The sequence below is a fragment of the Meriones unguiculatus genome, chromosome 3, assembly GCF_030254825.1.
Source record: "Meriones unguiculatus strain TT.TT164.6M chromosome 3, Bangor_MerUng_6.1, whole genome shotgun sequence".
NCBI classification, from domain to species: Eukaryota; Metazoa; Chordata; class Mammalia; order Rodentia; family Muridae; genus Meriones; species Meriones unguiculatus.
This window is the reverse complement of record NC_083351.1, coordinates 101145064-101217152: the sequence shown is the minus strand read 5'-3', so window position 1 is coordinate 101217152 and position 72089 is coordinate 101145064.

Below are 72089 nucleotides of genomic sequence, written 5' to 3'. Positions count from 1 at the left end.
ACTGTCTGGTGCAAACACACAGGGAGGGAAAAGGCTGGTCTGAACTCAGAGCACTCAGCCTACAACCCCAGCCTGAAAATGTCCCCGGAAAATTACCCAGCTTAGGGAGGCACCCAGGCTCCCAAAGGCCGCACAAAGGCAGACACAGGCAGTTTCTGCACACCAGACAGCTGGTGGAGACTGAGCAGCCATCACCCAGCTATGCTCCAGGCACAGGCAGTTTCTGCAGCCAGCCAGCTGGCGAACACTGAGCAGTGTGCACCAGGGCAAAAAAGATACTGGGAGACCGTGTCTCCAGAGAATGCACAGGGAAGGAAGGAAACTGGACTGACTTAAATCAGCCAATCCTTCCCTAGAAAAAGTCTAACAGTCTAGCAGACCAGTGGGGCCATCATTCACCTGTGCTCCAGACACAGGCACAAACACTTGAGGCTCGCCTGATGTCCAACTGGGTCACAGCAGCTGATCATTAAATTTACAACAAGAAACCCAGAAACAGGGCAGCTGCCCTCAGGACTTCCCTGGGTGAGAGGAGAACCCTCTCGACTAACAAAGACCACAGTTACCACTCAGGTCTATATCCCTGAGGTGAGCAACTCCTGAAAAAAACACCAGCCATCCAGGGTCTATACCCAAAAAGCTGAGAAGACATCCTTCAGGAAAAACCAGCTTTCTGCAAAGGGGATTCTCTCCACCACAGGATCCCCAGGAACCACCAGAAAATAACCCCAAACACCTAAGATAACACAATGGGTAGAGGCCAGCTTAAAAGCTCAAGCAACAAAAGACAGAGCAATATGGCATCTCCAGAACCCAGTTACCCAGGGGCAAGTAGCCCTGGACACCCCAGCATAACTGAAATCCAAGAAGATGACCTAACAACTATGCTCATGAAGATGATAACAGAGGAAACAAATAAGATACATAAAGACATAGAGGAAGATAAACTCAAACAGAATATTGCCATCCTTAAAGAAATAGAGGAAGCTGCAGCCAAACAGTTTATGGACTTTAGAAAGGAAATGCTTAAAACACCGAATGAAATAAAAGAAACAGAGTTGAAGGAACTAAAAGAAAAACAGGAAAGTACAATCAGACAGGTGAAGGAAGTAAGCAAAACAACTCAAGACCTGAAGATAGAATTGGAAAAATTAAAGAAAACACAAATGGAGGAAATAATGGAAAGGAAGAATCTAGGGAAGAAAACAGGAACTACAGAGGTAAGCATAACTAACAGACTACAAGAGATGGAAGAAACAATCTCAGGTGTAGAAGATACAATGGAAGAAATAGATGTGTCTGTCAAAGAAAATGTTAAATCCGAAAAATTCCTGACACAGACAGTCCAAGAAATCCAAGAAAAATATAAAAAGACAAAACCTAAGAATAATAGGAATAGAGGAAAAAGGAGACTCCCTTCTCCAAGGCCCAGAAAATATTTTCAAAAAATCATTGAAGAAAATTTCCCCAAGCTAAAGGAGAGGCCAATTAGAATACATGAGGCCTACAGAACACCCAACAAATTTGACCAGAAAAGAAAATCCTCCCGCCACATAATAATCAAAACAGTAAGTATACAGAACAAAGAAAATATACTAAAAGCTGCAAGGGAAAAAGGCCAAGTTACATATAATGGCAAACCCATTACAATCACAATTGACTTTTCAACAGAGACTATGAAAGCCAGAAGGGCCTGGATGGATATCATGCAGACCCTAAGAGAACACAGATGTCAGCCCAGGCTACTATACCCCGCAAAACTCTCAGTCCTCATAGATGGAGAAAACAAGATATTCAATGACAAAAACAAATTTCAACAATACCTACAAACAAATCCAGCATTACAGAAGACACTAGAAGGGAAAATGCAACCCAGGAAAACTAGCTACATTCAAGAAAACACAGGAAATAAATAACCTCACTTCAGTAAAACAAAAAGCAACCAAGCACACAACCTGATGACCACAGCCAACATCAAAATCAAGGGATCTAGCAGCCACTGGTCATTAATCTCTCTCAACATCAATGGACTCAACTCTCCAATAAAAAGACACAGATTAACAGAATGGATACGTAAACTAAACCCAGCAATCTGTTGCATACAAGAAACACACCTAAGACACAAAGATGGACATTACCTGAGGGTAAAGGGTTGGAAGATGACTTTCCAAGCAAACGGACCCAAGAAGGAAGCAGGAGTAGCCATTCTAATATCTGATAAAATAGACTTTCAACCAAAATTAATCAAAAGAGATGGGGAAGGACACTTCATACTCATCAAGGGAAAATTCCACCAGGAAGACATCACAATCCTGAACATCTATGCCCCAAATACAAGGGCACCCACATTTGTTAAAGAAACATTGATAAAATTTAAAGCACATATAGATTCCCACACATTAATAGTGGGAGACTTCAACACCCCACTCTCAACAAAGGACAGGTCAACAAAATAGAAATTAAACAAAGAAACAATGTCTCTGACAGAGGTCATGAATCAAATGGACCTAACAGACATTTACAGAACTTTACGCCCAAACACAAAAGAATTTACCTTCTTCTCAGCACCTCATGGAACCTTCTCCAAAATAGACCATATAGTGGGTCACAAAGCAAGCCTCAACAAATACAAGAAGATTGAAATAATCCCATGTATCTTGTCTGATAATCATGGAATAAAGCTGGACCTCAACAATAACAGAAATAGCAAAAAACCTACACACACATGGAAACTGAACAACTTGTTACTAAATGACAGCTGGGTCAGGGAAGAAATAAAGAAAGAAATTAAAGTCTTTCTAGAAATCAATGAAAATGAAGACACAACATACCCAACTTGTGGGACACAATGAAAGCAGTACTAAGAGGAAAGTTCATAGCAATAAGTGCTTTCAAGAAGAAATTCGAGACAGCTCATTCAAGAAACTTAATGGCTCACTTAAAAACCCTAGAAAAAGAAGAAGCAGACACACCAAGAAGGAGTAGACTGCTGGAAATAATCAAACTCAGGGCTGAAATCAATCAATTGGAAACAAACAATTCAAAGAATCAATGAAACCAAGAGCTGGTTCTTTGAGAAAATCAACAAGATAGACAAACCCTTAGCCAAGCTAACTAAAAGGCAGAGAGATACCACCCAAATCAACAAAATCAGAAATGAAAAGGGGGATATAACTACAGACACTAAGGAAATCCAAACAATCATTAGGACTTACTTAAAAGTCTATATGCCACAAAATTTGAAAATCTAAATGAAATGGACAATTTTCTTGATCAATTTGACTTACCAAAGCTGAACCAGGACCAGGTAAATCAACTAAATAGTCCTATATCCCCCAAAGAAATAGAAGCTGTCATCGAAAGTCTCCCATCCAAAAAAAGCCCAGGACCAGATGGCTTCAATGCAGAATACTACCAGACCTTCAAAGAAGAGCTCACACCAATTCTCTTCAAACTATTCCACAAAATAGAAACAGAAGGAACATTACCAAACACATTCTATGAAGCCATAGTCACCTTGGTACCTAAACCTCACAAAGACTCAACAAAGAAAGAGAATTTCAGGCCAATCTCCCTTATGAACATTGATGCAAAAATACTTAATAAAATACTTGCAAACCGAATCCAAGAACACATTAAAGATATTATCCACTATGACCAAGTAGGCTTCATCCCAGGTATGCAGGGGTGGTTCAATATACGGAAATCCATCAATGTGATCCACCATATTAACAAATTGAAAGAAAAAAACCACATGATAATCTCCCTAGATGCTGAAAAAACATTTGACAAAATCCAACATCCATTCATGTTTAAAGTATTGGAGAGATCAGAGATACAAGGCACATATCTAAACATAGTGAAGGCGATATACAGCAAGTCTATAGCCAACATCAAACTGAATGGAGAGAAACTTAAAGCAATCCCACTAAAATAAGGGACAAGACAAGGCTGCCCACTCTCTCCATCTCTCATCAACATAGTGCTGGAAGTCCTTGCTAGAGCAATAAGACAGTTGAAGGAGATCAAGGGGATACAAATTGAAAAGGAAGAAGTCAAATTATCACTATTTGCAGATGATATGATAGTATACGTGAGTGACCCCCAAAACTCTACCAGGGAAATCCTACAGCTGATAAACACCTTCAGCAAAGTGGCTGGATACAAAATTAACTCAAAAAAATCAGTAGACCTCCTGTATACAAAAGACAAAAGGGCTGAGAAAGAAATTAGGGAAACAACACCCTTCACAATAGCCACAAATGACATAAGGTACCTCAGAGTAACCCTAACCAAGGAAGTCAAAGACTTGTATGAAAAAATTTCAAATCTCTGAAGAAAGAATTAGAAGAAGATATGAGAAGATGGAAAGATCTCCCATGCTCATGGCTTGGCAAGATTAACATAGTAAAAATGGCCATCTTACCAAAAGCCATCTACAGATTCAATGTAATTCCCATCAAATTACCAACACAATTCTTTACAGACCTGGAAAGAAAAATTCTCAACTTCATATGGAATAACAAGAAACCCAGAATTGCTAAAACAATCCTCTACAATAAAAGATCTTCTGGAAGTATCTCCATCCCTGATCTTAATTTGTACTATAGAGCAACAGTTTTAAAAACTGCATGGTACTGGCATAGAAACAGAATGGTGGATCAGTGGAACTGAACAGAGGACCCAGAAATAAACCCACACACTAATGGACACCTGATCTTTGACAAAGACGCCAAAACCATTCAATGGAAAAAAGATAGCATCTTCAACAAATGGTGCTGGTCCAACTGGATGTCTACATGTAGAAAAATGAAAATAGATCCATACTTATCACCCTGCACAAAACTGAAGTCCAAGTGGATCAAAGACCTCAACATGAAACCAGACACATTAAATCGGCTTGAAAAAAAAGTGGGAAATACCCTAGAACTCATTGGTACAGGAGAAAACTTCCTGAAGAGAACACCAACAGCACAGGCTCTAAGAGCAACAATCAATAAATGGGACCTCATGAAACTGAAAAGCTTCTGCAAAGCAAAGGACATCCTCATCAAAACAAAACGACTGCCTACAGATTGGGAAAAAATCTTCACCAACCCTTTATCTGACAGAGGACTCATATCCAGTATATATAAAGAACTAAAGAAGGTGAAAAGCAGCAAACCAAGTAATCCACTTAAAAAATGGGGAACAGAGCTAAACAGAGAATTCTCTGTAGAGGAATACCGAATGGCAGAGAAGCACTTAAAGAATGCTCAACCTCACTAGCCATTAGAAAAATGCAAATCAAAACAACCCTGAGATTTCACCTTACACCCATGAGAATGGCCAAGATCAAAAACTCAAGTGACAACACATGCTGGAGAAGTTGTGGAGAAAGGGGAACCCTTCTCCACTGCTGGTGGGAATATAAACTTGTACAACCACTCTGGAAATCAATCTGGTGCTTTCTCAGACAACTAGCATTAGCGCTTCCTCAAGATCCAGCCATACCACTCATGGGCATATATCCAAAAGAGGCTGAAGTACACAAAAAGGACACTTGCTCAACCACGTTTGTAGCAGCTTTATTTGTAATAGCCAGAAGCTGGAAACAACCCAGATGCCCCTCAACTGAAGAATGGATGCAGAAATTGTGGCACATCTACACAATGGAATATTAATCAGCAATGAACAATAAGGAAATCATGAAATTTGCAGGTAAATGGTGGGATCTGGAAAGGACCATCCTGAGTGAGTTGTCCCAGAAGCAAAAAGACACCCATGGTATATATTTACTCATATAGATATACAACATAGGACAAACCCACTAAAACCTGTGCATCTAAAGAAACTAAGCAAGAGAGAGGACCCTAACTAAAATGCCCAATCCCCATCCGGAAAGGCAAATAGGATGGACAGCAGAAGAAGAAGAAAACAGGAAACAACCTAGGAACCTACCACAGAGGGCCTCTGAAAGCCTCTGCCCTACAGACTATCAAAGCAGATGCTGAGCCTGATGGGCAACTGTTGGGCAGAGGGAATGGAATTTTAAGTAAGAACTGGGAAATAGTAAGAGCTGGAGAGGACAGGGTCTCCACAAGGAGAGCAACAGCACAAGAAAATTTGAACACAGGGAACTTCCCAGAGACTCATACTCCAACCAAGGACTATTCATAGAGATAACCCTGAACCCCTGCACAGATGCAGCCCAGGGCAGTTCATAGTCCAATTGGGTTACATAATATTGTGAAGAGTGACTGCCTCTGACATAATCTGATTGGCCTGCTCTTTGATCACCTCCCCCTGGGGGGGAGCAGCCTTACCAGGCCATAGTAGAGGACAATGCAACCACTTTTGATGTGAACTGATAGACTAAGATCAGAAAGGAGAGGAGAACCTCCCCTATCAGTGGACTTGGGGAGTGGCATGCATGCAGAGGGAGGAGGGAGGGTGGGATCGGGAGGAGAGGAGGGACTGGCTTATGGGGGGATGCAGAATGAATAAAGTGTAATTGATGAAAAACAAAACAAAACAAAAAAAAGAATGTGGATTAAATAAAAAAAAAAAAAAAGATTCCATACACACTTCTCAACAGTTGGTAATAAGTCTGAACGTCTCCTTTGATAGACTGCAGGGTAGAGCCTTTCAGAGGCCCTCTGTGGCAGGTTCCTAGGTTGTTTCCTGTTTTCTTCTTCTTCTGATGTCCATCCTCTTTGCCTTTAAGGATGGGGATTGAGCATTTTAGTCAGGGTCCTCTCTCTTGATTAGTTTCTTTAGATGTACAGATTTTAGTAGGTTCATCCTCTTTAATGTTTACATTCTTCTGGAATAGCTCGCTCAGGATGATCTTTTCCAGTTCCTACCATTTACCTGCAAATTTCATGATTTCCTTGTTTTATAATGCTGAGTAATATTCCATTGTGTAGATGTACCACAATTTCTGTATCCATTCCTCAATTTAGGGACATCTGGGCTGTTTCCAGGTTCTGGCTATTACAAATAAAGCTGCTACAAACATGGTTGAGCAGATATCCTTGTTGTATACTTGAGCAAATTTTGGATATATGCCTAGGAGTGGTATGGCTGTGTCTTGAGGAAGTGATATTCCTAATTGTCTGAGAAAGTGCCAGATAGCTTTCCAGAGTGGTTGTACAAGTTTACATTCCCACCAACAGTGGAGGAGGGTTCCCCTTTCTCCACAACCTCTCCAGCATGTGTTATCACTTGAGCTTTTGATCTTGGCCATTCTGAGGGATGTAAGGTGAAATTTTAGGGTTGTTTTGATTTGCATTTCCCTGATGACTAATAACTCTGAGAATTTCTTTAAGTGTTTCTCTGCCATTTGATATTCCTCTGCAGAGAATTCTCTGTTTAGCTCTGTACCTCATTTTTTAATTGGATTACTTGATTTGTTGCTGTTTAACTTCTTGAGTTCTTTATATATACTTGAGTTCTATATATATACTATATATATATAAAGAATATATATATTCTTTATATATACCCTCTTTCAGATACAGAGTTGGTGAAGATCCTTTCCCAATATGTAGGCCATTGTTTTGTTTTGAAGACAGTGTTCTTTGCTTTACAGAAGCTTTTCAGATTCATGAGGTGCCATTTATAGATCGTTGATGTTAGAGACTGTACTGTTGGTGTTCTTTTCAGGATGTTGTCATTTTTTTTTTTTAAATCTAGGTTTAATCGTCTTTTGTCCTTTAAAAATATTTTTAAGGAGAAAGAGATCTCCACTATTAAGGGGAAGGTGGGAGGAATCAAGGGTATGAATGGGAGGGAAGGATGGATGGGACTACAACAAGAATGTACGTTAAATAAAAAATTTAAAAAGGAAAAAGAAAATAATTTTATACAGTATATTCTAATCATGGTTTTCCTCCTCTGTCTACTCCTAGATCTTCCCCACATCCCCATCTATCCTACTCTATGTCTTTTTCTTCTCTCTGCATTTAGAAATCAGCTACTTTTAAAAAATTAATTAATTATTTTAAAACTAAGAGAAAAATAAAGGCATGTTGCCTTACAGAACATTTGCCTTTACTTCTAGACATTTTAAAAATGTTGTAAATTTTTTAATTAATTTTTTATTTTTATATTAATTACAGTTTATTCACTTTATATCCTAGCTGTAGCCCTCTCTTTCATTCCATCCCACTCCTACCCTCTCCTCCTCAGCTCCTCCCATGCCCCTCTCCAAGTCCATGGATAGAGGAGGTCCTCCTCCCCTTCCATCTGACACTAGCCTATCAGGTCTCATCAGAACTGGCTGAATTGTCTTCCTCTGTGGCCTGTCAAGTGTGCTCCCCCATCAAAGTGAGGCCTTCAAAGAGCTAACCACTGAGTTCATGTCAGAGACAGTCCCTGTTCCACTTACTAGGGAACACACTTCTATACTGAGCTAAGTGGTGTATAAATTTGTATTCCCACCAGCAATGGAAGAGACTTCCCCTTTCTCCACATCCTCTCCAGCATGTGCTGTCACTTGAGTTTTTGATCTTAGCTATGTTGATGGGTATAAGATGGAATCTCAGAGTCATTTAGATTTTTATTTCCCTGACGACTAAGGATGTTGAGGATTTCTTTAAGTGTTTCTTTGCCATTTGATATTCCTCTGCAGAGAGTTCTCTGTTTAGCAGTGTATCCAATTTTTCTAAATGGATTATTTGGTTTGTTCTGGTTTGATTTCTTAAATTCTTTATGTATTTTTGATATTAACTCTGTGTTGGATGTACGGTTGGAAAAGATCTTTTCCCAGTCTGTAGGCAGTCATTTTGTTTTGATGACAGTGTCCTTTTCCTTACTGAAGCTTTTCATTTACATGAGGTCCCATTTATTTATTGTTGATCTTAATGCCTGAGGTGTTAGTGTTCTGTTAAGGAAGTTTTCTCCTGTGCCAATGAGATCAAGGCTCTCCCCACTTTTTCTTTTAACATATTTAGTATGTCTGTTTTTATGTTGAGGTCTTTGATGACATCGACTCTGTTGCCCATTTTTTGATCACTTCTCTCTGCCAGGAAGGAGGAGGGCACATTGCCAGGCCACAGAGGAAGAGGATGCAAGCAGTCCTAATGAGACTTGATAGCCTGCAGTCTGATGAGGGGATGTCTACCCCTTCTGAGAAATAGGGGAGGGGAAGAGGAGGGAAGAAAGATGGAGAGTGGGACTAAGAGGAGAAAAGGGAGGAGACTACAATCTAGATGTAAAGTGAATAAATTACAAAAAACAAAGTTAAATTAAAAAAAAAAATAACAGTTTTATTCAATGTGTGTGTTTGCACTAAAGTGAGTTTGTGTAGAATCAAAGGACCATGTATGGAATCCAATTTTCTCCTTCTACCGTCTATTGTTTTACTTTGGAAAAATAAATAAAGAATATACAGACATTTTCACATTTTTAAGCAGCATTTAAATCACCACATATTTTCAATAAATCTTTTAATTGTTGTGCAAATTATGGTATGTCCATAATGTACAAAATAATATTTCTATTTGATGGAGTAGAATTATTTTCCTAGCAGGCTATTTATGTCTAACAGGTTACATAAAATAAGCAGACACTTAGCTTATTGGTATCTTATACTCAATTTTCAGGAAATTTATTCTGGGGTAGTTTCTTTTAGCTATTTTTCTTACTACAAAATAATCTATGCAATTTCCAACTGAAAAGTTGACTTATTTAGCAAAGATTTTGACGAGTTTGCTGGCACTGATCTCATGGACACAAAAATCTATTGGATTATGAGATAGAAAAATCTAATCTCAAAAGTTATGATCCATTTCTGTAACATCTTTAGTAGGATAATTGCTTTGAATGGAAAATTGGTTTATATTGTCTGAGTACAGTTTGGCTAAGGCAAGATGAATATACTTCTTGATATTATATTATCATAGGATACACATAACATCATTTTGTCAACAGTAACATTAGCTTGATGATACTGTGATTTAGGTTAGAGGTGCTGAGGATCAGCTGTCAGGCATCCAGGAATGAGGGTTCCTCTTTCTCAAATGGAGAAAAAGGTACTCAGTCTTTCCCACAAGGGAAAGTGATCTAAAGCAAGTCAACAAAGCAAGACTTCACAAGAAAATGGAGTAGACAGGAACCCTGCTGGGAACACACTTGCCATCTGCATCATTCATTTTGGAACATATTTTGTAATTTCTCTACCAAAATTACAAGTCACTTTAATACCATTATTGTCTTTTGTATTTACTTATTCAGTTCTGTTGAATGGTTTCCACATTGTCCTTACAATTTATCATGTGTCTATTTTCAAAAATGTATTTCTTTATTATTTAAACCATATATTTATTTAAAATACTAAAATTCCAGAGTCTATTTTACCAAATTATCTTTTGTTTAAAGTATAACTGCTTTACTTTAATGGCATTTTCTTATGAAGATAATATTTAGATGACTGAAAAATATTTCCATATGTTTCTACTTTATGTGTTCTTTCTACAGATTATTTTTAACATACCTTGTACTTTAAAAGTGGCAAAAATTTGAGAGTTTCCTTCCTCAGCCATAACACTGTCACCTATTTGTACTCTACTTTTAGTGACATGTGACCAAGTCCACAAGCCTATCCAACTAAGTTATTGTGTAACTATTGGGACAGGATGTACACACACACAAAAGTACAATTCAGCCAGTAAGACCTGGAGAGACGAGGAGCTCCACAAGGAGAGCAACAGAACCAAAATATCTTGGCACAGCGGTCTTTTCTGAGGCTGATACTCCAACCAAGGACTATTTATGTATATAACCTGGAACCCCTACTTGGATGTAGCCCATGGCAGCTCAGTATCCAAGTGGGTTCCATTGTAATAGGAACAGGGACTGTCTCTGACATGAACTGATTGGCCTGCTCTTTAATTACCTCCCCCTGAGTGGGAAGCAGCATTACCAGGCCACAGAAGAGGACAATGCAGCCAATTCTGATGAGACCTGATATGCTAGGGTCAAATGGAAGGGGAGGAGGACCTCCCCTATCCGTAGATTTGGAAAGGGGCATAGGAGGAGATGACAGAGGGAGGGTGGGATTAGGAGGGGATGAGAGAGGGGACTACAACTGAGGTACAAAGTGAATAAACTGTAATTAATATAAAAATTAAAATGTCATAAACATGGTAGCAATATTTTAAAACAACAATCAGTACAGTGACTAAACATTGAATATTGTAAATCTTGTATGTTCACTTTCACTAATTCTGTAAGATTATTCTCCAAAGATTTATTTCATTTTCTAATTGTGACTATGTGTGTTACCTTGTTATATTGTGGATTTTAAGGGCTCTATTTCTTTAGGTTGTTTAGTTTTTAATCATTTCAGGGTGACACTATAACTATGATACAGTTATAAGTAAAGTAAATTTTACAGTGATCAAATAGCAATAATTTATTGAGCATTTTAAATGACTTGGCAATCTGTAACATACATCTATCTATTTTATTAATATGTTTACAGTAAAAGTTTTATTTCTGGGACAACTTCATGTTAGCTATAGCTATACTATAACTAACTCAGTCTGAACTGTGAGCAGGTTCTGTGCTGGCAAGTCCTCTTCCTTCCATTTAAAGCCCCTAGAAACCAGCTTACTACTCTATTGTAATAATTTTGTCATTTCTAAATACTATATAAAATTAATAACTCTATAACATAAAATATGACTTTTTGAGAATAATCATAAGTATACAATGTTTTAAGAATTGATCAACCTTCAAATAAGATCCCCTCTTTCATTGTTTCACATCAGTTATTATACTACTTTAATTAATAAAACTCCAGAATCCCGGGGCGGGGCAAGATGGTGTTGCCGGGACCACTCTCATTCTGACCAGCAGCACAGCAGGATTGGCATAGTGACCAGCAAGCAGAACTCTCGGCCATAAAACACAAGTGATTGTGTTTCCCAGGTGAGAGGATACCCCACAGTGGGGGATTCAATCAGCTTTAACTCACCCAGCTAAACCGAGGAAGAGATCCCAGTTCCTCCAGGCTCTTGGTCGCCAGCCCAGAGCCACATGCTACCAGGCTCTGGTCACTGTCCCAGACTGAACTGTCCACACCACAACATGAGAGACTAAAATTTCCAGTTGAGAGATAACCCCACGGTGCAGGAAATGATTGGGACTGACCTTAGGTCACCCAGACATCCCCTAGAGAAGATTCAGGTTCCACAGGCACCCCAGGAGTCAGCCCAGAGCCAGAGCCGGGGACCCAGGTGCCGGCAGAGAGTCCTGCCTGTGCACCTGATTCGCTGCCTCAGATAGAACTGTGGGCCCCAGGGCACCAGGGACTGAGTTTCACTGTCGGGTGCAAACCCACAGGGAGGGAAATGGCTGGTCTGATCTCAGAGCACTCAGCTGATACCATCACCCGGAAAAGGTCTCTGGAAAAATTACCCAGTTTAGGCAGACGAACAGGCTCCCAAAGGCCAGTAAGGCAGAGCCACATGCGTCTGTGCCTGTGGGTTCTACTCACCATCCCAGACAGAATGGCGGTCCCCAAAGCAAAGACTGGGTGTCCCTGTCAGGAAGAAACCCCACAGTGGGGGGATCATCAGGTCTAAAGCTCAGGACACCCAGCACCAAAAGACTTTCTGGATTCACGCAAACTCTAGGCTCTAGCCTTCTACTGCAGGCAGGAGCACTGTGCTCACCCGCCATTATTGAATACCACTAAGGAACTGGGGCACACAGCTGCATTCTCAGACCTACAAAAGCCAGAGAGCCAGTACAGCAGCCCTCAAATACTGTACCAAGGATCAACCAGTTATCCCTAGCTAGACTGACAAAACTGTGGGAATCCCTGGTCCTTCAAGAAGGCTGCACCCAAAAATTACACCTTAAGAGCAACAGCTGTGCTCACTAAATTCAGAGCAAGAAACCCAGCAGCAGGACAGCCATCACCAGGACCTCTCCTGAGGAGAGGAGAGCTTTCCTGAATACCACAGTTACCCTACAGGTCCATACACCTGAAGTGAACTGTGAAAATTCCTGAGAAGCACAACTATTCAGTTGACCATACCCAAAAAGCAGAGGAGAACTTCAGAACCCTGCCAAGTGGATTCTCCCCTCCCCAGGACTCAGCAGGCACCAGAAATTAACAGACAACACCTAAGACAGAGAGATGGGTAGAGGCTAGCGAAAAAGCACAACCAACAAAAGGCAAAACAACATGGCATCCCCAGAACCCAGTTATCCAGGGGCAAGTAGCTCTGGACACCCTAACATAAGTGAAATTCAAGAAGATGACCATACATCTATGTTAATGAAGAAGTTAATGGAGAAAGTAATTAAAATGCGTTAAGAATTAGGAGAAGATATAATAAAACAGATTATGGTCATCCCTAAAGAAATGCAGGAAGATGCAGCCAAGCAGTCTGTGTCACTAAACGAAATAACAGAAAGAGAGGAATGTTCAAACAAACAGCTGAAGGAATTGAAGGAAAAATAGGAAAATACAGTCAGACAGGTGAAGGAAATCAACAAAACGGTTCAAGATCTGAAGATAGAATTGGAAGAATTAAAGAAAACACAAACGGAGGAAATCACGGAGAGGTAGAACCTAGGAAAGAAAACAAGAACTACAGAGGTAAGTATAACCAACAGACTACAAGAGATGGAAGAAAAAAATCTCAGGTGTGGAAGATACAATGGAAGAAATCGATGTATACGTCAAAGAAAATGATAAATCTAAAAAATTCCTCACACAAACCATCCAAGAAATCCAAGACAACATAAAAAGACAAAACCTAACAATAATAGGAATAGAGGAAGGAAAAAGAAGATTCCGTCCTCTAAGTCCCAGAAATTATTTTCTTTTTTTTAATTTTATTGTTTTCTTATCAGTTACATTTTATTAACTCTGTATCCCAGCTGTATCCTGCTCCGCATTCCCTCCCAATTCCACCCTCCCTCTCTCATCTCCTTCCTGCCCCTTTCCAAGTCCACTGTTAGGGGGGGACCTCGTCCCCATTCATCTGATCCTGTTTTATCAGGTATCTTCAGGACTGGCTGCAAAGTCCTCCTCTGTGGCTAAACAGGACTTCCCTCCCTTGGGGAGTGGGGAGATCAACGTGCCAGCCATTGAGTTCCTGTTAGAAATAGTCCTTGTTCCCCTTACTATGGGAAACCAATTGGTTACAGAGCTATCCTGGGCTACATCCGAGCAAAGTTTCTAGGTTATATCCATACATGGTCCTTGGTTGAATGTCAGTCTCAGAAAAGACCCTGTGCCCAGATATATTTGGTCCTTCTGGAGCTCCTATCCTTTCCCCATCATACGAACTCCCCTTCTTTCATATGATTCCCTGTACTCTGCCAAAGGTTTGGTTATGAGTCTTTGTATCAGCTTTGAAAACACTGCTAGTTAGAGTCTTTCAGATGCGCTCAGTAGACTCCTGTCATAAGCTCAATGCATATCCCAACTGTCTTTCTAAATGAGGATTGATCATCTTACCCCATGTCCACTCTCTTGATTATCTTTTTTAGGTGTATAGATTTCATTATGTTTATCATATCTTATAGGTCTATATAAGTGAGTATATACCGTGTTTGTCTTTCTCCTGGGATATTTCACTCAGAATGATCTTTTCTAGATCCCTCCATTTGCCTGCAAATTTAATGATTTCATCCTTTTTGATTGCTGAGTAGTATTCCATTGTGTAAAAATACCATAATTTCTGTACCCATTCCTCCCTTGATGGACATCTGGGTTGTCTCCAGGTTCTGGCTATTACAAATAAAGCTGCTATAAACATGGTTGAGCAAGTATCCCTTTTGTGTACTTGAGCAAAGTTTGGGTATATACCTAGCAGTGGTATAGCTGGGTCTTGAGGAAGCACTATTCCTAATTATCTGAGAAAGTGCCAGATAGATTTCCAAAGTGCTTGTACCAGTTTACATTCCCACCAGCAGTAGAGGAGGGTTCCCCTTTCTCCACAACCTCTCCAGCATGTGTTGTCACTTGAGTTTTTCATCTTGGCCATTCTGATGGGTGTGAGGTAAAATCTCAAGGTCGTTTTCATTTGCATTTCCCTGATGGCTAATGAGGTTGAGCATTCCTTTAAGTGTTTCTCTACCATTCGAAATTCCTCTGTCAAGAATTCTCTGTTTAGCATTGTTCCCATTTTTTAATTGGATTACTTGGTTTGCTGCTTTTCAGCTTCTTTAGTTCTTTGTATATACTGGATATTAGTCCTCTGTCAGATAAAGGGTTGGTGAAGATTCTTTCCCAATCTGTAGGCAGTCGCTTTGTTTTGATGAGGGTGTCCTTTGCTTTGCAGAGGCTTTTCAGTTTCATGAGGTCCCATTCATCGATTGTTGCTCTTAGAGCCTGTGCTGTTGATGTTCTGTTCAGGAAGTTGTCTCATGTGCCAATGAGTTCTAGGCTGTTCCCCAAGTTTCCTTCTAACAGATTTAGAGTATCTGGTTTTATTTTGAGGTCTTTGATCCACTTGGACTTTAGTTTTGTGCAGGGTGATAAATATGGATCTATTTTCATTTTTCTGCATGTAGACATCCAGTTAGACCAGCACCATTTGTTGAAGATGCTGTCTTTTTTTTCATTGAATTGTTTTGGCTTCTTTCTCAAAAATCGCGTATTCATAGGTGTGTGGGTTTATTTCTGGGTCTTCTATTTGGTTCCATTGATCCTCCTTTCTGTTTTTATGCCAATACCATGCAGTTTTTATTACTATTGCTCTGTAGTACAACTTGAGGTCGGGGATGGAGATACCTCCAGATGATCTGTTGTATAGGATTGTTTTGGAGATTCTAGGTTGTTTGTTTCTCCATATGAAGCTGAGAATCTTTTTTTCAAGGTCTGTAAAGAATTGAGTTGGTATTTTCATGGGAATTGCATTGAATCTGTAGATTGCTTTTGGCAGGATGGCCATTTTCACAATGTTAATCCTACCAATCCATGAGCACGGGAGATCTTTCTATCATCTGATATCTTCTTCAATTTCTTTCTTGAGAGATTTGAAGTTTTTCTCAAACAGGTCTTTCACTTGCTTGGTTAGAGTGACCCCAAGGTATTTATGTTATTAGTGGCTATTGTGAAGGGTGTTGTTTCCCTAATTTCTTTCTCGGCGCTTTTGTCTTTGGTATACAGGAGGGTTTCTGATTTTATTTTAGTTGATTTTGTATCCTGCCACTTTGCTGAAGGTGTTTATCAGCTGGAGAAGTTCTCTGGTTGAATTTTTGGGGTCGCTCATATATACTATCATATCATCTGCGAATAGTGACACTTTGACCTCTTCCTTTCTGATTTGTATCCCCTTGATCTCCTTTAGTTGTCTTATTGCTCTGGCTAGGACTTCAAGTACTATGTTGAAGAGGTATGGAGAGAGTGGGCAGCCTTCTCTTGTCTCTGATTTCAGTGGGATTGATTTAAGTTTCTCTCCATTGAGTTTGATGTTGGCTATAGACTTGCTGTATATTGCCTTTACTAAGTTTAGATATGTTCCTTGTATCCCTGATCTCTCCAAGACTTTAAATATGAATCGGTGTTAGACTTTGTCAAATGCTTTTTCAGCATCTAAGGAGATGATCATGTGGTTTTTCTCCTTCAGTTTGTTTATGTGGTGGATTACATTGGTGAATTTCTGTATGTTGAACCAACCTTGCATGCCTGGGATGAAGCCTACTTGGTCGTGGTCGATGATATCTTTGATGTGTTCTTGGATTCGATTTGCAAGTATTTTATTGAGTATTTTTGCATCAATGTTCATAAGAGAGATAGGTCTGAAGTTCTCTTTTTTTGTTGGGTCTTTGTGTGGTTTAGGTATCAGGGTGAATGTCGCTTCATAGAATGAGTTTGGTAATGTACCTTCTGTTTCTATTTTGTGGAATATTTTGAGGAGAATTGGTGTTAGCACTTCTTTGAAGGTCTGGTAGAATTCAGCTCTGAAACCATCTGGCCCCTGGCTTTTTTTTGGAGGGGAGACTGTGAATGAGTGCTTCAATTTCCTTGTGTGATATAGGGCTATTCAGTCTTTCTACCTGATCTTGACATAATGTTGGAAGATGGAATCTATCAAGAAAATTGCCCATATCATTTAGGTTTTCAAATTTTGTGGCATATAGGATTTTGTAGTATGACCTAATGATTGTTTGAATTTCCTCAGTGTCTGTAGTTATGTCACCCTTTTCATCTCTGATTTTATTGATTTGGATAGATTCTCTCTGCTTTTTAGTTAGTTTGGCTAAGGGTTTGTCTATCTTGTTGATTTTCTCAAAGAACCAGCTTTTTGTTTCATTGATTCTTTGAATAGTTTTATTTGTTTCTGATTGATTGATTTCTGTCCTGAGTTTGATTATTTTCAGCCGTCTGCTCCTCTTGGGTGTATCTGCTTCTTTTTTTTCTAGGGTTTTCAGTTGGGCCATTAATTTGTTTGTATGTGATGTTAAGAATTTCTTCTTGCAGGCACTTAGTGCTATAAATTTTCCTCTGAGCACTGCTTTCAATGTGTCCCATAAATTTGGGTATGTTGTGCCTTCATTTTCATTGAATTCTAGGAAGTCTTTAATTTCTTTCTTTATTTCTTCCTTAACCCAGCTGTCATTGAGTAGTAAGTTGTTCAGTTTCCATGTGTGTGTCGGCTTTTTGTTATTTCTGTTGTTGAGGTCCAGCTTTAGTCCATGATCTTCACATACAATACAAGGGATTATTTCAATCTTTTTGTATCTGTTGAGGCTTGCTTTATGACCAACCATATGGTCTATTTTGGAGAAGATTCCATGTGGTGCTGAAAAAAGGTATATTCTTTTGAGTTTGGATGAAAAGATCTGTAGACTTCTATTATGTCCATTTCATTTAGGGTCTTTGTAAGTGTTTTTATTTCCCTATTTTTTTTTCTCCCTAGTTGATCTATCCCTTGGTGAGAGTGGAATGTTGAAGTCTCCCACTATTAAAGTATTAGGATCAATGTGTGATTTAAGCTTTAATATTGTTTCAATTAGGAATGTAGTTGCTCTTGTATTTGGGGCATAGCTATTCAAAATTGTGTTGTCCTCTTGGTGGATTTTTCCTTTGATGAGAATATAGTGGCCCTCCTTATCTTTTTTTATTAACTTGGGTTGAAAGTCTATTTTATTAGATATTAGGATGGCTACACCAGCTTTTTTTCTGGTACCATTTGCTTGAAAAATATTTTTCCAGCCCTTTACTCTGAGGTGGTGTTTATCTTTGTTGCATAGGTGTGTTTCTTGGATGCAACAGAATGTCGGATCCTGTTTCTGCAACCATTCTGTCAATCTATGTCTTTTCATTGGGGAGTTGAGTCCGTTGATGTTGATAGATACTAGTGACCAACAATTGTTAGTCACTTTTGATGTGGGGTTGGTGGTGTCACTGAGTTTCATTGCTTGTATTCTTTTTTTTTTTTTTTTTTTTGTGTGTGTGTGTAGTTATCTATTTCCTCTATTTCCTTAGATGTAGTTTTTATCTTTGGTTTGGAGTTTCCCTTCTAGTAACTTTTGTAGAGCTGGTTTACTATGTAGATATTGTTTAAATTTGGTTTTGTCTTGGAATATTTTGAATTCTCCCTCTATGTTGATTGAAAGTTTTGCTGGGTATAGTAGTCTGGGTTGGAATCTGTGATCCCTTAAGGACTGCATGATTTGTAACCAGGCTCTTCTGGATTTCATAGTTTCTGTTGAGAAATCTGGTATGATTCTGATAGGTCTATCTTCATATGTTACTTGGCCTTTTTCCCTTGCTGCATTTAGAATTTTTTCTTTGTTCTGTAGGTTCAGTGTTTTGACTATGATGTGACCTGAAAAATTTCTTTTCTGGTCTAGTCTACTTGGTGGTCTGTAGGCCTCTTGTATATTTATGGACATCTCTTTCTTTAAGTTGGGAAAATTTTCTTCTATAATTTTCTTGAAAATATTTTCCAGACCTTTGAGCCTGATGTCTTCTTTTTCTTCTACTCCTATTATTCTTAGGTTTTGTCTTTTCATGGTGTCCTTGATTTCTTGGATGATTTTTGTTTGGAACTTTTCTGATTTTATTTTTTCTTTGAGAGTTGTGCCAATTTCTGCAAGTGTATCTTCGGCTCCTCAGATTCTTTCTTCCATCTCTTGTATTCTGTTGGTGATGCTTGCCTTTGTAGTTCTTGATCTTTTTTCTATGTTCTCCAACTCCTGTTTTTTTCTCTATTTATGTTGTCTTTATTGATTCTAATTCTGTTGTCATGTCTTGCACCATTTCCTTCATCTGTTTGAATGTGGAGTCCTGCTTTTCAATGACAGCTTCCATTTCTTTGTCCATTTCCTCTCTATGTATAACTAATTGTGCCTCTACTTCTTTGGTTATAATTGCCTGCATTTCTATGAGAGCTTTGTTTATTTCTTCTTTATTTGCCTTCATTTGTGTGGACATTTCTTTTTTTGGACTGTTTTTTCAGGAAGATGAGAGAGGTTCCCTGGTTTGGGATTTTGCATTGTGGTATCAGTTTTGCCTAAGTAAAGAATGTGACACTGGTGCTATTCGCATGCGCTTTTAGTGGATATCATGCAGATGATAAGAGAACACAGATGTCATCCTAGGCTACTCTACCCAGCAAAACTCTCAGTCCTCATAGAGGGAGAAAACAAGATATTCAAGGACAAAAACAAATTTCAACAATACAAACTCACAAATCCAGTGTTACCAAAGATACTAGAAGGAAAAATAAAACCCAAGAAAACTAACTACTTTCAAGAAATCATAGGAAATAAGTAACCTTACTACAGCAAAACAAAAGCAGCCAAACACACAAACACACTACCATGGCTAACATCAATATCAAAGGATCTAACAGCTACTGGTCATTTATCTTCCTCAACATCAATGGACTCAATTCTCCAATAAAAGGACATAGACTAACAGAATGGATGTATAAACAAGACCCAATAATCTGTTGCATACAAGAAACACAGTTAAATCACAAAGATGGACATTACCCGAAAGTAAAGGGCTGGAAGATGGTTTTTCAAGCAAATGGACCCAAGAAGCAAGCAGGAGTAGCCATCCTAATATCTAATAAAATAGATTTTCAACCAAAACCAATCAAAAGAAATCGAGAAGGACACTTCATACTCATCAAGGGAAAAATCCGCCAGGAAGATATCACAATCCTGAACATCTATGCCCCAAATGCAAGGGCAACCACATTTGTAAAAGAAACTTTAATAAAACTTAAACCACACATAGACCCCCACACATTAATAGTGGGAGGCTTCAACACCCTACTCTCAACAAAGGACAGGTCAACAAAACAGAAATTAAACAAAGAAACAATGTCTCTAACAAAGGTTATGAATCAAATGGACCTCACAGACATCTACAGAACCTTTCACCCAAACTCAAAAGAATTTAACTTTTTCTCAGCACCTCGTGGAACCTTCTCCAAAATAGACCATATTGTTGGTCACAAAGCAAGCCTCAACAGATACAAGATTGAAATAATCCCTTGTAACCTATCTGATCCCCATGGACTAAAATTGGACCTCAATGACAAAAATAGGCCTACACACACATGGAAACCAAACAACTTGCTTCGAAATGACAGCTGGATCAGAGAAGAAATAAAGAAAGAAATTAAAGACTTCCTAGAATTCAAAGAAAATGAAGGCACAACATACCCCACCTTATGGGACACAATGAAAGCAGTGCTAAGAGGAAAGTTCATAGCACTAAGTGCCTTCAAAAAGAAAATCGAAACATCTCATGCAAGCAACTTAATGGCTCACTTACGAGCCCTATAAAAAAAAAGAAGCAGACACATCAAAGAAGAATAGACGGCTGGAAATAATCAAACTCTGGGCTCAAATCAATAAATTAGAAACAAATAAAACAATTCAAAGAATCAATGAAACCAAGAGCTGGTTCTTTGAGAAAATCAACAAGAGAGACAAACCCTTAGCCAAACTAACTAAAAAGCAGAGAGAAACTATCCAAATCAACAAAATCTGAAAAAAAGGGGGACATAACCACATACACTGAAGAAATGTAAACAATGATTAGGTCTCACTTCCAAAGTCTTTATGCCACAAAATTTGAAAATCTAAATGAAATAGACAGTTTTCTTGACCGATTCTACATTCCAAAGCTGAATCAAGACCACGTAAACCAATTAAATAGTCCTATATCCCCTAAGGAAATAGAAGCTGTCATCAAAATTCTACCATGCAAAAAAAAAGCCCAGGGCCAGATGGTTTCATTGCCTAATTCTTCCAGACCTTCAAAGAAGCACTAACACCAAAACTCTTCAAATTATTCCACAAGATAGAAACAAAAGGAACATCACCAAACTCATTCTATGAAGCCACAGTCACCTTGATACCTAAAACTCACAAAGACCCAACAAAGAAAGAGAATTTCAGGCCAATCTCCCTCATGAACATCGATGCAAAAATACTCAACAAAATACTTGCAAACTGAATCCAAGAACACATCAAAGACATCATCCACTACAACCAAGTAGGCTTCATCCCAGGCATGGACGGGTGGTTCAATATACGGAAATCCATCAATGTGATCCACCACATAAACAAACTGAAGGAGAAAAACCACATGATCATCTCCTTAGATGCTGAAAAGGCATTTGACAAAATCCAACACCCATTCATGTTTAAAGTATTGGAGAGATCAGTGATACAAGGCACATACCTGAACATAGTAAAGCCGATATACAGCAAGCTTACAGCCAATATCAAACTTAATGGAGAGAATCTTAAATCATTCCCACTGAAATCAGGGACAAGGCAAGGCTGTCCACTCTCTCCATATCTTTTCAACATTGTTCTTGACATCCTAACTACAGCAATAAGACAGTTGAAGGAGATCAAGGGGATAAAAATTGGAAAGGAACAAGTCAAAGTATCAGTATTTGCAGATGATATGATAGTATACCTGAGTGACCCCAAAAACTCTACCAGGGAACTCCTACAGCTGAATAACACCTTCAGCAAAGTGGCTGGATACAAAATTAACTCAAAAAAATCAGTAGCCCTCCTGTATACAAAGGACAAAAGGGCCGAGAAAGAAATGAGGGAAACAACACCCTTCACAATAGCCACAAAGGACATAAAGTACCTTGGTGTGAACCTAACCAAGCAAGTCAAAGACTTGTATGAAAAAAATTTCCAGTCTCTGAAGAAAGAATTAGAAGTTATGAGAAGATGGAAAGATCCCCCATGCTCATGGCTTGGAAGGATTAACATAGTAAAAATGGCCATCTTACCAAAAGCAATCTACAGATTCAATGCAATTCCCATCAAATTACCAACACAATTCTTTACAGACCCTGAAAGAAAAATTCTCACCTTCATATGGAAAAACAAGAACCATACTTATCACCCTGCAGAAAACTAAAGTCCAAGTGGATCAAAGACCTCAACATAAAACTAGACACACTAAATTGCTTAGAAGAAAAAGTGAGGAATACCCTTGAACTCATTGGCAGAGGAGACAACTTCCTGAACAGAACACCAACAGCACAGGCTCTAAGAGCAACAATCAATAAATGGGACCTCATGAAATGGAAAAGCTTCTGTAAAGCACATACTGTCTTCAGAACAAAACGACAGTCTACAGATTGAAAAAGATCTTCACCAACCCTATATCTGACAGAGGGCTAATATCCAGTATATATAAAGAACTAAAGAAGTTAAACAGCAAAAAACCAAGTAATCCAATTAAAAAATGGGGTACAGAGCTAAACAGAGAATTCTCTGTAGAGGAATATCGAATGGCAGAGAAACACTTAAAGAAATGCTCAACCTCATTAGCCATCAGGGAAATGCAAATCAAAACAACCCTAAGATTTCACCTTATACCCATCAGAATGGATAAGATAAAAAAACTCAAGAGTCAACACATGCTGGAGAGGTTGTGGAGAAAGGGGAACCCTCCTCCACTGCTGGTGGGAATGTAAACTTGTACAACCACTCTGGAAAGCAATCTGGCACTTTCTCAGACAACTAGAAATAGTGCTTCCTCAAGATCTGGCAATACAACTCCTCGGCATATAGCCAAAAGATTCTCAAGTACACAATAAGGACATTTGCTCAACCATGTTTGTAGCAGCCTTATTTGTAATAGCCAGAAGCTGGAAACAGTCCAGGTGCCCCTCAGTGGAGGAATGGATGCACAAACTGTGGTATATATACACAATGGAATATTACTCAGCAATAAAAAACAAGGTAATTGGTGGGATCTGGAAAAGATCATCCTTAGTGAGGTATCCCAGATGCAGAAAGATGCACACGGTATATACTCACTCATATAGACATACAATATAGAATAAACCTACTAAAATTTGTGCACCTAAAGAAACTAATCAAGAGCGAGGACTCTTGCTAAAATGCTCAATTCCTATCGAGAAAGGCAAAGAGGCTGGACATCAGAAGAAGGAGAAAAGAGGGAACAAGTCAGGATCCTGACGCAGAGGACCTCTGAAAAGCTTTGCCCTGCAGACTATCAATGGGCATCCTTTGGGCAGAGTGCAGGGAATCTTAGGAAAGAAGTGGGAAACAGTAAGATCTGGAATGGACAGGAACTCCATAAGGAGAACAACAGAACCAAAATATCTGGGCACAGGGGTCTTTCCTGAGACTGGTATTCCAACCAAGGACAATGCATGGAAATGACCTAAGACACCTGCACAGATGTAGCACATGGCAGTTCAGTATCCAAGTGGGTTCCATTGTGATAGGAAGAGGGACTGTCTCTGACATGAACTGATTGGCCTGCTCTTTAATTACCTTCTCCTGAGGGGAAGCAGCATTACCAGGCCACCGAAGAGGACAAGGCAGCCACTCCTGATGAGACCTAATTGACTAGAATCAGAAAGAAGGAAAAGAAGCCCTCCCCTATCAGTGGACTTGGGAAGGGGCATGCATGCAGAGGGTGGAGGAAGGGAGGGATTGGGACGGGAGGAGGGAGGGAACAATGGGGGGATACAAAGGAGTAAAATGTAATTAATAAAGAAAAATAAAATTAAAAAAAGAAAAGAAAGAAAAGGGGTATTAAAAAAAAGAAAAAAGAAAAAAAGAAAACTCCAGAATCTCAAAATATTAGGTGATTGAGCTTATTTAACTTTGTTGGACATATTTATTGAAGCTTTCAGCACCAGATCATATGGAACAATTCTCTTTTCTCTCTGCTGATGGAATCTCTTCCCCTGAATACTTCCAGGCTGTGCAGTAGACAAGAAGCATAGAGGGCACACATTAGCACCGCCCTACTTCCCCCTAGTGGTGGAAGTCTGCAGAGCCCAAAGCAGTTAAGAAACCTGCCTGCTGGGTTTGCCTCTCCTGGGTGTTCAACCTGTCTCTTTTATTTCACACACAAGATGATTGGTAGTGACAGCATGTGTTCAGTCTCATGACATGAATATTAAAGAATGTGAGGAGTAACTGGTAAGTCACTGGTAGAATGCCCAACTCAAAAGGAAATACACTCTGCTAATTCCAGATGATTTCCAAAAAGAAATCAGCGTCTAACAAAAAAAGCCAGCGAGCGAGGATTGTCCTAAGGTTCTAAGTCATGTGTAGAAAGATATAACCAACTCAAAGCATCAGAAAGTCTCTTAGTATTACCCCTATTACTTGAATCTTCCTAGGACCAAATTTTTAGAGACCTGTGTTAATTAGGTTCATTTTTATAAGTACATTATCAAATAAGATAAGCAAAAAAGGACACTGAGAGAAATAATGTCCAATGTGATTATAATGGGTAGTAATATGTGTTAGGTGTTATCTAATTATTGCCTGTACATAAATTTCCACTTATGAACATTTTAGTTGATGGGAAAGAGTCTCTAACACAAAGAAGTCATCACACTTAGTAAATAGAAGGCAGAGCGTACAGTCAGATTATAACTCAGTTAACAAGTAAATTGTAATATATATATATATATATATATATGCATTTCAATGAATGCTTTTTATAAAATTACAAGAACATATGGCTAAGCTAGTGATGTTCTGCAGGTGAAGAATGAATGTTGGTAGGGACAGGACTGTTGGCGTTCATTTTTTAAATATTCTTTTATTTGCGATTCTATATTCTTTTCTCCCTGCTCCACCCAAATCCCTTCCAACACCCCAGTTAGGAGAGGGAAAAGATTAGTGGGAGAGGGGTTACAGTTCATTCTTACCTGCTTCCTGCTAGTTAGGGTTGTTGGGTTCTTTGAAGCCAGTCCAGTCCTCATTTCAGTAGATCTCCAACTTCTTGTTTCACAACAGCCACTAGGAGCAGCAAGGTGGAAGCAGGAGCAGCCTTGTTCTTCTGTCTCCACTCTGGTCTCTGGCATTTATTCTCTCTTCATGGTCCTTCAGTTCAAACTCTCTGCAGCTGGCAAAGAGCTCCTTTCAGAGCCAGGACAAAGCAAATAGTCTGCTGCTGTGGACCATCTGAATCAATCCCACATCCCACACCTGGGACCAAAAGAAAATCATGTTTATATCCACAACACAGGACCATTATCTTCATAAAGCCAAGAATAGATTTTATTTTATGCCACAAGCAGAGACAGGTTTTATTTTTCAATTTTCTCTCTTTATATTAAAAAATATAATATTATATAAGATACACAGTAATAATGTGTCAAAAAGAAACTGACATTGCTGTGTCTCCATTATTTATCTTGTTCAAATTTTGTTCTTTTCATACTATATGCAAAGAAAATTCAGTGTTAGCTCTTGTAATCTCAATTACCCGCAGTGGAATATTTTAAAACATTGACAGGTGCCTCTCATTTAGCATAATAATTTGCCTACAGATTCTCAAGTGTTTCATTTTACATTGAAAACTAAAGTTTTATTGGAAAAGTTTTATCTATCATTTAAAATTAAGTCTCCAACTTTAAGTTTTGAATCCTGAAAAAGATATTTCATTCTCAGTGACCCAGAAGAGCTAATTAGATACATAGATAGGTGAGAACCTTTGGAAATGCCTCACGTTTTAAAACCCCAAAAATGTTTCATATAAGGTTATAGGAATTTCTTTTACATTTTACATAATTATTAGGCTCAGTGTTAAAAATGAAAGGCTTACCAAAAGGTAACGTTGAATCATAATCCTGTACCTTAGACTAGAAATATCAAGGCTCACAAGTATCTTCTTAATCTTCAAAAAATTATTTTCATTACTTTTAATTTTTAGTTTGGACACATATTTAGAATAAAATAATATATATTGAAACCCCAAATTAAAATGAAGGTATAAAAAAATGAAGGTATACAACAACAAAAAGAGCACATAAATGGATGCCCTGAAAGCTAAAACACTGAAAATTCTAGAATAACTTATAAGCAATTTCCTACATGTTATAGGTATATGAAAGAAATTCTTGAATAGGACTCCATTAGCCCAAGAACTAAGTTCAACAATTGACAAGTGGGACTTCGGGAAGCTATAAAAGCTTTTGCACTGCTAAGAAAATAATCAACTCCATGAAGAGGAAACCCAGAGAATGGGAAAGAATATTTACCACCTATACACCAGACAGAAGTTTAATATCCAGACTACACAAATAAATCAAAAATCTAAGAGTCAATCAAAGCAAATGACTGATTTAAAAAAAGTATCACCTACTGCTAACTCGGTAACTTCAGATTTCACTAAGACATTATTATTATTATTATTATTACTATCACTGTCACTATTGTTGTTGTTGTTATTATTATTATTATTATATTTACAGTTTATTCACTTGTAGCCTCCTCACTCAACTCCTTCCTCCCTCTTCCTTCCCTATCCTGCTTCCCTAGTCCACTGATAGGGGAAGCCTTCCTCCCCTATTGTCTGACCCTAGCCTATCAGGTCCCATCAGGACTGCCAGGATCCTCTTCCTCAGTGGGCTGGCTAGGTTGCCCCACTTGGAAACTGAGCAGCCAAAGGGCTTCCTTTCAACAGGGGGTCTAGGTCCTCTCCATGTATGGTACTTGGTTGGAGTATTTTTCTCTGCCGTCCCCCTGGGCACAGCTATTTTGGCTCTGTTGTTCTCCTGGTAGAGCTCCTGTTTCCTCCAGGTCTTTCTGACTCTCGCTTCTTCCACATGGATTCTGGCACTCTGCCCACAAAGGAAGATGATGCAGCCAGCCTTGATAAGACCTGGTAAGCAAGGCTCAAAAAGAAGGGGAGGAGGTGCTCCCCTATCAGGGGACTAGGGAAAGGGTATAGGGGGAGAAGAGGGAGGGAGGAGGCTGCAGTGGAGACACAAAGTGAATAAATTGTAATAAATAAACATATAAGTAAAATTACATTTTTTTAAAAAAGAAGGAAACTGGCTAGGAAATATCTCAAAACCTGGACAGCATTCTTTTTAACTTGAGTGCACGTAGCCTTGGCGGCCAGAGTGCTGGATCCCCTATAGCTGAAGTTACAGATGGTTGGGAACCACCTGGCATGGGAGCGGGAAACTAAACTAGGTCTGCAGAAAGATCATCAGGAATTTGACCCACTGAGCCATCCCTCCACTCCTAGAGACAGTTTCTAATGCCTTATTATCATTTTGTATTTGTTGCTTGAGGAGAACAGATGTAGTGTAATCTGAGTGCCCAGGGATTTCCTCAGCTTCTAAACCTCACAACTGACATGGCGAATGCTTAAATTTACTCTGATAACATCTTATGTAGATATAGACATGACCATAATTCCATTTATTCCCTGTATACATTGCATTTTTGTGACACACTGCAGTTATCCTTCCATTCAATTGATTGTTGAGAATAATTTTATTGAAAACCTTGACAGTATATTTTGCTGATGAGACAAGGCATTCTCAGAAACTGTGTTCATATACTTTAATCTAAAATATCATAAGTATTGTTTTGGAAATTGATACATTGTTAGGATTCAAAGGCCCATGTATTCCACAATACTTTTCATGAATTGAAGATGTTAACTCAATAAATTTTAAATCCCTATGTATTTATTCTTGATTCTAATTATGATACATTGCATTTTAATATTATATAGCATACAATTTAATTTTAAATAGTTATATGTAATAGTACTATTACTAAATATAAATATGGTGTGAAATTATAATTCCTTAAACGATAAATTCTTATTTGAAGTGTTATATATTCAACTAAGATCATTCATGTTTTGCTGACAATGTAACTTTCAGACATTGCTTTCATTGATTGTGGAAGCTTTCAGTCACTATAATTGCGGAGACAATTAAGTCTCAAATAGGAAAAATGTACTCTGACTCATAATTTTATAGATTTTAGCCTATGGTCAGTCATCAAAGTCACCTTTTAGCTTTTGGTAAGGCACTGGTACATCCTCCCCAGAAAATGTTGCAGAGAAGGTCAGACTTGGAAGGAAAAGTAGAAAAAAGAAACCAGAATTTCAACATTTCCTAGAAGGGCACACCTCACGTCCAGGTTTCCTTCCCAAAAGCCCACACCATAAAGATTACATCACTTCCCAGTGACATCAAATGCTAGGCACCAGGCTGCTGACACTTAGAAATAGAAAGATCCTGAATATACCATTGATGTAGTATTTGTTAAATGTGTATTATATACATACACACTTATACTGGATGCAAACCTGCACGATCAGACCATCATTTGTTACTAAAATGATGGTACCACTTTTTTCCTTAGCTACAAAATTTAATTTGGGCTGCCAAATACACCTTTCTGTGATTCTCTTTTCGGCAGGGGCCTGAATTTCTGCAGGGGTCTGGGGCTGGCTTCAGTTGGAAAACAGGGCACACGTTTCTCTCAGGAGTGGCTAGAGCACTTTAGGCAAGGCACTCAAGCGCTAGACTGGGGTGTGGAAAAGGGTTTTCCATGGAATGTTAAAGTTTAGCTCTTTTAGAATGAGATTGTCAGTGGCAGTGAAAACTCGGGCGTTCCAGAGACTATAGTGTTCCAGAGCCTATTGCGATACAAAAGTGTTAATAGCTGCTTTGCTAAGCAGAGCAGAGGTATGGGCAAAAACCCATGCCTAGTTGGCTTGCAGCCAAGACACAGGCCTGGTAAGGCCCAGGCCCAGTGAGCCAGAGGGCAGGCTTGGTGAGATTGGGCCCAGAGGTGGATAAATGAGGATTATCAGGGGGCCATAGTGGAAGACTGATGGTATCATGGAGCATGTAACCCCAGCAGCTTTATTTAAAATCAGGGATTTATAAACCTTTGCGCAGTGGGAGGCATTCCAAGGGTGAATGTGTTTAATTCGATGGGGTCAGGGGCTTAGGGATATTTGATTTACATATAGTAGCACAGTGCCACCTTTTCCATGCAGGAGAATGATCTTATCACAGGAAGGAGAACATCGAACCCAAGTATCCTACAGGTGAGGGGAATATCTCTTAAGTGCAGTTGGAGGCCACTGCTGAAGACTAAGATCCTTAGCAGGGTGGAACATTTCTAGGAATTCTCAGATGCTTGTTGGACCAGTTTCCTTATCAGGAAAGGGTCTAGTCTAAAGTTTTCCCTGAGGTTCATGTGACGCTCCTTACCAGCTCTGAGATCACCCAGATCAGGGGAGACTTTTAGAACCCTGCTGAGAAAAGTGAGTCTACCATCTTAGACTGCATGAAAACAAATAGCTGTCCAGAGATAGCAGACTCCAACCTAATCCAGCAAAGCCCCACACCTTTCTTTTCTTCCTTCCCTTCATTCTTGTTGTTTGTTTGTTTAGTTGGTTTGGTTTGGTTTAGAGGGGAGGAGATTTTTTAAATTTATTTATTGTTTTATTAATTACAGTCTATTCACTTTGTATCTCAGCTGTAGCCCCTCCTTCATTCCCTCCCAATTCCACCCTCTCTTCCTCATCTCCCATGTTCCTCTCCAAATCCACTGATAGGAGAGGTCCTCCTCCCCTTCCATCTGACCCTAGTCTATCAGGTCTCATCAGGACTGGCTGCACTCTCTTACTCTATGTCCTGGTAAGGCTGCTCTCCCCTCAGGGGGAGGTCACAAAGAACCAGCCACTGAGTTCATGTCAGAGACAGTCCCTGTTCCCATTACTGGGGAACCTACTTGGACACTGAGCTGCCATAGGCTACATCTGATCAGGGGTTCTAGGTCTCCATGCATGGGTCCTTATTTGGAGTATCAGTCTCAGAAAGGACTTCTGAGTCCAGATTCTTTTTCCTGATTCTCTGGAAGAGCAGCCAATATGTTTAACAGCTAAGCCATCTCTCCAGCCTTCTATAGTGAAGTTGTAAAACTCAGGATGTTGTGACTAGACTTCTATATGAGATTTTCCTATCAGGTGACTATGTCATTTGAATATTTTACCAAAGTCTCCTCTTTTGATTATATGACACTTATTTGTTTTCTCCATTTATTTATTAATTTAATCTCTTTACAGCCCCCTTCCTCCTCTCTTTCTGGTCCTCTACTCACTCCCTCTTTACCCTATTCCTCCCCCTCCTTTTTCACAGATGATATTTTAATAGCTACAATAACCATCTAAGGTAGAATTTATTTATACTCACAAACTCTTCAGATATTTTTAGTTGTTTATCATTTTATCTAGAAAAGCATTACATTTTGATGGAAAATAAAATGATTATTTTATACTTACATAAAATAATTAAGGCATTAAATTATAACAAAAGTTATATTAAATGGTATTTTGCTGACATAAGTAAATAAATATTACTTATTTATCAATGGCTGTGAATCACAAAATATCTGTAGATCTGTGAGCTAATATCTATGTCATGAATCTATTATTTTTATAATCAGGTTAAAATTGAATGCTAGAGTTTACCTTCAACTAATCACTGCTTAGAGGATCTATTAGGTACATAAAAAGGAACATGTTTGCTGAGATCTATAATTATAACAGATAAGCTTATGCTACTTGCCAAGAAAGAGATAATTCTCATCACTTGAAAAGATAAAGATGCCACTTCAACTATTTTTATTATGTAGCCCAAAGGAAAGTAAACACATTCTAGCTGTCTATATTAAGAATTTTGTAGAATACATGTTGAAGTTGATTTTCAGTTTCCAATTATATATAAGATGATTCATTGTTAAAAAGTAGCTGTAAGTCACAGAGGACAGACTTCCATCATTTGCAAATGCTGAGACTATGGTTTTATGTAGAATAGTATGGCCAGGGACTAGTTCAGAACCAGACATATATTGGCATTGCTTTACTGAGTGGGAAAGTATGAGAAAATCCAAAATGGATCAGGAAATATGCAATTACTATAGCCTTACCTCTACAGAGGTTCCATCAAATTGCCAAGGGAAGGTACAGAATAGAAGCTAAATGTGTCCTGTGTCTATATGTATTGTTCAGTTAGCAGGCTTCAAGTAATTCAACTGTCCACCACCTTTACAAGTTTACAAAGGCTTTCCAAGGCAGTGAAGTGTCTATGTGTCACTCCACTAAGGCTATAATGGTTGTTGGCATGACCAGAGTAGAAGCATTGACCAGGTTTCCATGCCAAGTATCTTGTTCAAGACTTAACTCATACTCCAACCAAGGACTATTCATGGAGATAACCTAGAACCCTGACAATGCAGACACTTCTGATGAGAACTGATAGACTAAGATCAGAAAGAAGGAGAGGAGGACCTCCCCTATCAGTGGACTTGGGGAGGGGCATGCATGCAGAAAGGGGGGGAGGGTGGGACCAGGAGGTGAGGAGGGAGGGGCTTATGGTGGGGATACAAAATGAATAAAGTGTAATTAATTTAAAAAAAAGAAAAAAAGATTTAAGTTGTGAGTTTTGCATCCTCTTGTATTTCCTTGAGGTATCATTCAGGCTTAATTTGTGACTACCTTGTTTTACTATCTATACAGTGAGATCACGGCTTTAATTCATTTCACTGCTGATGAATTTTTTTTCTCGCTGAAATTCTGTTATCCTATCCATTTTGTCAGTAAAGTAGTCCAAATATCTGATAGATGGCTACAGTCTTAAATCTCAAAATATCTCAGTTGAAATGCTTGATCATCTTTGACAGATGGCTCCATTTTTCTAGGATACCTTTATGGTAGTCATTCTCAATTTGGCTGCACTGTGGAACCATTGGGGGTGTTTCCAAAATCCAACTGTAGCTAGTTTCAGCCCAATCTATTTTATGGTAACTAAAAATCAATTTTATTATAATTAAATCCTACTGTGGTTATCCCTGAGATTTTAGGAAAAAATAGAATTTTGCAAAGAATAATTTAAAAAATATTCTCAATTTATTTCTCTATTTTTATTCATCAGTCCATACACATCTGTTCACTCACATGTATTTAAAGTTGACTATTAGCTAAAGGCTGAACTGCAAGCTGTGTTTCTTGTGATCAATAGTGCAAATATTTCCTTGATTCTTCTGTCTTAGAGCCAATCTAGTAAACACACATATTTAACAATCAAGTACACTAATAGTCACAAACTATAAAGACAGTAAGCAGAGCTCAGAGACTATAAAGAAGGCTAGAGCATGAGTAAAAAAAAAAAAAAAAAAAAAAAAAAACTAAAATTCTAGGAAGATGAATACATGTGGGCATGTTTACAGTAACATAAATCAGACACAGAAAGGGAAGTAATGAAAGATTTTGTCCTCTCAACTCATATGCAGAACACAGTGTGTGTACATGTGTGTGTAGTAGGTGATATGAGCTCATGGAGGGACCACAGTGAGGTCAGTATGTGGAAGATGAAAAGGTTACAATGTGTGGATATAAGCACATATACATGTATAAAACCATACAGCATTATTTTGTTTTTGTAGGGACAAAAGAAACATACTATGATAAGGAATTAAGGGTTTTGGGTGTGTTTTACTAATAATTGGAAACAAAAAAGATAATAATACCAGTAATTGTAGTAAGAAAATATACTTGAACATAAATAAAAATAAATATATAAATATATTATATATGCCTGAATATCTGTTAAATATATTATATATGTGTGTGTGTGTGTGTGTGTGTGTGTGTGTGTACAAGTAACACTGTCTTGGCTCTGATATATATGAAGATATATACTTTATAAATCAGATTAGACATATATAAAGCAAAATGTATAGATAAATGTAGATATATATCATTTCCACCATATAACAGTGTAGGAGTAAGCAGGCACAAGACACATATTCCCATGAACAAAATTTCTTCTCACTCATTCATTTCTAGGTGGCTGTTCTCATCTACATTTTCCCTAACTCAAGTACAGCAGGAAGACAGAGCTCATCCAGAAATAACAAACATTCATCTTTTTTCAGTTATCTCAAGGCTACACTTAGAGAGAAAGTATGAAAAACATGTGTGGCTTTTCTTTCCATTCTTTGCTGAAAGGACATCAGGCATATGAAATATTACCTCATCATGGACCATTTGAAGGCTGCCTGGTACATTTGTGGAAGGTCTATCTAACAAAGTGTCAATGATAAAAACAAAAGAACCAGAGTCTCAAACTTGATGAAGTACTAGAGAGAAAAATAGTACCCTAACATTGAAATTGGTAGGTGTTAAGACCAAAGTAACTTGAGAAAGATAGGTCATAGACCCAGAGTAAAGCCTATTACTATTGTTCTGCTAAAGCAACACAACAATAATAACTCCTGGTGACATATTGCTATACTCATGGGGCAGAACTTCATTCAGACTTCCCCAGAGAAGCTTCTTCTTTCATTAGATGATAGGTAACATAGAAAGCTATAGTTAGGCAGAGAGAGAGATTTTGGAACACTCAGCCCTAAACAGGACATCTTTATCAAAAGCCTCCCCTCAAAGCTCAGGTATCTGTGTGGAAGAAGAGGTGGACATATCATAAGAGCCAGAGATGGTAGGTGTTTTAATAAATAAAAATTGCTAGTAATCTCTACTCTTAAAGCCTGTAATTATTGTAGCGGTATATTCCCTAACCCACTACTAAATTAGTGAATGACATAGCCCCCTGATAGATTTTAAGGCTTATTTTTCCTGATGCTGGGCAGATATAAACCTCTTAGACTACCTTGGATACCACCCAGCTCTACATCCCATGACATTGCTCTGAGCATTCCTCTCTAGGCTACTCTCCATACAATATGCCCACAAAAACTTGCACATGCTTTCCATCTGGGACTCTCCTCTCCACTCAGAATTCACTCCTCCTGGCCCACATGATTCTTTCCTTGTCCCATGGCAATGCTTCTTGTTTCTCCACCAGCCTCCTTCTCCCTGTGATCCTTCAAGCAAGCAAACCTTGACCACGTCTCCATAACTTCCGCCCAGCAGTGTGCACACATTTTTCAGTCCATCAGGGATATTTTGTAGGCAAGGATTACAAATGCCATTTTTGAGTACTTGAGTGTCTGCTCATAAAAGACAGCAAGCAGATCTCAGAAGGCAAAATAATTAATAATCCAATGCAAAGCACCAGGCCATGCCATTAGAGGTGGATGACTTCAAAGACACGTGGTCTTTCCGATACAGCAAGATTGATACACATATGAACTCACAGAGACTGCGACAGCATGCACAAGACCTACACAGTTTCAAACCCAACAAAATCTCAACACAGAGAATGGGAAATGAACAAAAAAATTCTACCCTTAACCAAGAAGCTATATACAATTGATGACTCTTGGGAAGCAGGAAATCATTTTTTTTTCTTATGGTATGTAAGCTGAATGTATCAACCACACGTCAGGGAAGGACCAATACCCAGCAGGAGTTGTTCAACACAAGATGAACTGCATAGTTTTTGTATGCTTTTTGTTTTCATTTAATTTTGTGTGTGTGTTTTCTTTCTTCCTTTTGTTATATGTTCCTTTTTATTTTCTGTTGTAAGCCTTTTTTTTTTTTTTTTTTTTAGAAAGAAAAAATATGAAGTGTGTTAAGTGTGGTGGGGAGGATCTTGGATGACTTGTGGAGGGAAAATAATATAATCAAAATAATTTATATGAAATTTTATCTTTAAAAAGACACAGCTAAAAGTGTGGTGGTTATATAAGCATAGTTATAAATCAAGTGGAAAAATAGTTACATATAGTTGTGAATGCTATTGGACAGACCTTTAATCTTTTTCTAAATTTAATGAAAAATTACTTTACAAAGGGAGAAGTATAATATAATTTACATTTTATGAGGTTTTTGTGATTTTGTTGTACAGAAGCCATAGGAAAAAAACAATCACAGAAATATCTAACTACATAAGAAGGATCCCAGCAGGGATCCAAGACAGCAGCGTCAGTTGAAGTCTGTCTGATCAGCAGAGCAGCAGTAACTACACAGCAGTTAACGGACAGAACCATGGGCCCCAAAACACCAGAGACTGAGTCTCCCAGTCAAGAGGAGATTCCACCATCATGAGAGAAACAACAGGGTCTGACCTCAGGGCATATAGCTAATCCCTATAAATGTTTCTGGGATCTCACAGGCAAGTGGTCTCCAGAGCCTAAAAGCCTGCACTCTCTGCTCTCTGTCCCCTACTGAACTTTTGGCCCCCCAACACAAGAGACTGGGGCTCGAAGTCAAGAGGAAACCCTCCTGGTGAAGCAAACAATAGGGTCCAACCTCAGGTCACCCCACTAATTCCTGTAAAAGGTCCTGGGTTCCCAAAGGTGCTGGGTCTCCAGCATCTAGCTACATGCCTGTGTGCTGTGCTCAGCAGTCAGTGAACACCTTCTGGATCCTGGGGCTTGCAGCTTCAACCTCAGGCTTCCTGGTGCCTGGGAGTCATGGGAAGAGCCCCAGATGCCCCTCCAAAGCTCAACATGCCAAACCTCTGGGTTCCTTGGTAATTCAAGATGGCTGAGCCCAGCATACAGAGTGTTTGAGCACAGTGTCTGGGTAGCTGAAGCTCATTAACTTCGGAGCAAGAAAGCCAGTGACAGGGCAGCTGTCTCCTGTACTTCCCCTGTTGAGAGAAGACCTCCTGGGCTCCTGAGAAGCCCAGTTAGTCCACAGGATCATACACCTGAGGAGAGCCTTGCCAATTCCCTGAGAACCAGTTGGAGACCATACCTAATAATCTAATTTATTTCCCCAATTTAAAGAAAGAGGTGTCTCTAAGCATACAAGAGACCGACAGAACACCTAATAGATTAGACTAGAAAAGAAAATCCTCCCATCACAAAATAGTCAAAACACTAAATGTACAGAGCAAAGAAAATATATTAAAAGCTGCAAGGGGCAAGGGAAAAAGGCCAAGTAACTTATAATGGCAAACCCATCAGAATCACACCTGACTTCTCAGCAGAGAGTCTGAAAGCCAGAAGAGCCTGGACAGATGTCATGCAGACCATAAAGGACACAAATGTCAGCCCAGACTACTACACTCAGCAAAACTCTCAATCATCATAGTACCTATCCACAAATTCAGCCCTACAGAAGATACCAGAAAGAAAAATCCAACCAAGAATGCTAACTACACCCAGAAAAACACATAAAATAAATAATTTTACTTCAGCAAAACTAAAAGTGGATAAGCACACAAACATACTACCACAACCAACACCAAAATAAAAGGAAATAACAATCACTGGTCAGTAATCTCTCTCAGTGTCAGGTCTAAGCATGGTGGTACATTCCTTTGATCCCAAAGGAAGGTAAAGATAATTTGTAGAAGGAAGCACCCATGTTTACAAGTGATGTCTAACTGAGTGGCAGAAAAGATGACCAATCAGAGAATGACTTGACAAAATAGGATATGCCCAACTCACAGGAGAAGAGATAGGGAAGGGAAGCTACTTAAGCAGCAATGGAGAGAGAGAGAGAGATGAGGCAGCTTTACTGGAACAGTGATAAAAAGGTGGGTTACAGAGAGAGAATTAAGGTGAAGACCACTGAATTAGCCAGAGAATGAGAAGACGTGAGGAGATTAGAGCAGATTGAGAAAATCAGCTCTGAAAGGAGTTTGAGCCAGAAGAGCTGAGTTTGAACCAGCTGGCCTAGTGCTCAGAAAAGAAAACAACAACAACAATAACAACAAAAATGAAACAAAACAGAACCAGAAAAGGTGAGGTTATCAAGCAATATGTCTCAGGGGCTGGAAACATTCTAGGTGTAGGTTAGATTTTTATGGAGGCTTGAAGCTTCTAGGACTAGGCCTGGGTTAGCAGACAGAGGCAGGAAGCCTCTGAAACTGAAACAGTTGAATAAAAGTTCCTTTTACACACAGCACATGCTCTATGACAAGCTTGAGAAATAGAATGAGGTTCCCTATTCAAGCAGCCATGATAATAACAATAGGTAATAATAAAATTCACAAAGAAAGCTTAAGAACATATCTTTTACTTCAAATATGAAATGTAGAGCATCATTTTTAATCACAGGCACTATATGGTATGATAAATTTATAAAACACCTGTGTTTTGCAAAACAATTTCATATCTAATGAAAAACTCCATTATATCTTCTATCATCCAGTTCTGAATCCTCTACCTTAACTTCTGTTTCTGTGAGAGAAAAAAAAAAAAAAAACTGTTAGTGGTATTTCACAGAAGTAAAATCAAGCAGTATTTTTCTTTCTGTACTTGGAAAACCCATAATGTCTAACAATTAATTGGACATTATGTCAACAATTATTACTTCCACCAAAAGGAATTTTGTGGTCATGTTTGGAACTGACCATCAGGAAGTTGTTAATTGGGAGCTTGTTTCTTTTCTGTGAAGTTTTAATCATCAGGACAGGCATGAACAATGCTGGATTACTTGTTCCTTTAGCGCTTGGTGTTTGCATGCAGCCATGCTTATATTTGTATATTCATGTATATTCATGTCCTGTTTAACTCTTCATCTTTATAAGAAAGGACATTGACTACGAGCTTTCATGGGTTTTAATTTTGTTGCAGCATTTTGTTAAATCAACAATTACATTTCCTGGAAGTCTGTGAAGTTTTCATGATGTTCATATTCTTTGCAGCCACTACCTCATATAAGGTACCCAGCCACAAATAGCCAGGCTCGTTCTTTTGGATGACAAGAAACTTTTGTAAGACTCATCTTAAAGATGCTGAAGATATTTTCTCCTTGTATCTGTTTTAAAATGTATTTACTGATTGTACACTTAAAAGATAACCGTTGATATTAATTATGGATCATTTATTTCATGTAGATTGGGTAAGATCACTAGATAAAACAATGACAAACATTTAAAATTCTACTCCATATAACCCAGCTACTTTGAGCGTTTGAGGACCCTTAACCTTTGGGAGATAGTTGTTAAATTTTCTGGCTATTAAGTAAACAAGCAAATGAGTGAGAATGTGTTTCTTTCATTCACAGGACACTAAGAAAGTCTCTTGGTAAACGTCTTAATTTGCTAATGATATGCAGGCAGAGAAACTGCCACCTTCTGTTTAGGTCTTTGTAGAGTTTCATCTCATCTTTTTTATTTTCAAACCGTTTTAAAATTTAAATGTATTTTCATATAATATATTGAATCATATTTTTCCTGCCCCAACTCTTCATAATCTTCTCTGGCTCTCTACTCAGCCAACTTTGCTTTGCTGTCTCTTTGGTTTTGTTTGTTTGTTTTTGTCTTTTTTTTTCTAATAATTTTTCTCTCATTGAAAATATTTTGTCATACAATATATTCTTATTACTGTTCCCTACACCAAATCATCTCCGTTTCTCCCCACCTACCTCCCATCCAGAACTATTCTCTTTCTGTCTCTTCTTAAAAAACAAACACACATATAAGAAATACTGATAGAATAAAATAAAACAAATGAGTTGGAATAGCAAACATGCATACACACGTGTGTGTGTACATACACACAAACACACACACTTATACACATGTAGATGCACACACACACACAGAGGAGCCAAATAGAAAGCACAAGGAACACATATAGATGCAAAGACAAACATTTTGCACACATAGTAATCCCCAAATAGCAGAAAATCTTTAGGCATGGTGTATACCCAAAGAGCCCATAAAGTTATAAAAAAAAAAAGCCCCATCACAACATTATGATGCAAAGAACCTTCAAATATGCAATTGAGTTCACTTGTGTTAGCTAGGCATGGGGCCTGCCTTTAAGAATGGTCTCCTCAGTATGTCTGACTTCCTTTGAGAAAACTAATCTTTCATTTTGAAGTAGGTATCAGTTGGACCTAGCTTCTGGGTTATGGAGTGTCCACCTTTCCCTGAGCTTTTGAACTCCATCTAGTGCAGACTAGTCTTGTGACACAATTATACCAGCATATTTTTCAGAGGGGTCACCACTGTAGATCAAAGGACTTGTAGCTGGGTTGGTGTTTACCTTTATCCCCTGACAACATGGAGGGTACCATCCAGAACCATGAACATGAGTCTGTAGGAAGGAAGGCTCTAAGCAGGCACCAGCTGAAGTTCTCTGTGTTCAGGTTTGTGTCAGTGCTGTCTTCAGAAATGGGACATTTCCATCAGTTTGTATGGAGCAAACAGGCCTTGACAATAGCCTGAGTAGTTTGGGGGTTCCCACAGAAACCTTTGGCCAACAACTCAGTTAGATGAAACCCATTCTCACTCTCTGTTCTGTAAGCTTCAGTTGGTGACAAGCAATGTCCATGTGGGGCTCTGTCTTCCCCATTATTTTGGTGATTTTCTTTAGATAGCCTTCATGTATCTACACATTTTAGGAAGCTTCTACTGTATTAGGTTTCTACACGACCCCTCAAGTATCCCCTAGATTAGATGACCCTCCTGATTTTCCATGCTTCTCCCCACACAACATCCTCCCATTCCAGTTCCCTCCCTCGTCCATAATTATTATTATGCTTTGTTTATCTCTGCTTTGGTATTTTGCTTAAACAATTTTCTTCAAAGACCTATCTTGCCTCTATTGCTATATGGTTTAGTCACTGTTCTATTGTTGTGAAGAGACACCATGACTATAGCAACTCTTATAAAAAGAAAGCATTTAATTTGGGGCTTGTTTACAGTTTCAGGGGCTTATGCCATTAAAACATAGCAGAAACGTGGTAGCAGGTAGGCATGATGCAGGGAAAGAATCAGAGAGTTATATCCTGAACTGCAAGCACAGGGAAAGAGAGGCAGATAGAGAGATTGGACCTACATTGGGCTTTTAAAACCTCAAAGTCCTCACCCCAGTGACACATTTCTTCCAACAAGGCCACACCTCCTAATCCTTCTAAACTCTTCAAGAAGTTCCATTTTCTTGTGTGTGTGTGTGTGTGTGTGTGTGTGTGTGTGTGTGTGTGTGTCATTCAAACCACCACACTATACCACCCTGAACATACCAGACCCCCCTGCAAGTCCACTGATAGGGGAGGTCCTCCTCCCCTTCCATCTGACCCTCGCCTATCAGGTCACATCAGGACTGGTGCATTCTTTTCCTATGTGGCCTGGCAAGAGTGTTCCTCCCTAAGGGGGAGGTGATCAAAGAGCCAGCCACTGAATTCTCACTTCTCTAGTTTTAACTTAAGTCAGTCACTCTGGTGATCATTAATTAGTTAATCCACTTACCTTAAACAGTAAAGTGACACTCCACAAAAGCACATTCTAAAATAAATACAGAAGTACACAGTACTATCATAGAGGATACCACATCAATAATACCATAAATATATAAATTTTCATATCATATTCATAGGAAGCCTAAATTGCTGTAGACTGTCAAGATTATCTTGATTACTAAGTCATTGATAAATTATTATTATATGTTCTAGATCACTGAATATATAAAACTTTATCAAATCTTGTTATTTTCAGGTGGGCAATCATTTCTGGAACTGTGTGTGATCATGTTCTTGAATTCCATCTTTAAGTCCCTCTCCCCCAGCAATACTTTCTTGGCAATAATTCTCTCAGAGGCCTTTCAGGGAGTTTATTACTTGCAGTAAGAGAAAACCTCTAAAATTTTATATTTAGATATAACTTTATTTTTCCTTTCATTCTCCCTCTGAGAATAACATCTAAAAATTCTTTGATTCCTTCTGAGAGTGGTGTCACGCTGGCCTTTGAGAACTACTGAGGTTGTAGAGGCATCAGACCTACCATTTTAGACCGACCATTTTTGCAAGGACTGTCATGCATAATCATGTTGCTTTAAAAACTCCTAGTTTATTTTGTCTCCTCTTTCTCCATACAAATGTGTCTTTGACATTCCTTATCACTCTGTTTTTCTATTTATTCTGACTACACCTATATATAGGGTCATAATTCTTCCCCCAAAGGGAAAGACATTATGAGAACTTTGTCTTTCCCATCTCTCAATGGTCAATATACCTGAAAGAACAACTTAAGCAAGGAAGGGTATATTTTCCTTTATAGAGCTGGAACTTTGTGTCTGTCTTAGCTTGCTTTCTTCTTTGGTTCTATGGATATACACAGTATCATGAGAGCATGTAGCAAGGGCTGTTCACCTCATGGCAGACAAGAAGTAGGTGAGGTAAGGACCTGATATAAACTTCGAAGACAAACTGCCAGTGATAAAATTGTTCTACCTATTGCTCCTTAGCAACCACAGCTTAGAAGAGTGCATTCAAAGCAGGATCCTGGGGCTGAGGAACAGCAAATAGACAAACAGCAACATGGACAATTGTTAACACCCTGACAAAAAGCAGATTCAGCCATCTGAGAGAAAAACACAGTGATGTTTCTCTTTTTTTTTATGACCACCCATCACTCTCATGTCAGTTTGTTGATTTCATAGTATCTTTATGCTCAACCAACTACTTTCATAGGATTCAGCATAACATGAGGCCAGATGGCTAGTCACTAAATTAACAAAACATGGCATTTCTACAGTACTGTTCTTTTTTTATTAATAACAATTTATTTCCTTTGTATACCAGCAGTAGCCCCCTCCCTCATCCTCTTCCAATCCCACTATCCTTCTTCTCCTCCACTGATCAGGAAGGTCCTCCTCCCATTCCTTCTGACCCTGGCCTATTAGGTCTCATCAGGATTGGATGCATTGTCTTTCTCTGTGGCCTGGTAAGGCTTTTACCCCCTCAGAGGGAGGTGATCAAAAAGCCTCACTTGGACACTGAGCTGCCATGTTCTAAGTTATCTCCATGCAAGGTCCTTGGTTGGAGTATCAGTCTCAGAAAAGACCTCTGTGCCCAGATTTTTTAATTGTGTTAATCTTCTAGTGGAGCTCCTGTCCCTTCTAGGTCTTTCATCTTCCTCTTCTTTCATCAGATTCCCTGCACTCTGCCCAAAGTTTGGCTATGAGTCTCAGCTACTGCTTCGATAACCCTGCTGGGTAAAGTCTTTCAGAGGTCCCCTGTGGTAGGCTCTGTCCTGTTCTCTGTTTTCTCCCTCTTCTTATGTCCATCCCGTTTGCCTTTCTTAATGATGATTGATCATCTTACCCAGGGTCTTCCTTGCTTAGTTTCTGTAGGTGTACAGATTTTAGTATGTTAATTTTATATTATATGTCTAGTAGTCACTAATAAGTGAGTATATACCATGTGTGTCTTTCTGCTTCTCAGTTACCTCACTCAGAATAATCTTTTCTAGTTCCCATCATTTACTTGCAAATTTCATGATTTTCTTGTTTTTAATTGCTGAGTAGTATTCCATTGTGTATATGTACCACAATTTCTGTATCCACTCTTCATTTGTGGGACATATGAGTTATTTCCAGATTCTGGCTATCATGAATAAAGCTGCTATGAATATTATTGAACAAATGTCTTTGTTGTATACTTGAGGATCTTTTGGATATATGCCTAGTAGTGGTATAGTTGGATCTTGAGGTAGCACTATTCCTAATTGTCTATAGAGGTAGCACTATTCCACATTGATTGGTTGTATGTGTTTACATTCCCACAAGAAATGGAGGAGGGTTGCCCTTTCTGCACATCCTCTCTAGCATGTATTTTCAATTGAATTTTTTATCTTAGCCCTTCATGCTCTTATATCAACAATCAATAAACAGGACCTCTCAAAACTGAAAAGCTTCTGTAAAGCAAAGAACACTGTCATCAGAACAAAATGACAGCCTACAGACTGGGAAAATATCTTCACCAACACTATATCTGATAGAAAGCAAATACCTAGAATATATAAAGAACTCAAGAAGTTAAAAAGCAACAAATCAAGTAATCCAATTAAAAATGGGGTACAGAGCTAAGCAGAGAATTCTCAATAGAGGAATATCGAATGGCAGAGAAACATTTAAAGAAATACTCAATGTCCTTAGTCATCAGGGAAATGCAAACTACAGTACTGTTCTGTAAAAGGAGCAAATATGTTGTTTTAGAACAAAACAGATGAGCCATAAACATGCCTCTAAGTAAACAAATCATCCAAGTAGCAAGTAGAACAAGTGCAGAACAAATCTTCTTACATGAGGCATTGCAAATTGAGAAATTTTTATGCTGAAGCTATTAGACTTGTAGTTACCAAGAGTTGAGTGGAAGACATGGGGAACTGCTGCTCAAATAAATAAATAAATAAATACATAAATAAATATTGCAATAATTAATGTTTTGAGCCAGGCATGGTGGCACATGCTTTTAATCCCAGCACTTTGGAGGCAGAGGCAGGTAGGCCTCTGGGAGTTAGAGGCTAGCCTGGTCTACAGAGCAAGTTCCAGGACAGCCAGGGATATACACAGATCAACCCTGTCTTGAAAAACATCAACATTCTCCCTTGGATCCTTCTTATTACTTATCATCTCTGTGTCTATGTGTCATAGAATATGCTTATCCTGTACTATATGGCTAAATTCCCTTATAAGTGGGTACATACCCTGTGTGTCTTTCTGCTTCTGGGTTACCTTACTTAGGACGATCTTTTCTAGTTCCATCTATTTGCCTGCAAATTTTATTTTTTGTTTGTTCTTAATAGCTGAATATTATTCCATTGTGTAAATGTGCCACAGTTTCTTTATCCATTCTTTTGTTGAGGGACATATGGATTGTTTGCAGATTATGACTATTATGAAGAAAGCTGCTATGAATATAGATGATAAAGTGTCCCTGCTGTATGGGGAAGTGTCTTTTGGGTATTTACCCCAAAGTGCTATATCTAGGTCTAAAGATAAAGCTATCCCCAATTTTCTGATAAATCACCAGATTGGTTTCCAAATTTATATAAGTTTACACTGCCATCTGCAATAGAGGAGTGTTCCCCTTTCTCCACACCCTTGCCAGCATGCACTGTCCCTTGAAATGTTGATCTTGGCCATTCAATGGGTGTGAGATAGAATCTCACAGTCCTTTGGATTTGCATTTTCCTGATGACTAAGAAAGTTGAGCATTTTTAAAGTACTTCTCAATCATTCAAGACTGATGAAAATTCTCTGTTTAGTGATAAATAACAAGGATACAAAGTAGGATGCTTAAATTTCACTTGGAAGGCGAGATAGACTAGACAGAGATAATGGCTTAAAAGAGGGAAAAAGGTAGGAAGGAGTTGGGTGCAAAGAGTTAAGAGGGTGCAGATCAGACTTGCAGACAGTGAAGACAAGAGGATAGAAGGTCTGTAAAGGAAAGAGAAACACAAGATGTGGGTAGCTTTGCAACATGCTGGAGACCTAAGTTAGGGTAGGCTCCTGGGAGGATATAGGAGGGATTCAAGCAGAGACTCCTAGGAGCAGAGCCCATAAAGTCTGAAAAGGACACCTTTTAAAACTAGATTAGCCTCCTAGTAGAGGGAAGGGAACGCCAACCTACCCACAAAAACTTCAACACAAAATTTACCCTGCCTACAAGATGTTTGTTCAGGGATAAAGACAGAGCAGACAGAGCAGTAATTGAGGGAATGCCCAACCAATGGCCAGCCGAACCAATGACTTACCCTATGAGAAAGTGCCAACCTCTGACACATGAATGATACTCTGCTAAGCTTGCAGAAGAAGCCTGACAGAGTTTTCCTCCGAGAGACTCTACCCAGCAGTGCCTCAAAACAGGTGCTGAGACTCACAGCCAAACATTGAGTGATGCTTAGGGAGTCTTGTAGAAAAGTAAGAGGAAAGAGAAAATGACCTGGAGGTGATAGCAGCACCACAAGAAGACCAACAGAGCCAACTAATCAGTGCCCAGAGGGGCTTTTTGAGACTGAAGCATCAATCAAGTACCATGCATGAACTGGACCTAAGTCTCCTACAAAGATGTAGCATATGGGCAGCTTAGGCTTTATGTGGGTCCTCTAGTAAAGGAAGTGAGGACTGCATCAGACATGGACTCAATTGCCAGCTTTTTTTATCACTTCTCCCTGGTGGGACTTCCCTGACATGTCACAGGGGAAGAGAACATCCTCAGTCCTGATGCAACTTGATGACCTGGGGTGGATGGGAAAAGAATCTCTTCTTTTCTGAGGAAGAGGTGAAGGGGGAAGAAGGAGGGAGAGAATGTAGGGCTGGAAGGGAAGTGGGGATGGGGCTCCGACTAGGATGTAAATTGAATAAAAAAAGAAATAAATTTAAAAAATTAAGAAACAACCACCACCACCACAACAAAACACAAAAACTAAAATGAAAGTAAAATTAATGTTTTGTGACGATCGGATGTTCAACATAGCTATAGTTAGTATGGTAACATGCAATTTATAATATAACTAGCAGATGGATTTAGTGTTCTGTTTGCAGCATCATGTGTGTTTACTCAATATAAAACAAGACCTGTGTGAATGGTCACAGTGTCATGGATATATGCATATGTACGATCTCATCAAGACAGGCAGACGGAACACTAAGCATGCCAAATATTTGAGCTTCAGTTATTTCTCCCTTCACTTCCCAACGCTTTTCTCTCTCATTTTACATGCTGTGCTTTAAAACACAGTGAGTCCAGTGTGGCCTGCATAGATATGGCTATGGGAACATCTACTTCAGCATTCGTACCCTGACTGGGAGCACATCCATGAAGAACACTGGTGGTCTGTCAGTTCCATCAGTGGGCAATAGCTCCTCAGCTAGAGATGCTGCTTCTGAGCCCTTGTCCCTTCCATGCTGAGATACTGTCTGATGTGATCTCACACAGGTCTCCAGCATGTAGTCACAGCCACTGAGTCAGACTTGGCGAACGCTGCTATGCTGCAGATGGCCATTAACTCTGGCTCTTACAGCCTTTCAAGCCTTCTTTGGGATTGAGCAAATACATTGTATGCATGTGTAAATTCGGTAACAAGGAAGAGAATTTAAACAACTAGAAGAGACTATATAAAAGTAACAAAAGAGTAGGAATCAACAAATTTGGGTAGATTTACAACTGTTTCCATCTAAATCCATCAAGCCACTGATATCATGATTATACATTTGATTTTTTTTAAATCCTTTCTCTTGTTATAGTGTTATGTATCATTAATCCTAATATTTGGGAGGCAGATTGGAGGGATGACAAGTTCAGGGAAAGACTTAGAAACATAGTGAGACCAGGTCTTAAGCAGTGTAAATTGCTTAATATTTTTCACTTGGAAATAAATTATATAATATTTATAAATTACACTGCATGACATCAGAGACTGATATCATAATAGCCCATCAGTATTAGGATATGGACGGTAGTGAGCAGTGAACATTAATTAATGACTATTTAATTAAATGCATACTAGGAAGTTCATTAGTCTCCTTTTTGACTGTGATTTAATCACACATGATCTTGCTTTCAAACTATGCTTTTGTTTTTATGTTGTTTATGATGAAAATCACTGAGGTATGGGATGGTTTCATTTTTTGTCTAAATGTAAAAGGTCATAATTAAATCATTATTAACCTAAAGAAATATTGTACATTAATAAAAACAGTGGCCCTGATGATGAAAGTGAGAGCTACAGCTATGAGAGCAAGAGCTCTGAATCCATGACATGTACTGCAATGTTGGCTTAAAATCATAGGTAAATGTTATTTATTGAATAAATGAGGCTTGTACCAATAAAATATAATGACGGTAGAATGGCTTTTTAAATAAACATTGTTAATTAGCCATTTAAAAGGCCTTAAAATAAAATAGCATCAGAAGAAAAATAATTATGTAGAAAAGTCATGTTTATTAGTTTTTAGTGTATATTTACTGTAGAAAATAATAGATCTGTTTTCTTTGATAATATCAGTACTCCTTCATTGCCCTTTCTTATTATTCCTGTCTCCAGCTTGTGCCCTTCCTCTTTATCCATAGTTCCACATCTAGAGTGTTATGGCTTCTTTTTAAATCTGTGCTCTGTGTATGAGAGAAACTATAATATTTGTTTTAATTTTTCTTGCTTTATTTAACATAAAGACCTAGGCAACTGAATGTCTAAAGGTCTATAAATGTTCTTTTAATTGTTACTTGAACTGTCTTTAAAGTGATATTGTGTCATTCTTAAATGGATTTACAGTGTTTCCAAAATACATACCATGCCTGCTAAAACTGCTAATTTTCTTTTTAACTGTGGCTGAGTCTTAACTGATATCTTGTACACATTCACATAGGCAAATAAATAAGCAAATGTTACAAATGATAATATGTTGAGAGGCAAGACAATTTAACTCATGACAAAGTTAAAACCAGGAAAAACAGTACAAAAAAAAAGACACCTTTTAAAAGGTAAGAGAGTCTGTGAGAAGGCACAATAAACACAGCACTTGCTGAGAAAGCATGAAGACCTAGCTTTGGATCCCCTAGACTCAAGTAAAGCCAGACACAGTAATACATGCCTGTAATCACAGTGTTCGTAAGAAAACATGAGAGACAGAGAATGCCCACTGACCAGCTGGCTCAACACAGACAGTGGAGGACAGGAAACACTGTCTTTAAAAAGTGGAATGAGGCTCAAGTACACAAAAAGGACATTTGCTCAACCATGTTTGTAGCAGCTTTATTTGTAATAGCCAGAAGCTGGAAACAGCCCAGATGCCCCTCAACTGAAGAATGGATGCAGAAACTGTGGTACATCTATACAATGGAGTATTACTCAGCAATGAAAAATAAGGAAATCATGAAATATGCAGGTAAATGGTGGGACCTGGAAAGGATCATCCTGAGGGAGTTGTCCCAAAAACAAAAAGACACACACGGTATATACTCACTCATATAAACATACAACATAGGACAAACCCACTAAAATCTGTGCATCTAAAGAAACTAAGCAAGAGAGAGGACCCTAAATAAAACAGTCAATCACCATCCTGAAACGCAAAGAGGATGGACATCAGAAGAAGAAGAAAACAGGAAACAACCTAGGAACCTGCTACAGAGGGCTTCTGAAAGCCAGAAGAAGAAAACAGGAAACAAACTAGGAACCTGCCACAGAGGGTCTCTGAAAGCCTCTGTCCTACAGACTATCAAAGCAGATGCTGAGCCTGATGGGCAACTGTTGAGCAGAGTGAATGGAATTTTATGTAAGAAGTGGGAAATAGTAAGAGCTGGAGAGGACAGGGTCTCCACAAGGAGAGCAACAGAACAAGAAAATTTGAACACAGGGAACTTCCCAGAGACTCATACTCCAACCAAGGACTATTCATGAAGATAACCTAGAACCCCTGCACAGATGTAGCCCATGGCAGTTCAGTGTCCAAGTGGGTTACATAGTAATGGGAAGAGGGACTGCCTCTGACATGATCTGACTGGCCTGCTCCCCCTGGGGGGGAGCAGCCTTACCAGGCCATAGTAGAGGACAATGCAGCCACTTTTGATGTGAACTGATGGACTAAGATCAGAAAGGAGAGGAGAACCTCCCCTATCAGTGGACTTGGGGAGTGGCATGCATGCAGAAAGGAGAGGGAGGGTGGGATCAGGAGGGGAGGAGGGAGGGGCTTATGGGGGGATACAAAATGAATAAAGTGTAATTAATGAAATAAAAAAAAGAAAAAAAAGTGGAATGAGAAGCAGTTCTCCTCTCACTTCCAGTCATGAGTTTTGGCACACATGTGTAGACACACCGACACATATTACGCATGCACACACACACACACACACACACACACACACACAGAGTATCCACAAACATGCAAAGAACATATATATATATATATATATATATATGCATCTAAAAAAGTAAATCAATATAGTCACAGAAGTGGGTAAATAGATACAAGTAGTAAAATTATGCTGAGTGAGGTATCCCAGATCAACAAAAACAAAGATGATTAGTGCTTTACTTTGCCACCATCAGTAAATAAAATTATTATCAATGTGAATGAAAACAACTACATGCTTGTTAATTTAAAAAATATCACACAATAGGTCAAAGAAACAAAAAGTGGATTGTTTACTAATGCAAAGGCAAATGTAACATGACAGAAAAACTCATGGAGAGCTAAGTGACCGTTCACTGGTTCAAGGAAATATTTAAGAAAATGAATCCTTTCAGTCATATATAACTTCACAAAATTTAAGAATAGAAGCAATCTATAAATAGATGGTTTTTTTAAATGCCTGATACAAAATCTGGACATTAGACATGCATAACAAATTTTAAAATGTATGAGAAAATATACTTTCAAATAATATCAAAGAAATAAATGAATGACAACAAATCAGTAACAAAGACTAAAATTTGAAACATTGGTATATTGTATTAGTTATAATGTTTTTGGATTAAAAGTGCATTTAACAGGTTGGCAAAATGAACAACATAGTAGAAAGTTATTGTAACATACCTTATTGAAAAATGTCTCAAAGCCAGAATAATTAAATGCTTCCAGATAATTAGCAAAATAGGCAATCCAATAGAATAGACAGTGCATGGTAGATTACTACCTAAGTGGCCCTGTAAGAAGTAATAACCACAATGCCACTTAATGAAATATCATTTCCCTTTTACAAAATAATAAAGGTAAAGATTACTATATATGTATGAATTTGTTAAAGCTGTGGAGTAAGATATTTTTGCTACACTGCTTGTGGTTAGGTATTCCCATTCATTCAATCTCTTTGAAAAACTGTACCTCAGCAAATACCTCTTAAATTTAAACACCAATTAAAAACGCATATATGTATGTACACATATGTACAAAGTACACAAAACTAAATTCTTAGAATTAACTGAATTAAACAAACACTGATCACTCAACAGAAGAGTTACTACTGAGTATTTCAAAGAAAGACATAGTGTCACCTATAGGAAACAAATTAAATCACATCAAATTCTTGCATGAAGTATAATAGCAACAAAAGATTGAGCTTTTTATTATTTAATTTGTATCAAGTCATAAATATACTCCATAATATGAAAATTAATAACAGACAATTTTTTTAAAAGAGTGAAGACTTGATGATGAAAGCTGACTAAAGAGACTCCAGGAGTGCTAAAAAGCATGACTTCATGACTTGGTCTTGGTTATTAGGTAGTTGACAATGGTGTATTCTTTAAAAACAAAAACAAAAACAAGAACAAATTTTTTAAACTTTTATTGAAAGTAAATTCTCTTCTCATACAATATATCATTATGTTTTCTCCTTGCTCTACTCTTCCAATTTTCTCTCTATCTCCTCTTGCCTCCAGATGCACTCCATTTCTCTCTCATTAGAAAAGAACAAACTTATAAGAAATAACATCCGAACACAACAAAATAAAATATAATATGATCAAGCAAAAACTGTCATATTGAAGCTGGACACAGCAATCCAACAAGGGGAAAAGAGTACCAAGATCAGGAAGAAGAATCAGAGACCTACTTGTTCTCACACTCAGGAATCCCACACACACACACTAAGCTAGTAGCTATGATATATACAGAGCAGACCTGGTGTAGACTGATGCAGGTCCTGAGCTCATATGCACCTTGCTTATGATTCAGAGGACTTTGTTCTTCTGGTATCCTCCATCCCTTCTGGCTCTTACACCCTTTCTGCTTTCTTATCCACAGGATTCTCTGAGCTGTGGAGGGGGAGTGATTGAGACATTTGGTTTAGACTTTCTCTCAGTAATGTCTGGCTGTGGGTCTCTGCACATGTTCTCCTCTGCTGCCTCTCTGGTGATGACTGGATAAGGCACTTATCTATCTATTAATATAGCAGAATATCATTAGGAGTCATTTAATTTTTTTGACCTGTAGCATTTGGCTTTTCCTCCCTATGTGCCTGGGCTATCTGTTTTCTAGTTCTTTGTTACCTAAGCAGTGTCATGTATGGGTTTCTTTTCATGGGTTCAAGTTAAATCAGACATTGGCTGGACAGTATTACAAAGTCTGTGCCACCATTGTACCAGCATAGCTTTCAGAAAGAACAGATTGTATGTCAAGTGTTTTATGGCTAGGTTCCTGCCAACATTATTCTTTCAGGAGCTCGCAGAGTACCTTCTTAAATCAAAGAGACTAGAATGTAGGGACAAAAGCTCTATGGAGGCACCAGATCTCTCTATGTTCAATGAGCTGTGTGGATGTTGTCCTTGGCAATGAGGCCATGCCATCACTTTTCTGGAAAGCAACCCTCTGTCTTAGCATCAGCTTGAGTTGTTTGCGATCTCCACAGGATACCCCACCCCTCATTCCTTCGTGCACTAGACTTCCACCCCACTTCTGAATGTCCCCTCCAACTTTAACCTTTTTTCCCCATGCTCTTTCGACACACCATTCTCCATACCTGATTGCCTATTCCTGTACCAACCCATCCCTAGTCCACTTGTAAAATCTATTCGATTTCCCCTTCCTGGGAAGATTGTTTATTGATATATGGGTTGTAGCATGATTATTTACTTAACAGCTAATAACCCCTTATAAGTAAATATATATCATATTTATCTTTATGGGTCAGAGTTGCCTCACTCAGGATGATTACTTTTTCTAGTTCCAATCCTTTGCCTGCAAATTATATGATGTCATTATTTTAACAGCTGAATAATACTCCATTGTGTAAATGTACCACATCATCTTTTATCCATTATTTGGTTGAGGGACATCTATGTTGCTTTTAGTTTGTGTCTATTATGACTAAAGCTGCAATGAACATAGTTGACCAGTGTCCTTGTAATAGGATGGAGTGTTCTTTAAGTATATTCCCAAAGCTGTATGTCTGGGTCTTGAAGTAGACTGATTCCACACTTTCTGAGGAACCACTGTATTGCTTTCCATAGTGGCTATATAAGTTTGCACGCCTACCCGCAATAGAGAAGTGTTCTCCTTACTGCATATCCTTGCCAACATGAGCTGAGACTTGTGTATAATCTCAGCCATTCTGACAGGTGTAATATGGAGTCCCAAAGTAGTTGTGATTTTTCATTTCTCCGATGGCTAAAAATTTTGAACATTTTAAAAGTCATTCTCAGCCATTAAAGTTTACTCTATTGAGAGTTCTGTTTAAATTTGCACCCTATTTTTAATTTGGTGATTTTGTCAATGCATAATTTCTTGAGTTTTATTTATAAATATATTTTGGGTTGGATTTGGGGTTAGTAAAAAAAAAAATTCTCATTCTATAGTCTGCTACCTTGTCCTATTGACACTGTCCTCTGCTTTAAGAAAAGCTTTTCAGCTTCAAGAGGTTTCGTTTATTAATTGTTGATGTTAGTGTCTGTACTATCCATGTTTTGTACAGAAAGTTATCTCCTGTGCCAGTGTATTCAAGGCTATTACCCACTTTCTCTTCTATCAGGTTTAGGGTATCTGGTTTAGGCAGGGATTTTTTTTTCCATTCTTGATTTTTATCACATTTCAAGTAAATTTGAAAACAAGAATTTGCTGATGGTTTTATACTTCTCACATGTAGCCTACAGCTTCAAATAACTTCATGAAATTTGCAGGGATCTAGGAAAGAGCTAACTGAGTGACGTATCTCAGAAGCAGAAAGACAGATACGGTATATACTCACTTATAAGTGTCTGTTAGACATATAACATAAACTTATAATAATAATAATAATAATAATAATAATAATATGAACAATGGAACCAAGAAATCTGGGCCCAAGGGTCCTTTCTAAGACTCATACTCCAACCAAGGACCATGAATGGAGATAACTTAAAACATCTGTACAGATATAGCCCATGGCTGCTCATCTCTAAGTGGGACTTAGAGACAAGTACTGGGAACAGGGAGTGTTTCTGACATGAACTCAGTGGCTCGCTCTTTGATCACCGCTCCCTGAGGCAGAACCAGGCCATAGTGGAAGACAATGCAGCCAGTCCTGATGAGACCTGATAGGCTAGGATCAGATTGAAGGGTAAGATGAGGACCTCCTCTATCAGTGGATTTGAAAAGGGACATGGGAGGAAATGAGGAAGGGAAGGAGGAGTTGGAATGGAATTAGGGAGGGGGCTACATCTGGGATACAAAGTGAATAAACTAATTAATATAAAAATTTTAAATCAAAATAAAAAAATAACTTGTGATGTGGCTCTCCTTGTGGAGCTCCTGTCCTCTCCAGATATTTCTCTCCCCCTTCTTTCATAAGATTCCCTGCATTTTGCCCACAGTTTGGCTATGAGTCTCAGCATCTGCTTTAATACCCTACTGGGTAGAGTCTTTCAGAGGTCCTCTGTGGTAGGCGCCTGTCTTTTTCCCTGTTTTTACCCTCTTCTGATGTCCATCTCAAAAAATCTGGGCCCAGAGGTCTCTTCTGAGACTGATACTCTAACCAAGGACCATTCATGGAGATAACCTAGAACACCTGCACAGATGTAGCCCATGGCAGTTCAGTCTCTAAGTGGGTTTCCTAGTAAGGAGAACAGGAGCTGTCTCTGACATGAACTCAATGTCTGGCTCTTTGATCATCTTCCTCTGAGGGGAAGAACAACCTTACCAGGCCACAGAGGAAGACAATGCAGACAGTCCTGGTGAGACCTGATAGGCTAGTGTCAGATGGAAAGGGAGGAGATCCTCCCCGATCAGTGGACTGGGGAAGGGGCATAGGAGAATAAGAGGGAAGAGGCTAGGATTGGGGGGAGGCTACAGCTGTGATATAAACTGAATAAATTTTAATTAATAAAAAATTAATAAAAAGAAATTTAAAAAATAAAACTAGCTATGCTGTCCCTGAAAGGAGTGGAGGGGACACACTGTGCAAATCATGCTATAATGTCTCATTCTTGTAGCATCACTGCTATCAAGCAAATGTCTGCTTTGATTACAAAAGAAAAGCAAATGTGTGTGTGTGTGTGTGTGTGTGTGTGTGTATACATATATATGTATGTGTGTGTGTGTGTGTGTATAGATGAAGATTTTATAACAAGCTCATTATTTTATATGCTAACTGAAAATAATAATATAAAACAACAGGAAAATAATTCCTGAAAAACAAAAAAACAAAAACAAAACAAAAAAATACTTAATAGGTTTAGAGAGCATCCAAGGTTCTATGAGAAATTACTGCATATACAAGGATGGACATAAAAATAGGACAAGTGATGAGTAGGGGAAAACAGAGAAAGACAGACAAGAAGACAGGATGAAGTCAATAATTGTCCTTGAGGATAATAGTTGAATAATGTATTTGCCAGAAAAATAACATGAGTTACACACATTACCATATTGTATGTACTTCTAGCAAAAAAGAAGGAAGGACACAACACTAATTCAGTGCCGTGTTTCTAAGCAAATAATTTAATAAGCTGTCTTCTGCATTAGTCATTTTGAAGGTTATTTTTTAAATAAATGTGGAAATTTCAGGATTTGAATCTATTTTCAAAGCTCTATTATTGTCACTTGCCGGAAGGGCACACAGAGGGCACATTAAGCAAAAGAGTATTTTAATGTTTGACCAATGGTGGCACACAGCAATTTTTTCATATGATGAAAAGTGTTCCAGGACACTGAACCTGCCTTTGTAGCCAGGAAGAATGCAGTGGAGTCTGATCATTATCTTCCTGACAGCCGTTTATTTTTAATTTTTCTTTTATTTTTTAAAATAGATTTTTTTCACACAGTATAATTGGATATGATTTTCCATTCACCAGCTCCTCCCAGATCTTTCCCACTTCCCCACCCATGTAAATCCACAGCCTTTCTTGCTCTCTCTCTCATTGGAAAACAAACAGAAATATAATTACTACTACTACTACTAATAGTAATAATAATATAAAAAGTACACACCTAAATAGGACAAAATAAACATAACCTAAGGAAAAAACACAAGAACCACAAGTGTTCAAGGAGACATATACATATACACACAGAAATCCCATAAATACACAAGATTGAAAATCATAATCTATAGGCAAAAGACCTGTATGGTAAAAAAATAAAATAAAATAAAATAAAATAAAATATAAACAGGGAATGTCCACGCAAAACGTTGTGAGACAAAACACGTCCCAAACTGCCATTGAGATTGTTGTGTGGTGGCATCTACTGCTGAGCATGAGACCTGCCCTGAAGTGGAGTTTACGTGCTCAATAAGATGCCCCTGAAGGGAAACGTTCCTCTATGGGGGGTTATCAATTGGAGGTAGCTTCCCAGTTAGGAATGAGGGGCTTTCATCCATTTGTTTCCAAAAGTAGGGCCTTGCCATCAGTTTGTGGAAAGTAGCCAATAGCTTTGGCAATAGCCTGTGTTGTCTGGGTTTTCGTTGGGACATTTGGCCACCCACTCAATTAGATGTAACCCATTCCTGCACTTAAGGTTTTATTTGGTGGTCAAAAAAATGTTCAGTTTTAAAATCACAATTATAATATCAGGTTTTCTGTATTAGATATGTGTTTGTTCTTTCTTCCCCTAGCTTATAATAAAATAATAGAACATTTATGAATCAAAATAGTATTTGAACAGTCACTGAGGCAGATATGAGGCTAAGAACACTACTTGCATTGTTGGCTCTGATTGTTGCAATGATCTCATGAACTTGGATTCTACTATGATGTAATTTTGCATACAGTATTGAAAGCTTAGCTGTCCAACCTTGTCATCTGCCCATAGTGCACTAAAAAGTCTTATGCAAATTCCTTTTTAGCATTAATAAGTGGTAAATTTACATAGGTACTATGTAGCTGTTTTACATAAATTTATTGATGATTTATTTTCACTAAGAGATGTATATACATATTTTAAATACATCCATTCTAGAGGTCACATGAATATTTATCAGGCAGAAAGGGGCTGCAATTTGAATATGTTGAAGAAGTTCTGAAAAGTTCTGCCTCAGTTTCCTTATCCTTCCCAACATATACTTTATCCACTTCTTGACAAGATTTTCTGTCCATTGGCAAATGTGTTGCTTTAATTTCTCCTCTTTATTCTCTACCATGTGCTGAAGACTCTTCCTCTAGATGGGCAAGGGAGAGGATCACCTGAGGAGATGCTCTTTGGAGACTCCTGCCCCAAGTCCAAGCAGCACCATGCATGCCAGGAACTGCCTCTGCACTCTAGGAGTCCATGGGGGAATATACTTGGTTTATCAGTGTGTATGAGTAAGCAATTATGCTCAGAGTTTATGTAGAACCTCACTGACCAAGCAGTCTCCAGCTCCCTTTAATCCTTTGTCACTTTTCTAAGTGTCTTTTCATGCCCTGGAATGGTGTCTTTCCTTGATGATCTACAGAATTACCTGTGCTCTAGACACTTAGGGATATTTGTACCTGTGAAGGTTATGTGCAACTGTGCAGTCCTCTAAATCCACTACTCAGCAAGGGCATTAAGTTGAAAGACTCCAGTCTGTCAGTCTGCACAGGGGAAGGCTTCGGCAATTGTTCTTTATCAACAACTCTCATTAGAACTGTCCCATGACTCCATGGGTTCTTGTTCTTGTGACACTTCTCCATCGACCTCACACTCTTCAGCACAGATGGAGCTCTTTAGGGATTCCTTCAACCTGGGCAGTGTTTGTGGCCTGGAACTTCATTTGACATTAACGTCATGTGGCCTGCTTTTCTTTATATACAACTAGATGGAACTACCATAATTCTGTCATTTAATCATTTAATTCTGTCATCATTTATTTTCAATTTTCAGAAACTTTTTTTTTGCCTTATCTAATAGGATCTTTACCTAAGAGGATCCTGTGTGATACATAATTGTCATTATATTGGTTCACTGGCTTTCTCTCACATGCATGTTGCTACTACATGTCTGTAGTTATAAACTCCACTTATTGTTTAACCATTTTCTTGTTTATTAACGATTATTTTTATGTTACATGTATGAGTGCTTGCCGGAAGGAATGTGTATTATGTGTGTGCCTTGCTCTCAGGTGAAAACAAAATGGTGATGGGGCCATTTAAACTGGAGTTACAGCAGTTATGAGACACTGTGTGGACCCTAGGAATAAAACCTGGGCCTTTTTCATCTCCCATTTAAAATACTATGTTTAGTAAAGTCTAGAAACAAGCAGATCTATATTTTCTCATAAAGAAAGAAGAGAAACTTAGAAAGTTTTCCTTTTCCTCCATTTTTCAGTATTATCATATTCCATTCATATCTTATGGTATTACCTAATTAGAATTATTAATTATTGCAACTTTTCATTCTTCGACAGTTCTGTCCCAGACATTTGTGTAAGATTTTTCAGACAAAAATTTCTATGCTGCTGCAACTTAAAGCCTCATATTACTTAATAATCTGGATTGTTGCCCCACATTTAACAAATCTAATAAACACCCAACTGGCTCTACCCCCTTCTCTTACAGGATTCCGGGATCTCTCTGTTCTGATCTGTTTTTACCTGAAGTTTCCATCCTCAGTTTGTTGTTAGTCCTGTTTTAAGTTTCAACATGATTACTTGTTTCCATTTTAAAATGCTGCTCTTTACAAGAACTAAATTTTTTCTGTTCTTTCTTTTTTTATTTTTCTTTATTAATTATACTTTACTTACTTTGTATCCCCCCTGTAGTACCCTCTCTCCTCCCATCCCAATCCCTCCCTTCCTCCGTCCTCTGCATGCATGCCCCTCAGCAAGTCCACTTGATAGGGGACACATGGTATATACTCACTCACATAGACATATAATATAGGATAAATTGACTAAAATCTGCACACCTAAAGAAATTAAGAGGGAGGAGTCTTACTAAAATGCTCAATTCCTATCCAGAAAGGCAAAGAGGCTGGACATCAGAAGAAGGAGAAAAGAGGGAACAAGTCAGGAGCCTGACACAGAGGACCTCTGAAAAGCTCTGCCCTGCAGACTATCAATGTAGATACTGAGACTTATGGGCAACCTTTGGGCAGAGTGCAGGGAATCTTAGGAAAGAAGTGGGAAACAGTAAGATCTGGAGAGGACAGGAACTCCATAAGGAGAGCAACAGAACCAAAAAATCTGAGCACAGGGGTCTTTACTGAGACTACTCTTTCTTTCTTTCTTTCTTTCTTTCTTTCTTTCTTTCTTTCTTTCTTTCTTTCTTTCTTTCTTTCTTTCTTTCTTAAATCTAAATTTTTTATATATTTTTATTATTATTTTTTACACTTTATTCACTTTGTGTCCCCCCATAAACCCCTCCCTCCTCCCCTCCCAGTCCCACCCTCCCTACCCCTTCTTCATGCATGCCCCTCCCCAAGTCCACTGATAGGGGAGGTCCTCCTCTCCTTCCTTCTGATCTTAGTCTATCAGATCACATCAGGAGTGGCTGCATTATCATCTTCTGTGGCCTGGTCTTAAAATATTAATTTTAATTATTTGAGATTATACCTAAACAGTCATTTGTCACTTAATCACCATGATGCTTAGGGTTGACGCCTCTTCAGATAGTAAGTGGGGCTGGATTTTCATGCTTTTAATTTATACCCTTTATCCTGTGTGCACACATGTGGCTGGGTGTGGCTATGCTTTATTTGGGGGCACAAATCTCTAATCTGGGTTCTTTGTTCAGGATTCCATTTAGTTGAAGGTCTGAGCATCTTTTTGATCCACAACCTGGAGCTATAGCCATCACTTGCAGCCTCACTTCTTTTTTTTCAAGCTTCATAGTTTTATTTATTTATTTATTTATTTATTTATTTATTTATTTTTATTTTTTATTTTCTATTTTATCCTTTTTAATATTATTATTAGTTACATTTTATTAATTCTGTATCCCAGCTGTATCCTGCTCCCTTATTCCCTCCCAACCCCACCCTCCCTCCCTCATCTCCTCCCTGCCCCTTCTCGCTTCTTAAAGTGTTCCTTCCTGTTGACCTCAGCTTCTTCTGCCAGTGTTGGAGTGAAGGAAAGGCTACACCAACCTGATCCCTCTGAGTTTTCTGTCCACACAGTGAAGGCTTGTGCCCTTTTCATGATTTACAATATACATCTATAGATTATGTTTTCCTGCTGTACCGTCATATGGCAGCAGGCTTAAGAGATCTTTCTAAGGTAGTATGTCTATGTGCGTGTGTGTGTGTGTGTGTGTGAGAGAGAGAGAGAGAGAGAGAGAGAGAGAGAGAGAGAGAGAGAGAGAGAGAAATTCAATAGAGATTTAACTCATAGCCTTGCCTGGGCTAGGGAAATACCCTACGTTATCTGAACTATATCTGCAGCCAACTCTGGCCTTCCTTAAATCATCAATTCATTTAAAAAGGTTTCACCAACAGTTTAAAATCCTCCCAGTATTCCACCTACTCATACTATCACCTTGAGGGACAGAATTCCAGTAATTTAATGTAGATAGCATGGATCCTCTGGATGCAAACAGGATATTCATGTCCACAGTTCCTTTTATAGTCTTTATATATGAAAGGCTTTAATAGGAGAAACAGAATCAGAATCACGATGAATATAGAAAAAGCAGTTAATCTCTACACATTACGTCAAAAAGTTTTACAAAGAAATCTCAAAGAGCAGTAGCTGTCTCTGACATGGACTCAGTGGCCAGGAGGATATGAAAAAGGAACCTACAACTGGGCTAAAGAAAAAAAAAAGAAATAAAGAAGAATAAAGAGAAAAAGGACCTCCCCTACCAGTGGACTTGGGGAGGGGAATGGGAGGACATGAGGGAGGGAGAGTGAGATTGGGAAGACGTGAGGGAGGGGGCTACAGCTTGTATACAAAGCAAATAAACTGTAATTAATAAAAATAAATTATTTAATTTTTTTCTTTTTTATTTTCTTTTTTTTTAAATTTTTTTATTATTAGTTACATTTTATTAACTCTGTATTCCAGCTGTATTCCTCTCCCTCATTCTCTCCCAATCCCACCCTCCCTCCCTCATCTCCTCCCTGCCCCTTTCCAAGTCCACTCATTGGGGAGGACCTCCTCCCCTTCCATATGACCCTGTTTTATCAGGTATCTTCAGGACTGGCTGCAAAGTCCTCCTCTGTGGCCTAGCAGGACTGCACCTCTTTTGGGGGGTGAGGAGGTCAAAGAGCCTGCCATTGAGTTTCTGTCAGAAATAGTCCCTGTTCCCCTTACTATGGGAAATCAATTGGTTACTGAGCTACCACAGGCTACATCTGAGCAGAGGTTCTAGGTTATATCCATACATGGTCCTTGGTGGAGTATCAGTCTCAGAAAAGACCCCTGTGCCCAGATATAGTTGGTCCTTGTGGAGCTTCTATCCTTTCCACGTCATACTAACTCCCCCTTCTTTCATACGAATCCCTGCACTCTGCTGAAGGTTTGGTTATGAGTCTTAGTATCTGCTTTGATACACTGCTAGGTAGAATCTTTCAGAGGCCCTCTGCAGTAGGCTCCTGTTCTGTTACTTGTTTTCTCCTATGTCCAATGCACATCCCATTGTCTTTCTAAGTGAGGGTTGATCATCTTACCCCATGTCCTCTTTCTTGTTTATCTTCTTTAGGTGTATAGATTTCATTATGTTTATCATATGTTATAGGTCTCTATAAGTGAGTATATACCATGTATGTCTTTCTCCTTCTGGGATACTTCACTCAGAATGATCTTTTCTAGATCCCACCATTTGCCTGCAAATTTCATGATTTCCTCCTTTTTGATTGCTGAATAGTATGAATCTCCATGTTCCCATCACCCAGCTTCTTCTGCCTGCTTGTAAATGGATGTACTTTGAACACAAATTACGTATTTTTCTTTTATAAAAGTCATACTTATTTATTTATTAAAACATGAAAAAAAACCTCTAGTTGTCTGTTGTGGTTGTTTTTGTTTTTATTATTTAAGTTCTTAGTGTTTGAGAATTTTACACATGTTTAGTAAATTTTAATCAGATCCACTCTCATTCCCTCCTCTCCAGTTCCCCCCTGTATACCCACCAAAACTTACCCTCAAAATTTTTTATTTCCTTGTTTGTTTTGCTTTGCTTTGTTTTGCCTACTAAAACCATCAAGCACTGCCTGAATGCGCACAGATGTAGGACATGGGTGGCCTCTCGTAACACACATCCCTGAAGAAAACTGAGTCCTCCAACAGAGCAGCAATCAGTTACCAATAGCTCCTCAGATAAGGGTGGGCTTCGTGAGCTCCTCTCCTATCCATGATGGAGTGTTAGGTTTTGAGCATGTTGTCACAGTCACTGTAGGTTCATGAGTGCAATAGCCCTTTCATGTCCAGCAAATGCTGTTTTGCCGTAAATGTAAACATCCTCTGGCTATTATAATGTATTTGCCCATTCATCTGAGGTGTTCACTGGCATTTGGAGGTATTTGTTGCAGATTTGTACAAATCTGGCCTCCGAATTATTTTATTTAACTGGAAATGAAAACGTAGCATACATGCTTAGGAAAATCTCAGAACATCACAAGATGTTGTGATTCCACTCCCAAGAACCATTTATATTCCATTTTTATACCTGATGGAAATGGTATCCCCAACAGGGGAAGTACCTGGGTACAGTCCTCACTGAGGAGCCTCTGCCCACCATTTAACACCATCTTTTCAAGCAGTGTTCCAGCCATTGTTCCACTGTAAAATTTGTGTTAATGAATAATATTAACTTGCTTTATAGTCATCTTGTTAGGAGTTCCTCCACACAAAATATTATATATATAATTATATATATATTAAATTAATATATATGTGAATATATAACTCAAAATATATTAGATATAATCTAGTTTATGTATTAGATATAATCACAGTTTACTAGGTTTTGTAAATTTATTCTCCAAAATAATGATTTATTTATTTATTCACTTTACAGCTGGATCTTAGGTCCCTCTCTCATCCCCTGCTGGTCTCATCATCCTTCCCTCTTACTCCTGTCATCCCTCCCATAATCCTCAGAAAAGGAGAGCCCTCTCGCCAACCCACAGGAGCACCACAAGCTGCATCAGGACTGAGTACCTCCTCTTCCCCTGTGGCCTAGTGAGGCAGCATTGCCAAGGGAAGATTGAAAAGGCCATTCTCTAACTATACAGGACTCCTAGTGGAGGGAGAGAAATTCCAAGCTACCCACGAAAAACTTCCACCCAAAATTTACCCTGTTGAGAAGATGTGCAGGGGAAACAATGGAGCAGAGATTGAGGAAATTCACAAACAATGCCCAGCACAACTTGAGACCCAACCCAAGGGAGACAGCCAACCTCTGACACTATTAATGATACTCTAATATGCTTGCAGACAGGAGCCTACCATAGATGTACCCAGAGAGGCTCCACCCAGCAGCATATCTAAACAGATGCTGAGACACACAGCCAAACATTGGGGTGAACCCAGGGAGACTTGTGGAAGAGATAGAAGGGAGGGGACAGGAGCTCCACAAGAAGAGCAACAGAGCCAACTAACCAGAGCCCAGGGCTCTTAAGGATACAGAAGGACCAACCAAGAACCATGCATGGACTGGACCTAGGCCCCCTACAGAGAGGTAGTGATGGGCAACTTGGTCTTCATGTGGGTTCCCTAGTAAGGGGAGTGGGAGATGTCTCTGGCAAGCACTCTTTTACTTGCTTTTCACTCAAAATAGTGATTTTTTATAGATGAAAAGATTAAACTTTGAGATGTTAAGTAAATTTCCCAGAAATATATTATTGATTAATGTCAACATTAGAATTTCATGTCTGCTTCCTGTTTCCCTTGTTTGACTTAAATATACAATTTATTATATAGACCAAAATTATTTCATCATACTTTCTTTGTGATTAAATTTTGATTATTAGTCATATAATACATTGTGATAGGTTGTCTTTCAATGATAACAGGCATATCACAGGTGTTCCTCAGAGGTTGTGAATTGGCTAGCTTTTTTTCTGAATACTTGTGATCTGCTATATGACTGTACTCAATTTATTAGCAAGAAGATAAATCAATGAAAATGCTTGCCAGTGTTTGGCAGCCTGAGAACACTATGCTTTTATTCTGCTATTTCTTTGTGGTTTTATCGGTGTTGCTTCACTGTTTTTCAGAATTAGTTCAGTGAAAAATAATAAAATATAATGAAATGTGTTGTGTGTCCAAAAGATATAAAGGAAAAATGTGCTTTAAATATTTCTTAGTTGTTAAAGTAGATGGGCGTTCTAGAGTATGCACTGTTCACAGATAACTACACTTTGTTGGATCATAGATGGTATGGTAGCAACGCCTTACAAGGAAAATGATGAAGTCTATATTTATAGCTATTTGAATAATAATGGCAAACATAGACTCATATATTTCTTGGTGAAACTGTTGGGAAGGCTAAGAAGACATGGCATTGTTGGAGGAACTGTATCACTGGAGGGGGGGAGTCAGCTTTGATTCAAAAGATTGAATCAAAACCTTCAAGGCCAAGGCCCTCCTCCCATTTAGCTCCTTCTGCTGCATGATTGTGTCTCAAGGTATGAACTCTCAGTATTGCCCCAGTGCCATGCCAGCTTGCCTGCTATGATCTTGTTTGCCATGATGGTCATAGTTCTAAGCCTCAGAAACTTGAAGCCTCAAATAAATTCTTTCCTTTATAAGTTGTTTTAGTCATGGCGCCTTGTCACAGGAGCCAAAGGTAACAAAATATTGTTGCTGATGAACCTGAAGATGAAACAACTTTGGTTACAATGATGATGGTTTTGCAAATTTTGTAGTTGTACATTGCAGCACTGTCTTGTTGAGACAGACAAACAAAACAGAAACAGTGCACAGATACACACAGATTCATGCATCAACATGAACTCTGGCCAAACGTGGTTACTATATAAATCAGAGGATAACCACCCAAGAGATGGGATACATGGTAAAATAGATAGTAAAAAAAACATACTTTTTGAATTTCAGTTAAAGACTCATTAGCCAGAAGAGACACAGTATTTATATCATTTAGCGCTTTGATTCCTGACATTGTAAGTTCTGAGAAATCAGAGTGATGCATAAGCCCAAAGCATGTCAACAAAGGCATATTGTTTACTTGTTGCCTCTCTTTTATTCAACGGTGACATAATGTAGTTTTATACCACATCATTAATTAGTAGCTGGTCAGTTTTAAGAAAATATAGTGTTGATTATTGCTGGACTTGTTTTAAAGCTATGAGAATATTAAAAATAGATCACACATTCATCATGTATCACATCACAAGGTAATAGAATTTGTGGGTAGTGTGTAGGCAGACCTATCACCAAAATAGTTGGATTATAAGGAATTTGTTGATTCTGACAAGTATTAATACTCAACCTACTTTTCTCCAAATAGTTTTTCCAAGTTTAAAAAAAAAATAAGCGTCTAGAAATTTCTTTAAAAATTTAATCATGGTTGTTTTTTATACTATTAGCCTTCAAATATAAAATCTAATTGTATCCATTGTGTCAAGTTTTTAAGATTTAAAAGCACATTTGACAGTGAATAGGGAATATGGAAATATAATTACATGACTAATCAAAAATGTCACATACTTGTAAAGGGAACTAATTATATGTATACATAAACTATGAGCATTATTAAATATTATAATGCTATTTTTATCTGTTTTATGTTTTTCCATGGCACTGTGGATTAAGCAGAGCCCCTCACAATCACCCCCAAAGCACCCTGCTACTAGCATACAAGCTGAACTCCTATTTTGTCACAGGAGGTCATGATTGCATTATGTTGTCCAGACTACTTTTTAACCCCTAGGCTCAAGTAGTGCTCAGCTCTCTCAAGTACATAGGATTGTAGGTCATGTGCCACAGCATTTGGCAAAAGTTACATTTTGAAATAAGGAAAAGGTAAAAGAAATATTAATAAAAATATGTATTAATTGATTATGCAGGAAGCTGTCCACTCCTAATTTTATTTAAATGACCAACACAAGAGGTTGCATGGACTTTTCCATGTAACCCAGAATGTTCTTTTCATGATTAAAACCCAAGTAGGAAAAAAAATTACCTAAAAACGCTACATTGTTGTGTCTCCAGGACTGGGGAGGGCTTTGTGTCTTGTGAGCACCAAACAAGAAAAGAAGGCATTATTGCTGCCATAGTTAATTCTCGCCATCTGGAGGGCACATTGCCACTAAAATTTGATAAGGACAGAGAGTCAGGGGTTTAATGAGAAGTCGGCCTTGTGGGCCTCTTCTCACTGTCCTCACCCCTACTGATGGCAAATGGGTAGAAGCAACACCTGTGGCTGACTTGGTATGATGATTAATCCTAACTGTCAACTAAATTGGAGCAGGCATCAAGTGAAACACAGACATCTGGACATATCTGGGAGGGTATTTCCTGGAAGGATAAAATGAGAAGAAAACCTGTCCGCAGAGAGGGCAAATGTTCTGTCAGTGAAACAGTCAGCAAGAGGCCTGAGGAAGAGCAGTGATCTTTCCCTTCTTGTCTGGACTGTGAATACAAACTGAAGACCAGAAGCTCTACAGAAACCAGGCCTTCAGTGCAGTCTAAGATTCTGGAGCCATCCAGCTTCTGTAGCTGCAGAGCCACCAAGTTCTCAGCCTCCCTAATGTGAGGACAGTGTTGTTGGACTGTCTAGGGGTAGTTTTGTAAGCTAGTTTTCAACAAATCTCCTTTCTGTAACACAGATTGTTTTCTTTAGCTCAGTTTCAGCACAGAACTTGGAGTAAAACAGTGGGGTACCAGAGAGTTGACCTCATAAGACATGAGGGCCTGTTTGAACAACTGGATAATTATGAGAGTCAAGAGAGAATCCTAGCTAAGGCTGAGAGGTGTTAAATAGAGAGTAGGAGACTACCACATGGACCAAAACCCAGGATGACCTCCGGGGACATCCCTCCTATCTTCTTAAAATTCATAATAATACTCTTTATCCAAGATACTTTTTAACCTTTTGAAACAACAAATGGTGTCACTAATACTGGAAGATCAAAATTCATACTAGGCATGTTATATGCTGTTTATTAATTTGTGTAAATCTCCCATGAAGAGAAGCTTCCTGGGACCCTGGAAAGACTTCTCCAGAGCTACAAAGGAAAGGGGGACCTGCAGAGGTCAACAGATGCATTGAAAGGAACATAATTTTGCCACAGCAAGATCTCTTTCATTACTGAGGGATTATTTCTCAGCTGCTGTGAGAGCCACTAACAAATATCAATCAAACATTTTTGTTTTTTTCTGGGTTTTTTTGTTCCTTTTGAAAATTACCTTGACTGGAGAAAGCAGTTGCATTCAAGGTCACACCTATTTGCAAGAAAACTCCATGGCAATGGCTGATGGATGGATAGGTTATAAAAGCCTGAACATTTTGTCAAATGCAATAAATGCTGCCCCAGCTTCAGAGCGCCTCATAAAGTAAGCCCAAGACTCCAGGAAACACTGCATCCAAACTCAAATGGCCCCTTTCTTCCCTTTGTGGCTTGCTTCTGTAGATGCTGCCCAAAATAATTTCCAAATAAGCCAGTAAACACGAGTCTCCAACTCAGCATTATTACCTGGGAAACCTGTATGAAACACAAATCATTTTCCTTACCATTGCTCTCATTCGCTCTGCCATTGCTAATGAAAAACTCTGCAGTTACTCAAATTTGAAGCCTTCATTCTGGCAGCAGCAGCCACCATTTGTCCTTCCTATCCTTCTGGCTGATGCCTGTCCACAGCCTACATTGTATCACTTGAATATTACATTTTAATGATATATTTCATTTCTTGGAAGATATATAGACATTTATACAAAGCACATTTGTCACATCCATCTATCACTTCCTCCCTCTAACTAGTGACCCCAACCCCCTCTCCCTCTTAACTTCATGTCTTCTTTTTTTAAAATTAATAACTCCTGAACTCAGTCCCTGCTGCATTTATATGTGTCGCAACCCAATAGAGTAGTGATTCTTAACCTTCCTAATGCTATGACTGTTTAATAGAGTTTCTCATGTTGTGGTGGTACCCAACCATTTTTGTTGGTACTTCATAATTGTAATTTTGCTATTATCATGATCATAATGTAAATCTCTGAGATGCAGAATATCTGATTTGTGACCTCTGTGGCTCATGACCCACAAGCTGGGAACCACTGTGCTTGAAGTTGATGTGTGATCAGATCACCAAAGATGAGTGACTTTCTACCTTCTGCAACTATAAACTGCCAATAGCTCCTCCAGTTGGCATGGAGACTTCAAGGGCCCTCCCCTATTTATGCTAAAATTTGACTGGCTTTGTCTTTTCAGGTCTTGTTCAGGTAACCACATCTGATGTCCATTGATGCATGCAACAGCTTTACTCCCATCTCTTTCTCTTTCTCAAAGTCCCTGATCCTTGGTGGTGGGAGGTTGATATGGATGGAGTATCCACAGCTGAACAGTTAGTTATTTACACTCTTTGAGTTTTTATAGTATTTATGCTACTTTGAGTAGTTATGAGTTTCTGCATTAACCACCACCCACTGTTTTTGAGAACAATGCTGAAAGCAGCATAATTCTATGGGCATAAATATTAATATTAAGAATATGCTTTGGTAACATGATTATCAAAATTGCAAGGGTAGCTTCTTCCAAATCTTCAAGGCCTATGATTTCCACAAGCATGCCTGTTTACTGGGTTTCTGGGTCTAAGCATGAATCCATCCTGTGGAGCCGACCTTATATCCCAACCAAACCTTATGAGGTTATCCTCATAAGCTTCATGTAATTCCTGCACCAGTGGGCATGCCTTACTTGGTCAATATAATGTTGTTGTGAATAAAAATGTGTTGTATAATGTTATTATTTATTTGCCCTATAACTATTGCAGCAATATTATTTAACCCACTATTACAATCAAGTAAGATTCAGACACCCATTAGATTTTATAATTGTCTTAAAACATTGGACTGAGCAAATATTTTACCTATGCTGTCTCAATAACCTCGCCATCCACCTCCCAGCCCCCATCCAATGCCATTCTCCTTAACCATCCTCATCTGGGCTATTTTCCATCCATAATCTTATAAATACTTTCTTGTTTCTTCACCTGGGCCTTTTCACACCATTATTGGAGTCCTTCCTCCTGTCAGACATGGTTTCTTCTCCATGCTAACCCATCATGTTGTCTTCCTTCTTCCTCTTTTTCTGTCTGTGTCTCTCCCATGATTCTCCTGTCCTCAGGAGCCTGAGAGGCTTATCCATGCCTCACCCATTCTGTCCTGCCCAGGCACAGACCTTTATCAACCAATCAGGTATAATGTCTTAGGCAGATTTACAAAACAAGGGTAAGTGTATCCAGGCAGTAACCAGCTCTTGAAGGCCAGTAATTAACATCAAAATAAAGCATCAACAGTATAATAACCCCAACAGTATAATAACATCCAGGTTGCATCACTGGATAAAATCACTGATGTATTTTCTTCCCCCAAAGCCTGCATATACCTTAGGACACTATGTAATCTAGATAGCAGTGAAAGACTTTCTTGGTCGTTTTGAGGATGGTTTTTCTATAGCCTTTATCTGAAGTAAATTTCATCCAAAACAGTGTTTTGTCATCTAGTAATGATGGACAACCAGGAGGAAAGAAACTATCCTGTGTTGTTTGAGGTTCCCCTGGGGTTCCCTTTACCAATAACTTGTTGGGAGGTAGCCTATTCTGGGAACTGAAATTTTCCTTTAATAATCCATGTCTCCCAGGAGTAACACTGCCCTCTTATGTCAGAGACTTCTCTTTGAATCATTTATAAATATACATATTTGAATTTATTAACATATACACACATAGATACATATTAGAGGACTTACATAAGGTCCCTTCATGTGTTGTAAATATGGGCTAAACTAATCTGTACACTCTGATGTCTCCAGTCCATATTACCACTTAAATCTTTAATGCCAGGTATGTCTCCCACTCCTTTTACGTCATCTGTATTCTTATTCTCTTCCTGAATCTTTTCCCTGGATTAGAAGAGCGTAAGTTTCCACATAGCTTTACAAGCAGCCTTCACTATGGTAAAATAACAACAGTCTACCCTTTGAGGATGGCTGAAGGAAGAATCAGAGCACAAGAGTAGCCTAAGTGAATGGAGGGTAAAGCAATTTTCTCGTATTCCAGGTTTGTTGTGAGAGTTAAATGGATGTTTGCAGAAATACCACATTTTTCTTTCGTGTATTGAGAGCCACAGAACAACTGTGAGAACTCTGTACCCTGGGAGGTAGTCTTCTGTGCTGATTTTTTGTTTGCGTCAACATCACACAAACTAAAGCAATCTGAGAATTGGAAACCTCAACTAAGAAAATGCTTCAATCAAATTTGCCTATAATCAAGTCTGTAGGGCTTTTTTTTTAAAAAAAAAAATAGCTATTGATGTGTGAGGGCCAAGCCAACAATATTATTCTTGATGTAATCCTGTGTTGTATGAAAAAGCAAACTTAGCCAGCTATGGGGAATAAATCTGTTCATGGCATTATATGGTCTCTGCTTCAGTTCCTGCCTTGAGTACCTGCCCTGATTTCTCTTCATGATAGACTGTAAGTTATAACAAGCAATGAATCTTTTTCTTGCCAAGTTTCTTTTAGTCACGGTATCAATCACATCAATAGGAAGCAAACTAGTTCACCTTTTGCAGTAGAGATTCTAGAGTGAGGATGAAGCAGTCACATGGTGGTTTTGCCATTATTATAGTGACCACAGCTTCTCTGCTGTTTTCCTGGTTTCTGTAAAGTGACTGCTAAAGTCTGCCTCAAAGAGGGCTGATTGGGATTAAGTAGTCAAGATAAGAGGACTTAAAACAAAATGAGGTAAAGGAAAACCAAAAACAAGTAAAAAAAAAAAAAGCTCTACATGATCTCTGGTCTACTTGAAGCATACTTTCATTATTAAGTCCAGTTCATAATAACTGGGTGCATAGTCTTGAAAACTGTTTAGTGAACTTGGTATGGAAAAGTCTACCTTTTTTTCCAGTAATCACTTAAGTAAAAATAAGTTAGTTTCTCATTCATGGAAAACTAAAACAAAAACATTAAGAAATCTTCAAGATTGCTATATTATTTAATGACTTCTAAAACAACAACAAAATAGAAATTGTTGCTTGTTAGAAAATTTTAAACTAAATAAGTTATGTACAGGAATGCATGCCTGAAGGACAAGTAATCATCTTTTTAAAGAATTATAGTTATCTGTAATAAAATACTAAGCAATTTAAAGAAAACGACTAGTATAAAGGCAAATATCAATTGATACAGAACTTTAAATTTCTTTAAATTCCAAGTCTATTTCGACAAACATGGCTCCCTGTATTGGTCCTATGTAACATGATAACAGTGAGTTAACAGTTTTCTAATATCACATTACAATGTTCTTCAAGACTTATACAAGAAGGAGTAGACATGTTTCCATTTCTGCTGTAAATCATAAGGAAGAAATTGAAATAACTGACACATTTTCTGCCAATTACTCTAACATGGTCTGAGATAATAGAATATGATGAGGATAACATTGTGGTATGATGATTCCCATAGGAGCGGGAATATAGAATTGCTAAGATCATTGGCTCATCTTTGAATAGGATTGAGAAGGATTTGGGTAGACTCAGAAAAGGAATGATGGAGTTACTGCACTAAAAATGTTTATTAGTGAAGTGATAATTTACCATACCCTTCACAACCCTGACAAGAAACTCTTAGGCACATGCACATGCAACCAGTTAGCCTTCCAGTTAACTATCTCCCCAGGGCAGCTCTGCTTACCCTGATTGATTTCTTCAGGGAGTTTGTGTTTTCATAGAATGAGAAACCTTTGCAAGTTCACACTGATCTTTTACTAAAGGAGTAAATAATTTAAGTCACAACAACAACAACAAAAAAATCACATAAACAACATGTTTTAGAAACAGATTAGTTAGGTCATAAAATCCAGACACAAATCCTATCATTTCAAGTTGAAGCAGATCATTACAAAATCAAATAGAGTTTAACTACTTTTATCTGAAAAGCAAGTCAAGTGAGATGCAATAGTGGAAAATATATGAATTATTAGGAGAAATCATTAGGACTCAGTAAAAGGGGTATTAATCTCACTGAAGCCTCATTTGTACATTCTCCCATTTAAGACTGCAGTCTATTTAAGAAGTAAAGTTTACTTAGTTTAGGGAGCAGGAAGCCAGTAAGGTAGCTTTGGTAAAGATGTGTGATGTTAAGCATGGAGACATGAGTTTGGTCACAGAAACCATGTGGTGAAAGGAACAAACAGACTCCCACACATTGTCTTCTTACTCCTACACAAGTGTTATGGTTCATATGTGTGTGCACACAAATACACACAATAAATATAATTTTTAAAAAATTAAAAAGTATACAGAATTGTCTCACAACAGTACATGTAGCATTCTGATGCTGAAAACAAGAAAAATAAGCCAAGAATGTGCTATTTGACAAAATCTAAATCACAACCATTCTAAAAACTTTTTAAATAAATGAGTTTCATTTACACAGCTGAATGATAAAAAGCATGGACAGTCCCTGCCTGAACATAGTCTGTGAGTTTGCGATGTTCTAGCAGCTGGGTAACAACATTAGAGCTATCTAGTGGGTAGAATATCAGTCTTCCTGATTTTCATTGGATATAACACATTGTTCTATTTGGAGAAATAAAAAAGTGCTTGCATGAGGAGTAAAAGTCTTTTTATTCATATTCAAACTATGACTCTGAGTTGAGGGATAATTAAAGTACTCTTTGCTATGGTTTGATTTACATATGCATTATATGGTTAATGTGCCATTGAATTAATCTTCCAAGGTACAATGTTAAAAAAATTTACCTTCAAGATATGTTCTAGTTTGCTTTCTATTGCCCAGTTAAACACCAGGACAAAAAGCAAGTCTGGGGAGGAAAAGTTTATCTGGCTTCCACTTTCAGTATACAGTTCCTCATTGAGGGAAGTCAGGACAGGAAATGCAGGCAGGAACTCAAGCAGAGACCATGTAGGAGTGCCGCATACTGGCCTGCTTCCTCTGGCTTAACTACATTTTATGCAGCCCAGCCTACCTATCTACGATGTATCACCTAGATACATCAGTAATCAAGAAAATCTTCAAGAAAAAGACCCTTTCCCAGGTGTGTCAAGTTGACAACCAAATTAGATGTCACAAAAGATAACTGGGTTGTGCGCAGCTTGTACTTACTGAGTTAATGTTCCTATCATGATGCATTTAGCTACTGCAAG